The 72,089-nt window shown below is 41.5% G+C and overlaps 1 protein-coding gene across 4 annotated transcripts; it reads left to right on the top strand.

Moving 5' to 3' along the window:
• Positions 1–11,939: 11,939 nt before the first annotated feature.
• EMC2 (ER membrane protein complex subunit 2) lies at positions 11,940–67,653 on the top strand. Of its 4 annotated transcripts, none has more exons than XM_025179592.3 (11): positions 11,940–12,081; positions 20,384–20,497; positions 25,795–25,859; positions 30,354–30,439; positions 32,416–32,473; positions 47,836–47,921; positions 48,075–48,134; positions 52,147–52,255; positions 53,131–53,241; positions 55,718–55,822; positions 67,058–67,653. In XM_025179592.3, the coding sequence occupies exons 1-11, from the start codon at positions 12,042–12,044 to the stop codon at positions 67,142–67,144; spliced, it is 921 nt and encodes a 306-aa protein (XP_025035377.1). In that variant the 5' UTR covers positions 11,940–12,041; the 3' UTR covers positions 67,145–67,653. The 4 variants fall into 4 exon arrangements, with proteins under 4 accessions (XP_025035377.1, XP_006113081.1, XP_075776331.1 ...); XM_006113019.4 differs by having other exon boundaries at positions 11,941–12,081; positions 52,174–52,255; XM_075920216.2 differs by lacking the exon at positions 11,940–12,081 and adding an exon at positions 19,445–19,844.
• Positions 67,654–72,089: the final 4,436 nt, after the last annotated feature.

Below are 72,089 nucleotides of genomic sequence, written 5' to 3'. Positions count from 1 at the left end.
CTGCAGTGGAAGGAAAGACAGAACAGCTATTAAACTGAGCAGCCATTTTGAGGCCATGACACATGTACAGGGTCAGATTCTGTCTTTCTAAAATTACTTTAATTTTGCTCCTGAGTTCTGAGAGGACTGCGAGATAACATCATTTGAAAACTATGTTTTTCCAATGTTTACTCACCTTGAGTAGTGCCTCATATTGTGATTACTCCAATTAAAATCAAAATTACTATTCACAGGGTAAGATACTATTCACTATAAGGAAGGATGATAGAATCTGGCTCTGAATTTAGAACATGTGGGTATGTGCAATATTAACAATACAAAAGTAAAAAACTATTTTAAAAACCCGGTGACAGCTTTGTAATTATGCCTCACATAATTTAAAAGTAACATATCACAAATCATCCACTGAAGCAAACTAGGTCGGACCCTAAGCTGATGTTAACCAATGTAATTCTCTTGACTTCAATGGAATATGCCAGTTTATACCAGCTGATGATCTTGTTCATTTTTCTTATCAGATATATAGAAGTGCATATTATTTGACAACACAACACCTTAGCGCTGACCAAGATAAATGATTCTGTCACTAAGAGTCTCAGAATCTAAAATAACAACATTGTACTGGAATTATATTGACAGGGTGTTATGAGGAAAGGGATGGCGACACACAGCTTGCATGGAAACATAAGCAGTAATAGTGACTACCTGCATCCTCACTGAAAATGGGTTTTGCAAAGAAGGCTCTGGCATTCCCAACTGGTCCCCTGGGATTTGTACAGATTCCTGGGGATCTTCCAAGTTTGGAGTCAGGCCTACTGACTGATTCCACTGGGGTGGTCTCTATAGCAAAAGCCTCAAAGAGATTTTTCCTTTAGCTCCTACCATAGGCTTTATTACTATGAGGCATGGTCTAGCCCTCTCTTCTCTTTTACCTTTACAATGATGGTGCTTTGAAGGGCCTTCATGGGTGTGAGACCACAGTTTGGCTCATTATTTGTGAGAGCCACCGTTTAAATGTATGCATTAGATTTGCCTGTTTGATTTTTCCTCTAGGCTGTAGAACTAAAATAAATCATACTCAGAAATACAGTTTTCTTGGGGTTTCCACAAGGACCCATTCTAGCCCAAAAACTGTGTACCAGCCTGGTCAAAGTTTCCATCTGTGGCTTGCTTTCAGAAACTAGGTGTTTTGCAAAGAAGAGCTGCTGGCATAAAAGCATCACTGGAGGCAGATCTGGTATTCAGCTTGCCATTATAACATCCAAGTATTTAAGACCTTAAGAAAAAATTTTAGTTAGAAGCAAGAAGTTTTATTATTTTATGTGGTTAAAGGAGTGTTTGGGTTCCCAGGCAAATCTGGTTGATAGTCATTAGTAACCATCTGCAGGTTTTAAGATTTAAGGTTTAGAGATAAGCAGAGCAGAAAGCTGTCAAAGATGTTAATTTTTCAAGGTCATACATCAGGTCTCTATTTATCCAACTCTAAGGACTCCTCACACATTTTTATGTCCCCTGTACCTTTTGCAGAACTTGTTATGCTATGGAACAGCAGGTGAGTAATGAAAAAAAATTGGAAGAAGTAATAATAACCTAAAAAAAGACAAGAGTGAAATTCAATCACTGGCCTCAAAGAAATGGGAATACATGGAATAAGAAATTATTAAACGATGGAATAAATTGCCTAGGGAGGTTGTGGAATCTCAATCACTGGAGATATTTAAGAGCAGGTGTGGCGGGGTAGCCCCGCCCCTCCCGGAAACCGCCGGGACGCCGCGACCGCGGGGGAAAGACTCACCCCCCGGAGGGGAGTGGATCACCGCCCGCCGTCCCCGAACGGGAGGGCCGGCACACCGGCCGGGTAACGAGCCGGGGCCGGCAGGCAGTGCAGGGACAGGGGTGCCGGCACACCGGCCGGGTGACGAGCCGGGGCCGGCCGGCAGCGCAGAGAGGAGGCGGGGCCGAGCTGAAGTAGCAAAGACGTCACGGGTAGGACTGCCCTGGGAGGGGCCGGAGGCCGACGAGGGGGGTGACGTAATCTGCCTGCGACCGGCGGGCAGTTCAAAAGGTCGCAGTGGACCAGCCATAGGGGGGAACGCCGAGGAGACGCACCCCCCTCGCGAGCCGGTGAGTGGACGGCATTATTGGAGGCCCTGGGCAGGATCAGAGAAAGAGCCCAGGTGAGCCTATGGGACCTGGGGGAAGAAGCAGCCCAGGGCAGGGACGCGGACCCTGAGGGCAGGGGAGTTTAGGGGTCTCGACCCCCCCTGCTAGGTGGGGGAGCCTTTTCCCCAACCTTAGGGCCCTGGGCTGGGGTCCGGAGCGAGGGCGGGCCCGGACCCCCTTCCCCCAACCGCCTAACCAAACCGATCGGAATCGGCCGTTTCAAGGCGCCTATAATCGGAGAACTGAGGGGGGCGGACGTAAGCCCCTCCGCACAGGGGGAGAACCCCTACAGCAGGTTAGATAGACATCTATCAGGAATGGTCTAGATCAGGGGTGGCCAACTTGTTACAGATGAAGAGCCACAATAGCAGTGGAGACAGTGTGAAGAGCTGGGGCAAAGTGGTTGAGAAAAAAAAAAAGCGCTGCGCTGGGGGAAACAGGTGCTGGTACATCCATCCCAAAGCATGGCACTTTTTTTTTTTTTTTTGGTTAACATCTTTTCCCCAGGTCTTCACACTGTCTCCATTGTTATTGTGGCCCACAAAAAAAGCACTAGGAAGGGGTGAGAGGTGCACGCTCTGGGAGGGAATTTGGGTGCAGGAGGAAGTAGAGAAGAGGATGCTGGCTCAGGGAGAAGGATCCAGGCTGGAGAGTGTTGGGGTTAGGTGGAGGATTGGGTGCTGAGCAAGCTGCAGACTTGTAGCTGTGTGGGTGCAGGAGTTTGGGCTGGGGTGCATGAGGGGCTCAGGACATAGATTTGCAGTGTGTGGATGGTACAGGAATGTTGTGGTAGAAGACTGGGGATATGGGGGTGCAGGAGTTTGGGGATGTGAGAGGTTCAGGACAGAGGGATCCACTGTATGATAGGCTCAGTTTTGGAGACTGGGGTTGGGTGCAGGAATGTTATGAGGCTGCAGCCAGATGGGGGCTTGGCCCCAATTGGGGGCTTGTAGGCCAGGCTTTATTTTTAAATAAAATATTATGTCAAACACAAAATGTTTCAGCATTGTCTTTATTTATGAGAGGGGCAGGGAACCTGTTTTGAGTCAGGGGTCACTGACCCTCAGAAAAGTCAGTCGGGGTCACACAAGTGAGATGCAAAAAACCAACCACTTCAACCCCCCTCCCAAGCCTCACTAATATGCCCCAACTGTGCTGGTGGGGTCAGGGGACAGGGTGCTGGTGGGTGCTGGGGCAGGGTACTTGTGGGGGGGTCTGGCCAGGAGGAGGGGACAGAGAGAGCTGGGGCCAGTACCTGGGGATCTCAGGCCTCAGAAAGCACACTGGCTGCTCTTTCCCTCCCCTCCCCCAGGCACTCCCCCTGCTCTAACCCAATCCCCCTCCCTTCCCCAGAGCCAGGCACACATACCCCAACCCAATCACTCTCCCCTTCCCCAGAGCCTGGCACACACACCCCTAACCCAATCCCCCCTCCAGAACCAGGCACCGGTCCCCCTCTATACTAATCCCCCCCCCCTCCTCCGCCACCACTCTAACTTAATTCTTGGGTCCCAGAGGTGGAGCCGCCACTACAGCCACACACGTCTCCCTTCAGCCACTGGGGCGTGTGCACTGAGTGGCTGGCATGCCACGCACACCCTCTCCAACCCCGCTCCCCTCTCCTTCCCCAGAGCCAGACACCTCCCCTCCCCTCCCATCTCTAACCCAATCCCCCTCCCGCACTAATCTTATTCCCAGGTCTTGGAGCCGCTGCCGCTGCCGCTGCCTCTGCCTGTGCTCAGCAGCCGGCTGCTAGCACATGCAGGGTAGGATGTATGTGCAACCCAGCCTGCACATGCAGGATATGACGTAGTGTGCTGGGGGCCATGAGTGGAACGGTGTGGGTCGTGAGCATGCATGTGGCTCACAGTGGCTTTGCCATGAGAGCAGCTGATCTGAGTGGTTCCAGGTTCCGTCCCAGTTCTATCAGGAGCCTCAATTTTTTTCTTTTGCAAGCCGCATGCGGCTTGTGAGCCGCGGGTTGGCCACCCCTGGTCTAGATGGTACTGGGTCCTGCCATGAGGGCAGAGGACTGGACTTGATGACCTCTCGAGGTCCCTTCCAGTTCTGGTGTTCTATGATTCTTAGCTCAGGGTATCCTATAGAGTATACCCTGTAAAGTTTTGCCTATGGGTGTGTCTAGACTACATGCCTCCTTCGACGGAGGCATGTAGATTAGCCAGATCGGAAGAGGGAAATGAAGCCGCGATTAAAATAATCGCGGCTTCATTTAAATTTAAATGGCTGCCCCGATCTGCCGATCAGCTGTTTGTCGGCAGATCGGGGCAGTCTGGACGCGATGCGCCGACAAAGAAGCCTTTCTTCATCGGCACAGGTAAACCTGGTTTCACGAGGTTTACCTGTGCCGATGAAGAAAGGCTTCTTTGTCGGCGCATCGCGTCCAGACTGCCCCGATCTGCCGACAAACAGCTGATCGGCAGATCGGGGCAGCCATTTAAATTTAAATGAAGCCGCGATTATTTTAATCGCGGCTTCATTTCCCTCTTCCGATCTGGCTAATCTACATGCCTCCGTCGAAGGAGGCATGTAGTCTAGACACACCCTAAGTAAAGATGTCAAGATTTGACCTCATATTAATATAATAGCCAGTTTTCTAAAATAAAACAGCCAGTTTTTCATTATTTAAAATGAAAAAAAAGCAAGTTATTGTCAGCAGTTGCATGGAATCATACTCTTGAATTTCCAGATGGTTCTGATCATATGTTTATGCAGATTATAATTTCCATGTCCCTCCATTTCTTCAATATGCCCTTTAGCTTGTAAATGACGAAGTATGCTACAATATTGAGAAGTACTTGTAGATACTTTTCAACAAAGGAAAACATTTAATTATAAAAGAATATAGTATAGGGAAGGTAGTGGTTAGCCTTCTTAAATTTTATTACTGCTTATCCAGCAGGTTGATTATTCTTCCTGTTTTCTTCAGCTTCCCTTAGGTGTCCTTTAATTGACTTTGTTTTCATGGAATTCTAAATGATCTAATTCTGTCAGTACCTGGGTATATTTATGCATATTTTCAAAGATTTCAAAGAACTGCAGCAGAAATTGACTATTTTAATCCCCTAGTTAGGTAGTCAGAAGGAATTCCCAGATAAAGAATTTAGAGGTACAATTATTTTCTTCATATTTTCCATATGTGTCACAGTTACACAGCTGGTCAAACTTTTTCAAAAATATCAAGAATTTTTCAAGATGTTTTGCAAAATTTTATTTGCCATTTTTCAACCATCTATAGCCTACTTGTTGTGGCATGTTTCTCAATACCTAAATAAGTATTTTTAATATGTTCCTTTGGCCTTATTTGTCATTCCTTGTTGTTCTTTTTCCTTATTTGGTTGTTTTTTAAATACATCTCTACCATGCAGGGAAAGTGTGAATGAAATAATGTCTCTATGTACCAGTTAATCTTTAAGGACCCAACCGTGAGAAGTACTCAATGCCTATTAGTATCAGGCTCTGCAAGAAGTTGCATTTTAGCATGGTGTGCATTGGTCATGTAACCAAAATTCTTCATGAATGGGAAATCTTCAGTGGTGACCCCTAACTAACTTTCCCCTTGCTGAAAATTTGAGCTTTGTAACACCCCCTTATTTAGCTATATCTGTACATACTCTATAATTAGGGCAGACTTTTGCTTCCTCTACAAGGATAAACCAAACCGAACATACAGAAAGTTATCCCTTACAAAGGAATTGATGTTTTCAGATAGTTCACAAATAAGTCAAGGCCACATTGAAATTTAAGTTCTGCACAGTATACAATGTCACTGTGACTGTCACATTCCTCCTTGTTCTACAGCTGTATCAGAGCTATTTCTGTCTTCTCACTCTCATCAATGATACAATCATCACCACTAACACAACAATGATCACATTAGGCAACTAAACCAGGTGCTTAAACCTGATAGGTGATGAACATGCACAGCTCTCACTGGAACATAAGGCAGCAAGGTTGCTTGATTTGGTTTATTGGTAGGTTGTAATTAAGTTAGTGGGGCTTGAACTCTCACTCCTTGGTATGTGTCATTTTTCTGATCTCCAATTCTGACTGAATTATTATCCAGAGGCTAAGTCAAGTCAGTGTCTGCTGACATAACGCATTTATAATGAAAAACAGAAACATTTGTAATGTTCTCAAGGAATCAGGCAAATAAGATTTTTGTGCATGTTGTTTCATTATTTTCATTTGGTAACTGTTAGAATTCACTGTGGTGACTAGAAAAAGTTTAAAGCAAGCTTCATTCAGTTTTTAAGATACATTCATAACAGCAAACAACATGAAGCTATGGTCATGGGTAAGTGCTGGTAATATTGACATTTAGTGTTTACTTTCTTTCTGATATTTAGCACTAAAAGGACAAGCGAACATGCAACAACAAAATTCAGAAACCAGATTTTACAATGGCAGTAACATTTCTAAAACAGTATTTTAAACTGTTGTCGACATTCCAGTTTGAAACTATAAAGAAAAGGGTATCTTACAGAACTGCTTAGTTTCACTGAGAAATTTCTGAAATGTTTTAATTTCTAAGAGGAAGAAGGACATAAAACATGTCTGTGTTTCCAGCTCTAACAATTTGTGATGTAGCAGGCATTCCCTACCCTAGCCAAGACAGGATTAAACCCACATTATGGACAGTGGAAGTCCCACCCCGTAGGGTGAACTGAGAACATAAACTTCAGGGGATAGCTGAGTTAGTCTGTACAGAAAAAACAACAAATGGTTTGGTAGCACTTTATAGACTAACAAAACATGTAGATGGTATCATGAGCTTTCGTGGGCACAGCCCACTGTTTCAGATGACTGGGGTTTTGAGTTTAGGATGTGCAGACCCAAAATAAATAGGAGAGAAGGAGGTGGGGAGGAAAATAAGCAGGGGGGTGGGAGACAGAGAGCTAGAGGAAATCAGTAAGTATCTGAAGATTGGGTAGTTAAAATGAAGCAGATAAGAATCAAAGTCAATTGATAATATCCTTCCTGCCATAGGAGTCTACTCCCTGTCTCTCCCCTCTCTCCTCCCCTCCTCTCCTATTTATTTTGTGTCTGCACCATCCTAAACTCAAAACTCCGGTCATCTGAACAAGTGCGCTTTGCTCACGAAAGCTCATGATACCATCTACATGTTTTGTTAGTCTATAAAGTGCTACCGGATCATTTGTTGTTTTTTAAGAACATAAGAATGGCCATACAAGGTCAGACCAATGGTCCATTTAGCCCAGTATCCTGTTTGCTGACAGTGGTCAATACCAGATGCCCCAGAGGAAGGGATCACAACAGGTAATCCTCACAGGATCCCTCTCCTGTCACCCACCTCCAGAGAAACAGAGGCTAGGGACACCTTTCCTACCCATCCTGGCTAATAGCCATTGATGGACCTAACCTCCATGACTCTATCTAGCTCTTTTTTTGAACCTATTAAAGTCCTAGCCTTCACCATATCCTCTGGCAAGTTCCAGAGGTTGACTGTGCGCTGAATGAAGAAAAACTTCCTTTTCTTTGTTTTAAATCTGAGCATGCTCCAGGTGCTACATCAGCTAAAGGGAAGAAGCCCAGATCATTCTGGGTCAGATGCTGGAAAGAAAGGACTTAGGCTAGAAACTTGTGCTCAGGATCAGATACAATCCATGCCTGCAAAGGCCAGAGACACAAGGACAACCTTGGACTCCTATTACTAATGGAGCCCGAGGAAGCAACCTATGTTGTGGACCCTAGAGACCCTGACCCCCCATGGACTGCCTCACCAGAGACAATAGTAGGAAGTGATCCAGGGAGGGTGACAGAGTATCTGAAACAAGCACAGCATATTTCAGTAGAATTCCCCGTTGAACCTGTTCCTCAACTGCCAGGAACCTAGGTTAGGGCCTGGTGGAGCTGGGTGAGCCTGCAGCTGCCCTTCCTGAGCTGCCAGCCTCTGTACTTTCAGTAATTCTTTGAAATGCTTCTGCTGCCCTCCCTGAACCCTGACTTAACTGACTAACTTGCTTTGGGAGGCAAGTATCAGGCATATGCACACAGTGGCTAGCTCAGCAAAGTTAGTGTTTCATGACTTGTGCTTCTATACTGCTGATGTCAGCAGCAGAAAGCATGTTAATGTTAGTGTTTCCATCTTCCCAGCACATCCTGAAAATCTTCCTGAGACAGCACTTCTGGAAACACTCCAGTTTCTTGAGATACGTCATCTGTAGATTATGCAAATCTCATACCCATAGAGAAGGGTGGGGGTGAAAGCTGCCTTGTAAACTACAATCTTGGCAGCTGTTTGCAGATCCCTTTAGTTGAAGACTCATTTGAGTAGTTTTCCAAAGGATGTGTTGGCATACCAGATCCTGCATTCAATTTCAGTGTCAATGCTGCATGTTTGGGTGTCTGCCAAGGTCTGGAAAATGGTCCACAGCGTGGAGAGAGAAATCTAGGCAGAAATCAATTAACATAGGCCAAATCAATCTCAAACTGAAAAAGGGGTAAAATTCTGGCCTACTGAACTCAACGGGAAAACTCACTAACTTCACCACAATTGGAATGTAGTGCTTGATGTGGAGTTTAATCAACAAGGCCGTCAATGTTTGTGATACTAATGAGAATGTCACCTAGGGGTACTGTGTGTGGATTTTTCAGAATCCCTGTGGCAAGCAAAGTTAGATAAAGAGTTAAAATAGTTAAAACAGTACAACAGTGGAAGATGTTAAGAAAAATGCTTTTGTATGCCTGACTTTTGAGGAGCTGCAGATCCATCTCCTCTCTGATCTTTCTGCTGTTATATCACTCATAGGCAGCTCATATGTAAGGCTGCTTGGATGACGGAGCCACACTGGTGATGGGCTCAAGCAGAATACCTAATACCAAAAGAGGAAACTAGATTAGTAGGTACCTCATAATCTGTACACATTTTAAGTGAGTAAAGCCAGATCTTTCTGAGTTTAGGTCAATTAGGCCAAAATGGGAAAGTCAATGGTTTCTCCCCTCTTGTCATAGCTATTTCATTATTGAAGCAAAACAGAACACTCTGAAAGGAACTTATCAGACTTTCACTTTTTTCAATTATCTGAACATGCCCAGTCTCATTTAGCTGTGAATTCATTTTAAGACTGTTTTAAAGACTTGCATATGTTTGTAAAATAAGTGCACTCTTAAGTTGTCAGTGCACTCTTAGGGTATGTCTACACTACCCTCCTAATTCGAAATAGGAGGGTAATGTAGTCATACCGCAATTGCAAATGAAGCCCGGGATTTGAATTTCCCGGGCTTCATTTGCATAAAGCCGGCCGGCGCCATTTTTAAATGCGGGCAGTTCGAACCCCGTGCCGCACGGCTACACGCGGCACGGAGTAGCTAGTTCAGATTAGGCTTCATTCCACGAGGAGTACAGCTAGTTCGGATTAGAAGCCTAATCCGAACTAGCTACTCCGTGCCGCGTGTAGCCGCGCGGCACGGGGTTCGAACTGCCGGCATTTAAAAATGGCGCCGGCCGGCTTTATGCAAATGAAGCCCGGGAAATTCAAATCCCGGGCTTCATTTGCAATTGCGGTATGACTACATTACCCTCCTATTTCGAATTAGGAGGGTAGTGTAGACATACCCTTAAGTACTGTGATTTTTTTCACTGTTTTTGTGTGTGTTGTGGGGTGATTCTGAGGTGTATATGTGATTTTTTTTCCCCCCGGGAAAGTTGGGATGACACTATAGAACTTTGAATCTATGTTTTTAAAGTCGGGGGTGAGGTGTATGTGATGGTGCAAGATAGCTAAGGTACATTTTGCATGAGGCATGACTGTGTTGTGTATATAATTGTACAGAGAACTGGCTGTGTGGTTGTGCAGGAGGGCAGGGTGCTGGGTGTGGATATGTGACTGTTTCATCTCATGTTTCTCATTTTCAACAATCCCCTTCTCATTTCCTGGAGCAGCTCCTGTCCAGTGCCATGGCTTAGAAGCCACATGTTGGTCCACATGGATGCCTTGGCACGAGCTTCAAATGACTGCTGGCTCAGGCCCTTCCGCTATAGGACCAGGAATACCATGAGCTGGACTACAGTATTATTAACTGCTCCAGGTATCTAGTATGGTCTCTAGGGATGTTAAAAAGTGGGTAACTGTGTAACTGCTGAAAATCTCAGCAGTTATATTATTACACACACCCACAGCTCTTAGGGAGCTGGCTGTCGCCTCACACTGCTGCCTCTGATACAGATGTTTGGGAGAGGTATCTGCTAAGGTCTGGAAAATGGTCCACATTTTCTAATGGTTCTCCACTGATGGTGATTTGTAGAGTACAAAGCTGGCTTTTAAGCCAACTCCAGGTATGCACCAACTGCAGCCCCGTGCTGCTGCCTCTGTTTCAGCAGGCTTTTAAGATACAGAGCCAGCAATGCAGGGTGGCAGCCGTTCCCCAGGAGTAGGGCAGGAGCCCACATATAACCAATAACAGAAACCGTTAAATCCAGCCTTTTACATCCCTACTGGTCTTCTGTATGTTATAGGCCACAGAACCTCTGCCCCCCATTCATGTAATAGACTTATAACTTCTGACTGAGTTAATGATATCTTCAAATCACAATTTAAACTTCAAGTTACAGAGAATCCACCACTCTAGGTCTAACCAGAGAGTGATCTTTGGCTTCCTCCTCTTCTCCAAACTACAGAGAAAGGTAAACAATAGGGATGTAAAATCCCATTTAATTAGTTAACTGGTAAAAGGTTAAGTTTAACTGATTAACTGGGGGCGGGGGGAAGAGGGGGGAAGGAGCCTGCCCCAGCCCAACTGAGCTAGAATGGCCCCCCTCCAACTGCCACAGACAGGTGTCATGTTAGCTATCTTCCAGTCATTAGATATGGAAGCTGATTTAAAGGATAGGTTACAAACCACAGTTAATAGTTCTGCAATTTCCCATTTGAGTTCTTTCAGAACTCTTGAGTGAATGCCATCTGGTCCCGGTGACCTGTTACCGTTAAGTTTATCAGTTGGTTCCAAAACCTCCTCTAATGACACCTCAGTCTGGTACAATGCCACTCCCCCACCAGCACGACCTGTTCTATCCTTCCGATATATTTTGTACCTTGGTATGATTGTGTCCCATTGATTGTCCTCATTCCACCAAGCTTCCATAATGCCTATTATATCAATATCTTCCTTTAAAACTTGGCACTCTAGTTCATCCATTTTATTATTTAGACTTCTAGCATTTGTGTATGTTCAGGTATTACCTACTAGTAAATAGGAATTAAATAGCACAATGTCATTTATGGGCCCAGTATTAATGAAAGTAAGTAATGAAGTGCTAAGAAGATGTGGAACTGCATTGAGGGAGGATGTAGACATGATTATCTAATAACCCACTCTTTTAACCGCTAAAACCAGGTCTGCCCATCACAGTTTTTAGAGGGTGTGAGTGTATGTAACACAAGTCATCGGCTCCAGTCCACTTCAGCAGGCCAATGCATCCTTGCAGGAGCGCCGTCTTGTCCTGCTATTGGGCTGCGCCTCTAAGCGCTCAGCTCTGGGAAGCGGGTACTGCGTGGGGGACAGCCCCTCTGCCACGCACCCCTATAGCTGCTGCCAGGGCAAAGGGCTCACCCTTGGGTCCCCCCTGCCCTGCCTGGCAGGGCCTCACCCCACCTCCTAGTACCCCGTCCCGCATTCTGCCCCTTGCCGTCCCCTGCCTCCAGCTGTGGGACCGTTCTGCGCAGCCGCTCTCCTGTGCCAGGCTTGGCCAGTCACCTCCCCACAATGGCACAACCGGGTGCCCGCTCGCAGCCCCAGGCAAGTCAGCGGCTTCAGCAAACATCACTACGCGTGCGCAGCGCCGCCGCGCATGCCCAGAAAGGTTAGCGGAGAAGAGCGTGGGACGTTACGTCGGCAAGATGGCGAAGGTCTCGGAACTGTACGATGTGACTTGGGAAGGTAACTGCTCCCGGGCTCCCCGCCCCGGCACGGCAAAGGGGCCTGCCTCGGCTTGCCGGCCCGGGATGGGGCCTGCGGAGAGCTCCGCCGCGGGGGCGGGGTCCGTGCGAGCCGGGTCTTCCTGGCTCCGGCCTGTGCTGCTGGCTCTGGGGTGGAGCGGACGCCCCCCCCCCCCTCCGTCCTCCCCACACGCGGGGCCGCGGGAGTGCTGGGCCGGGGCAGCGGAATAAAAATTCTGCACAGAATTGTTTAAAATGCTGCAATTTTCATTTCTGCAGAACAAATTGCGCAGGTGCTAGCATGGTGGGGGAGGGAACTGCCCCCACTCGCACCCCCTCGCGGGGCAGGGACTCCGTGGTGAGGCTGCACCCGACCCTGACTCTGCTCGAGGTTTTGGCCTGCCCCAGAAACACTCCAGCGCTCTGCCCCTCTGTGCCAGGCAAACAGGCGTGCAGGCAGGTTCAGCTCAGCAGGATCCGGGTATGGAGGGGCTTAGCGTGGGAGATCCCAGGTGTGCAGTGAGAGGGATTGATGTGGGGCAGTCTGGGTGTGGGTGCTTGGGGAGGAGGTCTGAATGCACAAGTGCTTGCTTGGGACTTCTTGGTGTAGGGGCCATGGGACGTTGCATGTGGAGTCCAGGTGAAGGTGGTTGGAGTTCAGCAGCAGGGATCTGGGTGTGGGAAGGATGGAACCCTATGGGGGAGTTGCATGAGGGGTGCTTGGCATCAGAGGCTATGGAGTAAGACTTGGTGTGGGGGTTCATGAGTGCAGGTAGTTGTAGCTTAGGGTGTTGGGACCCAGGAGTGGGGGAGGGTGGTCCAGGTATTGGTTTTGGGCTTTCGATGAGCCTGCTTAATGGGGGAACCCCAGCTGCTGCTGAAGAGATGCTGTGTTACCAGGTTTCCACTCTCTCTTCCCCATTGCTCTTCCCTTCCCATCCTCCACTCCCTGTCTCATCCCCTCTGCTTTCCTCTCCCTGTTCTCTGCCCCATTTACCTTCTCTCATTTCTACATTCCCCTCTCACTGTCTCTATCCCCCTTCCCTCACTTCCACTTCCTTCCTCTTCCTCAAAGCCAGCAGCCTCCATCTGCCCTCTCGCACCATGGACACACACCTTTATACAGGAACAGGGTAATGGGCATGCAGGGAAATCAGCACCCATAGAAGGGGAAGAATATTGTCATTAGGACCTAGGGAAGTGGTATCCAACTGCAGAATCAGTGAGCTGGAGTGGCCCCCTCCATCACCTGGACAGCTCTTCCCTCACAGAAGTTGTGGGGGAGGGAGGCCAGTCATACATAAGCCCATGTTTCACCTTTGCTTGGAGTGCCGTTGCTCTCCCCAACTACGTCTATGGGTGTCCCCAGCCCCACAGTGATTTTCTCTCCACCCACTTCTCCAGGAGCTAGAAACGTGCACCTGAAGTGCTGGGGAGGAGCGCTTTACTTTTGTGTAATTTTCTGGGTGGACATGAATTCTGAGTGTGTGGTAGTTAGCTTGCCAGAGGCACAAACTATGCAAGTGATAGGTTGGGAAATCAGAATCTTGGTCAACATCTGAGGAGTTGGTGAGCTAATGTCATGAAGAAAGTAACACTTTCCATGTTCTGCTTTGACATTTGTCTGTACAAGCCAATTCTCTATACTTAGGCCTCATTTCACCCGGATTGTAAATAGGAAGGTAAGCAATTAGTTGAGTAGTCAACTAACCGATAAGCATATGCACTACTTGACTAGTCACTATCAGAGGCAGTGGGGCTGGGAGCAGGAGCTGGTGTTGAGAGGAACTGGCTTAAAAGCTGGTTCCCCCTAGCACCATCTCCACGGGGGAGGCAGAGGTGCAGTGGGGGACTGGGCATGACCTGGGATTGCTTCAGTCTCCACTTGTGCCGGGTTCGCTGTTGCGCCTTTGTCTTTGAAATGTTGCAAGAGCTGCAGGCGGCTCTTAGTACATTTCAAAAGCAGAAGCGCAACTTCTGGGACCAGGCGTCAGCAGCAGCCCCACTCACCCTGTATTCCCCATTGCGCCTCTGCTTTTGAAGTGTAGTAAGAGCCACAGTAGGCAGAGGCGCAGTAGAGATAGCGAGCACCCCCCCTCTTATTGACTAATCGTGTAGTCGATGGAAATTCCATTGACTGCTCAATTAGTTGATAAATCAAAATGTAACATCCCTAGTTGTAAACAAACTAAGTGTAAGCAGTAAAAATCCATGCCCGAAAGAACACAGTTCCTTGATGTTCCTTTTTTCTTCAACTTAGTTTGTGCAAATCAGATGCCTTATGCAATTTATAACCCAGGCTTAGTAAAATATGTTGTGCAAACAACAGTAGAATAGGTGTCCCTTCCTCTCGGGCTCTTGAAAAGCATTAAGGTAGGCCTAAAAGTATAATGTCTGTGCTAGTAAAACTATCATGTCAGTAGATCAGGTTATAACACAAATATTTTGTTAGTGCTTGTAATTTGAGCAGCAATGCTTATAATTGGTCTCCCTCTTTGCAGGTAAATGTAAAATGTTACAACATGACTAGGGAATTATTATTTTTATTTCCCCCTCCCCCAATGGTTTTACTAGTGAGGGTCTATTGGTATAAGTGTCCATTGACAGAAGTGCAAACTAATCACAGATGAGATACATCTGTGGTGTGACTCCATTGATTTACTTGCAGTTACTCCAGGGATGAATTTGATTGAAGAAAAAATAAAAAGGATTTTATATAAAAGCCATATCAGAAACTGGTATTGTGCAACATCAGTTGGACAACATAACAAAAGTCAATTTGAACCACAAACAGCAATGATCAGTTAGGGTGACTGAAGCCAAGTAAAGTTACATTTAGTTTTCATGTCAAGGCTCAAAGTTATACAAAGTAAATAAGATTCTGCCACTCTTTCTTATTCTCAGGCAAGCAGAATTGCATTATCAATTCAGTCTCAGCTAAAAATAAAGTTACGTCTCTTGATTAATAACACATCTGGGAGAATTTGTTATTAGGGAATTTTAGTGCATATTTTTTCTTCAGTGGGTACCAGCTTCAGAAGGACATTGCACTCTCAGAAAGGCACGTGAAAGAAGCCATAATCCTTCAGAATATATCTTGATTTTAATAGTAAATCAGTATGTGCTTGCCCAGTAATCCCTTGAGCAGTTGTGAACAATAATTAATTGTATAGAATCTTGTTACATATGTCTCATCAAAATAGAAGCTAGCAAATCCCCCCCCCCCCCAAACCATCTTTTCTATCCATGTGCGGATTTTTTCCATCCATGTGCGAAGTACATTTCTTTTTGTGCACTGAGGCATGTGCAGATACGCTCCACCATAAATAAAATAGAAATAAAAATCTAGCTATGGTCTAGGGATCTGAAGGACTAATCAACTTGTAGCTTCCCCCACTTCCTGCTTCTATCAGATAGAGACAACAACAGGGGGAGAGAACAGAAGGGTACTTCAAAGCGGCAGTGCTGCACTGAGCCCAGGTTCAGCTGCTCTGTGCGGCGCTGCCGCTTTAAATGCCATGGTGAGCCCGGCATCAGGCTCCACCCAGCATTTCAAAGTGGCAGCACCACACAGATCCCGTGGTCAGCTGGAGATCGGCTGGGCACTGACCCTGGGCTCTGCAGCAATGCTGCTTTGAAATGCTACGGGCAGCTGGACATCAGGCTCCTCATGGCATTTCAAAGAGGCAGCACCAGTTTGAGCCCAGGATCAGCTGGGAACTCCCCAGTTCTTATATTATGGGAACAAGTAAATAACTTTTCCTTATTCACCTTCTCCACACCACTCATGATTTTATTACCTCTATTATATCCCCCCTTAGTCTCTTCTTTTCCAAGCTGAAAAGTCCCTGTCTCTTTAATCTCTTCCCATATGGGACCCGTTCCAAACCCTTAATCATTTTAGTTGCCCTTCTCTGAACCTTTTTTAATGCCAGTATAACTTTTTTGAGATGAGGAGACCACATCTATATGCAGTATTCAAGATGTGGGCGTACCATGAATTTATATAAGGGCAATAAGATATTCTCAGTCTTATTTTCTATCCCTTTTTTAATGATTCCTAACCTCCTGTTTGCTTTTTTGACTGCCACTGCACACTGCGTGGATGTCTTCAGAGAACTATCCATGATGACTCCAAGATCTCTTTCATGATTACTTGTAGCTAAATGAGCCGCCATCATATTATATTTATAGTTGGGGTTATTTTTTCCAATGTGCATTACTTTACATTTATCCTCATTAAATTTCATTTTCCATTTTGTTGCTACACTTCAAAGGCAGAGGCTCCCTATCGACTATTCGATTAGTTAATTACTTGATACTTAACATCTTTACAGTGGTCACTCTGCTAATCAACTGTACAGCATTTGAATCCTTCTTGAGTGGTGGCACAAGTGCATAGCTTATAAGGAATGCTGCCCACATCTTTTTAAAACAATGAAAAATTGTTTAAAAAACCCCCCAAAACGTATATATTAACATTAAAAACATTAACATTAAAAACACAATATATGGAAGACTTGCAAATTTATAAATGGGGCAACTTCATTTGTAGTGAAGTTAAGAGTCCCAAATTGATTCCTAGCACACAACTTTCAAACTGGAGTTGTAATAGTAACCAGGTTAATAATGATCAGAAAATTCTGCTTCAGTCATGGAAGACAAAATTACTCCCCTCATGCATCTTAAGAATTGGATTCAAATTTATTGTCTACAGCATCTCTCCGAGTTACGGACCAAACACTTGGCCATAACTTGATCTGTTCCTAACTCTGATCCCATTGAGTTACACGCGACTGCGCTGTTCGTAAGCGCGGGTCGCGTTCGTAACTCGAGGGCCTCCTTTATGACTGCTCCATGGGAACTTTGGGCGTAAATGCGAACAATCGTAACTCCACTGTTCGCAACTCGGGGAGCGGCTGTATAAAAATAATTATTTAGCTTTCTCTTTACCTTTATATTCTGACTTTGCCCTAATATTCCAGATTCACATTAAAAGATTGTGGATATTTTTGTTATACTTTGTAAACTGTTTGAAATTCCTTCTAAGCATCTTTTATTTATTGTCATAAAACAATGTTTAGTTTTATTTTATTCACCCTATGAAATAACTGTAAGTGGCATTGCCACAGAGAAAAGTAAGGTTCTTGAACATTATCTTAGCTAACCACAGATGTTGAGTGGCCACAGTGGCAACATGGAGCAATGGATAAAGCACGGGTCTTCATTATAGATGAGGATTTTCTTTCTTGTGAAGACTGCTAGTCAGAAGTTTGGATTAGGGATGTGAATGGGTAACCAGCAATTTGATAAGCATCATCCTTCCCAGTTGGTGCTTATTGGCTGCCAGTTAACCAGTGCTTGGGAGTAGCCTCTCACTCATGGCCCTCTGTGAGCAGAGGGTGGACCCCCCTGGTGCCAGGTGCTGGTGGCAGACCTCAGGCCGGGAGTCACCTGCTGTTTTAAACTACACTAAAATGAACAAGCCCATCAGTTCTTTTAGATCAATTTATAGACCTAGTGACATAAATATAACCTCCCCAAACCACTGCCAGAGTCCAGCACTGCTACTGCTCAGCCCCTTGTTACACTGTACAGATGTACTTTCCTTAAAAATGTAGCCCGATTGACACAATTGATGTTTCTTAACACTCCTCCCCTCCCCCAAATGAGTCTGCTTAGGATGTTACCAACATTTATTTTCTGCCTTCTGTTCATAATCCAGCACTTTATAATCTAACTAACATATCTTTCATTGTATTTATACTAGAACATTTATTTGTACTTGTTTTCTCACTTTCAGTGGTCAACGGATACAGCATGTTCTGTGTTTTGCTTTTTTCCAATCATTGAAAAGCCTACTTTGGTGATAAATGATTGACATGAATGTTGTTAATAGCTTAGACAGTATTACATTTGAAAGTTATACTGTTATGGAGGCTTTAGTAGTTGTCAAGCAAATGAATTTGTGAAAACTAGATGACTTATTTATTTTATGTATATTTACACAGTCAATTTGTGTGATACATTCTTGCTGTCTAATGTTTAAATTGCCACTGATTGTTGTGTCAAGAACAAATTAGTTTGTGAAGAAGCATTTAATTTGACCTATGTAGTAGTTATGGTTGACTTTCATAATACAAAATGTGGCACAGTACAGTTTTATGAAAGAAATGAGATCCCTTCTGGTAGATGGAAAAGGGTCTGTGTTTACTTTTAAACTGTCAAATTTTATTGTGTATTTTGAAATGCAAGAAAACTGTCTACATTCACCTTTGCTGTGTGATGGTGAATATGCCCTACTACAGTTGACCTTAGGATCAGGTCTGGAACTTTTTAAGATTGGATCCATAGTAAATGCTCTTTCGAAATTTTAAAATTGAAAGCTTGGGCTATGTCTAGACCGCAAGCCTCTTTCGAAAGAGGCTTTTTCAAAAGATACTTTTGAAAAAGCCTCTTTCGAAAGAGAGCGTTTAGACTGCACGCGGAACTTTCGAAAAAGCAAGCCGCTTTTTCGAAAGAGAGCAAGTGAGTCTGGATGCTCTCTTTCTAAAAAGCCCTGTTTGCTTTCAAGAACACCTTTTTTCAAAAGAGCACTTTCGAAAAAGGCGTTCTTCCTCGTGAAATGAGGTTTACCGCCGTCGAAAGAAAAGCCACGTTCTTTCGATTTAATTTCGAAAACGCGGCTGCAGTCTAGACGCAGGTGAAGTTTTTTCAAAAAAGGCTACTTTTTTCGAAAAAACACCTGAGTCTGGACACAGCCTTGGTGTCCTTTCTATCTTACTGATATATGAAGTGGTTTCCTTTGGTAATTTTCACATATAGGACCCACTTACTGTTTCACAAAGAAAGTCTTTATTCTCATGCCTCCTTTCAAGCTGCATATCATTATGGCAACACACAGAACATTCCTAGAATGGAATTTTATAGCAGTTATTTATTTTTGCTTTAAAAATGTCTCATATTTATCAGTTGCATTTTTATATTATTGCTGACCTCTTCCAAAATCAAATTTATTCCCATAGAGCTGTTATATTAAAGAACAGTTTTGGTGGTGGCTTGCACATATGATAAATAAAACATCAATAAGAATTTTAGTCTAAAAATTGTCTGTGCAGAGGATGATGCCATGTTTATAAAGTTAAATTGCTTTGTCTAGAAAATATGTCCAGTAAAAAGTCTAAAATATATACATTTATACAACGTTCTTGTCTGATTTAATTTTAATAGTACAAGTGAATTGTCTCAATCTGGAAGTCAGCATTTGAGGAAAGTTGGTTTTTTTTATTATTATTAAATCATTTCATATAATCATACATTACCATAAAATACTAGTTTCGATTAGATTTTTATCATTGCAACTGAAAGGTCAAATTGAAAAACAGATAGCAAGACCTATTGGTTAAAGGAAAGCTATAGATCCTGAGGATGCTGAAAATTACTTGGAAAGTTAACAGAAAAAGTTATGTTGTAGATACCAATCACAGGTTTGAAAATAGGAGGTCTGTTTTTCTTGTTAGTATGATAAAGCTTTGTTTTATAGCTAAGTTCAAAATGAAATGTCACATGTTCTGTTTTTCTTTGTCCACCCTCCACGGAGTCTCCTTCCTTCCCAGTATTGATGATGAGAAATATCTTGTATAGTACAGATTTCCATGCAGGAGAATCTGAATGCCCTCCAAAGTATATTTATACAGATTCACTCAACTATAACTCACTCAGAGTCAGAAAGCGTGACAGCCAGAGGGACAAGCGGCAGCCAAGGTAGAGAGAGGGTAATTGATGACTCAGAATAAATACTAATGTAAATCCTTAGTAAGATTTAATAAGATCTTCAACTTGTTGTCATCTCCAGTTGGGGAGGACCTCAGTTTTTAAGATTTGTGTAGGCTTCGTTTTGTTTAAAGCCCTACATACGTTAACAGTTTGATACTAAACTGATCAACACTGGATCTTAAAGGACATGAATTGACAATGCTCTGAGCTGAATCTATTCTCACGGAGCCTGTTTTACATCTGACAATTTAGATTATTCACCTAATAGCCTCTGAAACCACAAATTCAGTAGATTTCCCCCCCCCCCCCTCTCACATGTTCACTCCCTGCTTTTAAGTAGTCTCCATAATGGCGGTAAGGTAACAAGGTCAAAGTTCCAGGGATCGCTCTATCCCCAAGCAGCTTTGTTATTAGTAGAAATTGCATATGTGTATCTCTTGAACATGGTTGAGATTAGATTAAAAGTCAGTTCAGAAATAGACTTCATATTACATTATTGCATGATAACCTTATATTTTGTTTTTCAGAGATGCGTGATAAAATGAGGAAGTGGAGGGAAGAAAACTATCGGAACAGTGAACAGATAGTGGAAGTTGGAGGAGAATTAATTAACGAATATGCATCCAAGCTTGGGGATGACAGTAGGTTGAAATTATTTCAAAAGTTTCACTGTAATTGGAATAGGGATGTTTAATATAGATTAACTAATCAAATAATCAATGAGATTTCCATTGACTATTTAATTAGTCAGTAAGTGCGCCGCCACCTTTGAACTATAGCAAGAGCTCTGTCAGGCTCTTGCTACAGTTCAAAAGTAGAAGCCCATCAGGGAGCATGGAGCCAGAGGGGTACTGGCCTCACGCTCCCTGCGGTGCCTGAGCCTTTCATTTCATTTCATTTCATTTCATTTCATTTCATTTCATTTCAAAAGCAGAAGTCCTGCAGAGAGTGTGGGGCCAGTGGGGAACTCCCATATTTGCTCCAAGCTCCCTGCAGTGCCTGAGCCTTTGAAGTGTACAAGAACCCTTGCAGGGCTTCTGCTTTTGAAATGTACAAAAGCCGTGCCAGGGCTCTTGTAGATTTCAGAACGAGAATCGGAGCAGATCCTGCATGAGCCGAGACTGCTTTAGTCCCAGCTTGCCCCGTTTCCAACTGTGCCTCTACCTCTCCTGCCCTCTGTGGAGTTGGTGCTGGGGGGAACCAGATTTAAAGCTGGCTTCCCTCCAGCACCTGCTCTCCCCTTTGCTGCCTTTTTCTGATAAAGGCAGCAAGTGGGGGGAAAACAACTAATCACATCACTAATTGACTATCCAATAAGCTTATGCTTATTGGATAATTGACAAATCGCTATATCCCTCAACTGGAACAATTTTTATAGTGAGGGTACTGAGAGCTATTGAGCCAATCTCTAAATCCTGTATATAAATGGTATGTTGGGGTGCTGCAGCATTCATAGAATCATAGAGCTGGAAGAGACCTCAGGAGGTCATTAAGTCCAGCCATCTGCCCAACTAAATCAACCCAGCCAGGGCTTTGTCAAGCCAAGACTTAAAAACCTCTAGGGATGGAGATTCCACCACCTCCCTAAGTAACCCATCCCAGCACTTCACCACTCTTCTAGTGAAATAGCTTTTCCTAATTTCCAAACTAGACCTCCCCCACTGTAACTTGAGACCACTGCCCCTTGTTCTGCCATCCGTCACTACTATGAACAGCCTTTCTCCATCCTCTTTGGATCCTCCCTTCAGGAAGTTGAAGGCTGCTATTAAATTCCTCCTCACTCTTTCTCTTCTGAAGACTACACAAACCGAAATCTCTCAGTCGCTCCTCATAGGTAATGTTCTCCAGCCCTCTAATCATTTTGGTCGCCCTCTGTTGGACCCTTTCCAATGCATCCACATCCTTTCATAGTTCCATTACCTATGGTTCGGCCCTTAGGATGGGTACACATTGGCAAGTCATAAGAATATATTGTGAACATTTGGCTGAGATTGTATTATTTAGGTATCATTCAACAGGTTATCTTCACTTCCGAGGAATGGGAAAAATTATAAGGGGAGGGTTTTTTAATAAGGATAAGGAAATGTTATATCTTTAACTAAGCCGTAAGTAATATTATGTTGTAGAACTTAATGTGAAAACTGTTCTTATGACAGAATTGTATTTGTGATGCTATTGTATTTGTGATGCTATAGTTTAGTCATGTCTGGGTTTCTGTAATATATTCTGTATTACAGAATGGCTATTTCCAGAGAATTTTTATGACACTATGTCTTTCTGGACAGAAACTTGGCAAAAGGGAGTTGTTCAGGAATAACAATGCAATATCACTTTTTATGTAAGAGCAGTAGAAAAAACAAAATATTTAATGACAAGAATCATATAGTAGCCCAATGTCTGTGACTCTAACGCTGAAATGCTGGCTGCTCCCTCTGGGCGGCTCTTTTGCCTGAGTCGCGCTCTTCGCCTCCTGCCATGGCACTCGACTGACTTCTGCTACACTCAGCTAGGCCGCCGCGGGGGAGCAAGTGGCCATTTGGGTGCTGCGGTACGTGCTGCAGGGGGAGCGCGGGTCCTAAACGGTTGCTTGTGCCGTTTGCTCCCCCGCGATGGACCGGCTGAGTGGCGCGGAAGTCAGCCGAGCACCATGGAGGGAGGCGAATGGAGGGCGGGGCAGTGACATATATGGCCAGGCCACACCCACTTCCCCTCCCGCCGTGGCGCTCGACTATGTCACTGCCCCGCCCTCCATTCACCTCCCACGGTCGCGCTCGGCTGACTTCTGCGCCGCTTAGCCGGGCCGCCGCGGGGGAGCAAGCAGAGCAAGTAGCCGTTTGGGCTCCCCCGCGGCAGCCCAGCTGAGTGGTGCAGAGGTCAGCCGAGCGCCATGGCGGGAGGTAAAGGGGGGCGGGGCAGTGACGTACATGGTATGGGAGCGGGGCATGGACGAGCGTGCATCTGCGATGGAGACAGAGGAGAGCGGAGAAAGAGTGAGAAGCAGGAGGGGGAGAAGAGAAAGAGAGAGAGATGGGAAGAGAGAGGAAGAAGGCGGAGGAGAGCTGAGAGAGAGGGGAGGCAGTAGGAGGAGGAGGAGAGAGAGAAAGAGAGACAGAGCGAGAGACTGGAGGCTCAGGAGAGAAGAGGTGGAGGAGAGACCTGAAAATCCAATCTTATGACGGGCTAATTGGCTAGTACTTTATAGATTTGCATATGAATCCCATACAATTAGGAATGGATAAATATTCCTGGTTTGTTTTTAATATTCATTCCTCTTTCTTTGGCTTGCCTTTTTATAATTTGGTTAATCTAATACAAGCAATACATCTTTTAATGTTTTCATTTCCCAGCCATTCTTGTACAGTTGCTATTAGATATTTGCAGCCATAGTGATAAAGTACAGCCGCTCTCCGAGTTACAAACAAGTTACGGACCAACACTTGGTCTGTAACTCCAAGTGTTCATAACTCGGATCCCATAGATTTACATGTCGACCGCACTGTTCGTAAGTGCGGATCGCTGTTCGTAACTCGGTTCTGTATTTACAACCGCTTTGGTCATAAGTGCGGATGGTCGTAAGTGGAGGTGGTCGTAACTCGGGGAGCAGCTGTATATATTTTTAGTTGAAGTCTGAGGAGCTTTAAACAAGTCCCTGTTTAATTTCATTAAATTATTTATTTAGAAGACCAGTGATTAAATATCTGGCAAATATATATCATGGGTTAACTCTTGCACTCATTTTCATAATATTTTACCAGAAATCTTTCAACTTTAGATATTCCCAGAAATTATAAAGGTGGCTGGCTACCTGTACCATGCTATTTCCTCCAGGGGTTTTGTTTGTTTTTGTTTTTGCAATGCTTGCATCTGGATTTTTGTCAGTATTCTTTCAGCGAGAGGGATTTAAAATCCTAACTGTTTCAAATAGTATGTCCTTTTAAAATAATTATATGGATAATCTATACAAACAGCATACCCTATGTATATTACAGTTCAATCTTCTTGGTATGAAGAGTCTTTTAAGAATCTAATAAGAGTCTTGCATATGCTGCCTCCCTCCTGCAACTATTATAAATGCAGTGTAGGACTGCATGCATAAGTGCTGGAATTAGGGGTGCTGCTGCAGTCCCTGCTTTGAAGTAGTGTTCATTATATATGGGGTTTATAGTTTGGTTCAATGGGTGTCTGCATACTCACTGTACAGAGTGTTCCAGAATCCCAGACTGTATGTGTGGATTTGATAGTGAAACTAATACAGAGACTAACAAAGAGAGCGATTGCCATTGTTGTCTCTTTAAATAATAAAACCGTGGATTAGTTTAATGTCTTATGATCTTGTTAATCACTTAAGAGGAAAGCTGTTTTTTTTTTTTTTAATGGGAGGGTCCTAAGTTTGTGGAATGCTCTGCCTATATGGGAATTGCCACCCACTGTCTTTACCAGAGCCTTTTGCACAGTAGGCCATTCCATTGCCTTCTGTGTTGCAGGCCAGTCCAGTCTTTATCATTTTCAGAGCAAGTATGTAGTCTGGACTGAATAACTGAAAGATTGGGCTTTTTGGTTTTGAAAAGAGACAGATAAGAACACAATAGAAAATTGCAAAACTATAAAATAAAGCAACAAATATTCAAAGATGATGCTATACACAAAATTTTCCCACCAACTCCCCTGGGAGGAAAAGGGAGGGGGAGAGAGAGAGAGAATGAATCACATGTGACAGGTGTTAGATGTGACTGCTGGAAGGCACTGTGAACTTATGTAAAATAGAAATTAATGAATGCTACAGAGAAAGTAAATTGGGTATCTCTGTTTACAGTGTTCCATCATACAGATTATATCCAATAAAACTGAAAGGAAACCACTTTCAAATTTATAAAAAGAAACATCTCTTTAAAAGAACACACTATGGTCTTGCAGAACTTAGCAATAGCTGTTGACTGTTTAACATTTGGTGAAAGAAGGACTGAACTATATGGATGGTCAGAAAATCTGAATCCTGTTGAATGTGACTTTAAAAAGCCCTTGGCTTTCCATGGAGGCAGGTTATTGTATAACTGCCCACTACTGGGGTTCTTATGCTAATCTTCTGGAGCTAGCCACTACTAGAGACAAGACACCAGACTAGAGAAGCCCTGGTCTGTTTGTGTTTCAATGAAATCTAATTTTTGTTGTGGTAACTTAGAAAAAAATGTAAATTGTAATTTTTCTTTGAATTGTATTAAAAATACCTGTACAGTGAGCAGTACCCTTTATTCTGGTAAGAGAAAAGGTTAACTTTATTGTTTAGATTTGTGTTTTTTCTTATACAGTTTCTATAAAAAAGGTTAATTTGTTTTTCCACAAATTATCTGGGCATCCGTGGCATTGGCTATTCCAGGCTCTTCCTTACAGGGACTGTTTCTTTCTCTGTACAGTGCATAGAACAATGGGGCCTCACTTTCAGTTGCCCTGTACACATCGTCCTAATATGGATAATGTGTGTTGTGGAATAAGCTAATTTTTGAAGTCAAGGGAATAAGGCAGTATTGCACTCATAATATGGAAGTGAAACAGTTAGGGGAAAAGCGACGAGGAGTTAGGGGAAAAGTTGTTTTCTTTCTAGCATATATGGCTGCTCTCCAGATCTGGTCACAGAGCATTGCATGATGGGTCTGTTTCAACAAAAAACTGTAGATCAATGTTAAGAAAAGCAAAGAATTAGAACTTTTTGCCTTTCAAGATGTGAAAAGATACTTTGTTACCGAATCAATAAAAAATGCACAAGTGTGCTTTTAATTAATTACAGTAGTGCATTGAATGTCTCTGTGTCAGTAATGATGTGCAGGAGTGACAGGGAAAAGTATACAAAGATGGAATTCATTAATCTTACATACATTTTCGGTGTTTCTCATCATTATGAAAAATCAGTTCTCCATATTTAATATGTCTCTCTTGTGTCTAGTTTGGATAATATATGAACAAGTGATGATTGCTGCTCTGGACTGTAGTCGGGATGACTTGGCATTGGTAAGTTGTCAAGCTGATTTTTCATCAAACCTTAAGGTTTTTTTAATTCCTCCTCCCCCGCCCCCCATGAATCTATTCCATATCAGTCCTTTGGACGGTTTTATTGGATACTAGGAAGTATGTAGCCTGGACTTGTAGGCTCTCAAATGTACTAGTGGGGAGAAAGTTCCTTCACCCACCTTAATGTGTAATTCTTATTTAGGGAGGTCATGTTTTTTCTAGCTATGAAAATATTTCTAACTACTCTGATATGGGCTGAATATCAGGAATAATATTAAAACTGCCATAATGTCTAGAGAATATTTGTTGTAAACTCTCTCAAATTTTTATCACTTTCTCGAACATTTACAGATAAGTGTCAGTGCTGTATATGTGAATTTAAATGCATGATAACTGCTAGCATTTAACAAGAGGCACGCAGCCCAGTGCTTGTTCAAGGCATTTAGAAAGCCAATATGTGTGATTCAGCTGCTTGCTGTGTTTTTAGATGAATATTAAAGCAAATATTTTGGCCATATCCTTTATTACTACTTTATGATATATAAAGAAAATCATAAACTTAAATATGCTTTTTTTTAAAAAAAAAAATTACAAATGTAGTATTCTTGTATTCCCTCCTCCCCATAAATCCTGAGGAGGAAAAGCAGGAGCTGAAGTTACAGCCTGGTGTGACATCATTTTTTACCTCCCTGAAAGCACGCTACAGTCGTCCTGCGAGAAGAAAGGAGAGGACCTGATAGTTACATGACACTTGATAATACACTGTTAAAATTGGGGAGGGCTTCTATTGGCTCCAGAGAGAACAGCATAAAACCCATGTAAAATGACTGGTAATAAGGTGGAAACATGGTTTAACAAATATTGGATACAGGCAGTCCCCGGGTTACATGGATCCGACTTACATCGGATCCCTACTTACAAACGGGGTGAGGCAACCCCGCACTAGCTGCTTCCCCCCAGCAGACCAGAGATACGCGAAGCTAGCGCGTCCCCCCCCCCCCCCCCCAGCAGACCAGGGAGACGCGGAGCGGCTTTTCTCAGCAGACACCTCAGCTTGAGAATAAAGGACTGAGGGAAGTGAGGTGTGGGAGAATAAAACTGAGCTCTGGAGAAATGTTTGGCTAGAGTTTCCCCTACAATATGTACCAGTTCCGACTTACATACAAATTCAACTTAAGAACAAACCTACAGTCCCTATCTTGTACATAACCCGGGGACTGCCTGTATATTAAAACTAAAAAACAATGCCTTTGTAATTAAAGACTTCTTCAAGTTACTGCATTTCTGCCATAGAAGTTAGTCAGCAGTAGAAAAATGCTTTTTCAGAATACTTCCATATACTCTTGAAATAGATCAACATTCTTGTGAATAGCTTTGTTAGTACAGTAAAGGAGCCTTTTTATATTTTAATTTGTTACAGGGAAACGTTGGTCTCTAAAGTGTAAAAAGCCTTTTGGATAGCTCATTCAACCATTTGTTTTTAAGCCTGCTACTTAGACACAGGGGAGAAATTGAAGTTTTTAGCTAAGACTTCTTAAAATTGTTGTGTTGTTATTGGACTGATTATTCCTCCAGCATATCATATAAGAGGCCTGAAGACAGATTATTTGTAATTGTAGTTCGTTAATTGCAATTAACTCACAAAAATAGTGATTAATCAGTACTATAAAAAATGAAGTACCAATTTTAATAATAAATTTATTAAACGTTTTGGATTTTTTTTGCATTTCAAATATATTGGTTTCAGTTACAATACAGAATACGAAGTATACAGTGCTCACTTTACATTATTTTTATTACATGTATATGCTCTATAAACAAAATAAATAGTATTTTTCGGTTCATCTCATACAGTTACAGTGGTGTGCACTCATGACCGTGAGAGCATAATTTACAAATTTAGATTTTGTTGTTGAGCAGCTGTATTCAAAAGCAAAACAATCTAAAACTTTAGAGCAGGGCTACTCAACTTTGGAAGGCCCAGGAACCACAATGATACTCAGCACATGCTGAGGGCCGCTACTTAAGTGTGGTTGCATATATATATGCAAATAGCTTCTTTCACGCTGGCGGGTATAAATATAAAGATTAAGGCAAGGCTACACAACATGCAGGCCCCAGTTAATTCATTTCTGCTGATATTAATACAATGCAGTATTTGACAGCACTTTTGACGAGTAATGACAGCTCAGGAATTTAACTACTAAAACACATATCAACAGGAGGCCGTTATATTGACTACTTTTCTATCTTGGCTGCCACCTGTGGGCCGTGTTTTGAGTCCTTGCGTCAACCCAAACTGCACTGTGGGCCACAAACAAACAGGCTGCGGATCTCATGCAGCCCACGGGCCACGTGTTGAGTAGCCCTGCTTTACCATAAGTAAATTGTGAATGGCTAGGACTCCAGATTCTCCAATCATGAAGGAGTGAATCAGGCCAAAATTTCTATTAGAAACTCACACCCCCCTTTTTAAAATGTTTAAACATTTTCTTCACACCCTTAGCTCTGGTGGAGCTGTGTGTATAATTAATTCTTCTCACCCTGCCTCATCTTATGGAAAGCTCAGAGGAGAAAGAAGGAACTGACCAAAGCCATCAGTTTCCCTCCCTGTTCTTTCAGGCAGCCAAATAGAGTGTAGTGCTAATGTAGCTCACACAGACTCATTCCAATCCCTCCCGGTTGCAAGCAACACAAAGAAACATCATTGAACCGAATCATCCAGAGCTAGAAAACATGATCTTGTTAGTATCCAATGAGCCCAGACTGCAATGGTGCAATTTCATGTAACGTGACTCCAGACTTAGAAAAATGGTTTACTAGCACTCAGAGTGAATGCCCAAGACAAGAATTGTTGCTCTGAACAACAATTTATCATATAAAGCCACAACTATTTGGCAGTAATTTTTTGTAATTGCTTGAAATGCTGTTTTAGTGTCTTTAAGGGAAAATGTAAATAAAACTAATGAATGATTTCATCCTTACTTTAATCATCAGAAAAGAATTTGCATTTTTAAATTGAAATTTTATAGGCCATAAATCTACCATATAGTCCAGTGTTATCTGGATATTCTGTATCTTCAATATAGAAATATGCTCCGCACTTGTGCAGTAGGTTTTTTTTTTTAAAAGCACAATAGATTTAGCAGACAAACTATGGCTCTTCCACTTTACAACTGGATCCATGCATGATAGATTCCTACATATACAGCTAGCCTGCCTGAAGTAAATGTAAACAAACAGATTTAGTGAAACACAGATCCAACTGCAGAATCAGAACTTAAATGTATCACCACCACAGCAGTCACAAAGGCAAAACAAAATCCACTGGGTTAGAACATCATGGACTATTCAATGCCCAACATTCATAGAACCTTTGACCAAGACAACATTAGAATTATGGGATAATAAATGAAGAAAACTATGATCAGGGTTACACTAAACTAGCCAGATTTCCAGAAGTGCTCAGGCCCTGCAGAATCTGTTGTTTCTTAAGTAGATCTTTTGAAAATGGGGCTTGATGTGATTATTTTAACAGACACTGCACTTCAAAAATACATCCATCCATAAGAGACCACATTGGTTAGTTTAATTACTGCCTTGCAGCCTACTGGACTAAGAATATTTTTTTAGGTTTCCTCACAAACTTAAAATTATAATCTCAGACTTACAGTAATATCTAATATAGAAGATGAAAGGAAATTAACAATACAGTAGAATCCCAGAGTTACAGACACCTCAGGAATGGAGACGGTTTGGATTTATTGGTAGAACCCTGCACAAATACAAAATTAGTATCCACTAAAATGAGCCACGGATATCCACATCCAAAACCAAAGATACAGATACCCACATATATAAAGTCTGGAGAAGCCTCTTCCTGCGATGGGCCTGGGCACCCAGCAGGGAGGAGCTGCTCTGACTGGGACATCACTGCAGCTCTGGCCTGTGGGGTGCTCTGCCCCGTGGGGTGCCCTGACCTGCTGCAGGCATGGGCTTCTCCATCCCAGCCAGAACAATCTCTGTCGGCCAGGTGCCCTGCAGGCGGGGGGGAGAGGGAAGGCGCTGCAGGAAGGGATTGTTCTGGCCAGGCTGTCCCCACTCATCCTCCTTCAATCAATTAACCAGTTAAATAACATGTTCAACCAGTTAATCAATTAAACGGGATTTTACATCCCTAATATCCATGGATTTGCCGGGCTCTACTCATAGACTCTAAACTTTTAAACTCTGAAAACAATATATATTTTTTGTAAATGGCTGGATCTTTCTCCGCTTGGAGTCTGTGGCTTGTCTATATATTCCGGAATCCTTTTGGCATCACAGGACCAGAAATTAGGAGACTTTCTCCAGGCATTGCTGTGATTCTCCTCTGGTTATGGTAGGAAGTGCTGGTGACAAATATGTCTTCTGATTTTTCTTTTAATTTGATAAGTAATGATTGTCACTAAAAGTTAAATCACTAACTCAGAGGAATTTATTTTATTTATTTAGTTTTGTCTTCAAGAGCTAAGACGACAGTTCCCTGGAAGCCACAGAGTTAAGCGATTAACTGGCATGCGATTTGAATACATGGAAAGGTAATGGCTGAATTTAAAAACCTAATTTGTGTCTGAAAAAGGTAGTTATCTTTTTTTAAAAGCAGTTCTTCTGACAGTAACACTTGGAGCAGAGGGAATGAATTCAGTGTTCTTTCCTTTTTATAAAACGAATATGGTTTATGATGAGCTTACTGTGCTTAGGTGTTTCTGTTGTTTTTTGGCTAGCACAACATTACAAGTATTAAGTATCAGAGGGGTTAGTCTGGATCTGCAAATACTGTTAAGTATTGTAATCTTCCATTTGGACTTGATAGATTTAGAAGGTCCTTTACTTGCCTTCCTCAGATTGTAGACAGTAAAACACTGCACAGGTTTTGGCAACACAAATCCATGCCTCATCTATAAACCAACATTTAATTCACCTGGTCCAGAATTTCAAATACCATTCAAAACCATTGCCCTGCCCAAATAACTGATGAATATAACTCTTTTCCCAAGCTTTGTCCTTATGGGAAAAGCCCTAATAGGATTTTTAGAAAGGACTCCAGAAACATTATAAAATGTAAAATAAAAAACTAACCCTTCTCGGTGCTTTTGCTCTAGCCTACTGAAGGACTATTACTCTTACATTTTATATAGGATTGTTCAGATAACTTACAAATTGGCTCAGTGTCCATAATATAGAACTTTTCTCGCAAGGGTGACCCTAGGAGTAGGCTCTGTCTAGGGCACCTCTAGTCTTTGCCTGATTTTCACATTTGGAAACATTGTATATCAAATTCTGGTATCTTGTTCCAAAATAATTTACTTGTGGTGTGGCAGCTAGCAATTTTGCAAATTTTGGCTTCTATATCTAGCATGAACTATTTCCTGCAACACTCGGCTCACTGTGTTGGCTTTTGAGGGGTAGAGCATGTGGGCCACACTGATTCCAGGATATTGGTCATGTAAAAGGGAAAAAGCCCATTTTCATTGAATAGATGTTTGCCATCCTTTTCCTTGCAAATATTTTGAAACTGTAAATTGATATGAAGCCTATTGTTTGGATTGAAATGAATGGAATGCTGGGCTCTCCCGTGGCAGCAGGAGGCTAAAGCACCTAAGCAAGACCAATTTTACATCCACTCTTCTGCAAAATAAGTTAATTTGAGGTGTTTTGCTAATCTTTCCCCATAATTGTTAGCTCTGGCTTACACACATTGGTTTCATGAACTGGAATCTGTATGGTTAGGGAATGGGTGGTGGTAATTATTTTTCAAGCCTGCTGAAAAGTGTGAAGGTCAGCTCTGCCTACTTTTACGTGTTTCTCTTCAAATTTGTATGATTCAACTAGAGATGTTGGTCCATGCCTTCGACAAATGAACTCTTACTATAGGTATGTAAACGAGGGTATGGTTGGCCAGACTATTGTATTCTGTCTTAACAGTGGCCAGTGCCAAATCCTTTTGGCAGTTAGTTTTATGGATATGTGGAGTATAGGGTTGTCCCTGACAGTCTTGGCTAATAGTCCTTGATGGACCTGTACTGCAGGAACTTCTCATTCTTTTTTTGAACCTAAACTTTTGGCCTTCACAACATCCACTCACAATGAGTTTTATCATTTGGTTGGTTGTTTTGTGAAGTAGTACTTCCTTCTGTGGTATTTTTTAAACTCCTACCTGTTAATTTCATAGGGTATTTTTTAAACTGCTACCTAGTTCCTTATCTTATGTGGAGGAGTAAATAATAGTTTACTATTCACTTTATTCACACCACCTCTGGTCCAGGTGCCGTAGTCCTCCTCAAGACTTCCTTGACAGGAATTTTGCTTGAGTAACTGTGTAAGGACAGTAAAATTCAGGGACTGGTACATGTTTCATGGCAGCTAGATAAGATCATCTTAATACTAAGTATAGAAAATGCAACAAGGCTGTTACGTAAGTATGGAGTCAATCATAAATTTTTTTAACCAAATAATTCAATCAAATCAGCATTTTCTCAAATTTACCTCTATTTCTATTGGTATCTGTATATAGGTATGATGATGCCATCCAGCTATATGACAGAATTTTACAAGAAGATTCAACCAATACAGTAAGTTAAATGATATCGCTGGAAGAAATAATAAATAGTTTTAATGCAGCCTAACCTTTTCATAGTATAACTGTAGTGAAATCATTGGGTATTTTATCAATCTTTTTTAAAAACTTCCTAGTTTAATATTCTAGCATTTAATTGTTTTTTAGAATTATTTCCTTTCCTTTCATCAAAAGGATTCATGGTTGCTTTTTTTTTTTTCTTTTTCTGTATATGTCTATCATTTGAAATGACAGTCCTGCCCATTGACCTCAATGTCTGTGCTATGGCTGGAAGTGAGCCTTCCCATCTAGGTAGACAGATTCACGTTGATGGAGCTTGGGCCCGTGTACTTAATACTAGCAGTGTGAATGTTGTGGATTGGGCTGGAGCTCAGGCTGCCAAACCATTATTTAGGTGGCAATCCAATACTAGATGCTAGACAATTAAAGCTATCCTATCATGTCTCTCCTATCCCTATCGTCTGTTAACCTGATTTTGAAAATGTAATTTAAATATGTTCTGGAAATGTCTGATTTGTACAATAATAATAAATTGATTATTTAATAGCTGGGAAGTTATAAATTTGCTCTCGAGTTAACCTGCAATTCACTATACAGTGTGCCCACTTTAAAAAATCAGTGAGAAGAGATTTTGGGCTACTGGCATCATCCATTCAGATGGCACGTGCAGTCCTGTAATGCTATGTGTTCTTAAGCATTACTTCAGTGCTGGTATGTAGTGGAATTGCTTTGCAGGACTTGCTTGTGTGAGTCTTTATCTTACCACTTGAAATGTAAAATATTTTGAAGGGGCAAATAATTGACTTTTTCTACCTGATACCTCATCAGTGTGTCAGTTGTTGGGTAAAGTTGGAAGTTACAATGATACGGTAAAGGTAGGCTTGGGTCTTTTGTGTGACAGTTAACAGAATCTGGAATCAGTGCCAGTGCATTAAAAAAGGTAGTCAATATTCCTTTTTAATTTAATAATGATTTCTTGTTTTATTTTTATATTAACAAACTTTTCTCTGTATTCTTAGGACTTAATCCTGTGGGTTTGTTGTTTAGTTTTAACTAATCATAACAGTTGTTTGACTATTAGTGATAGCACCTATGTATCTTTTGAGCTCTTTAGCATAATTTCTCTATATATGTAAAAAAAACATTTTTCTGTGGGATGATAGTGACGTCATCATGTCACAGAGTCCACAGGCTGGGGGGTAGGCACATATGAGTAAAGCACCAACCCTAGTCCTGCCCCTTTTGCTCCAGGCCTTGTCCCTGGAGCCACGCTTCACCCACTGACAGCCCGGGGGTGGTGATGTGTGTGTACAATAAGGGGCCTGGGCTGACTGGGGCGAGGAAGGCTTCTGTGGCTGGGGATGAGGTGGGGGGGATTGGGGCTTGCCCCAGAGGAGGGCGAGACAAGGCCCAGGCTGGTGCAGCTGCAGCCTGGCTTTAGTGGCTGGGTGGACAGCTGGGGTTTCTTACCCTCCCCCGAGAGGGCGTTTGGTGAGTGTAGCGAGCAGGGAGCTGCCCTAGTTATTTTTTTTAATTTATAAAATTGCACTTCCATGCTCCAGACATCAACTAAATTAAACTAATCTTTGTAATCTGTACCCATTTTCCAGGGCTAAGTAATGTTTGTGGGGGGAAGGGGTTTGGACAGACAGGTAAAAATCTGATGCGGTTACACGATTATTCAATTAATCAGTTTCTGACATCTTCAGTCATAATTATTCTGTGTCTTTGTCAGGAGGCTTGTGCTGTAGTCTAGTATTTTCTTTTTAAAAAATACGTTACTAGAAGATTTACCCAACGTTGCTTGGGTCCTTAACGCATAACTTTTCTTTTTCATCATTTAAATTGTTCTGGCGTGGGGCTAGGGATGAGAGGTTCAGTATGCATGGTGCCATGCTGGGGAGAGTGGACATTCCAACCCTCTCTCACCACAGCAGCTTGGGGCCAAGTGAGAAGTGCCTGTCCTTGGTTGTTGCAGCTGCAGCAGGAACAGCAGGGGGAAGAGTGCATGTCCCACAGCTGAGACACTTAGACAAACTCTCTGAAATGTACAATAGATAGCTGTACCTTTTCCCACCCTTTCCCAATATAGAGCAAAGTGTTCAATACAGAGCAAAATAGTGGTGGTGTTTTAAAGATGACTGTAGAATAGATAGGGTCAGTCTTGTATTTGAAGAGTGAAAGTCAAATAGACATTTTTGCTGAATTGTCAGGTATTGGAATTGTTTATGGCTTCTACCTATTAATAATTTTTATGCACACATGTGGCTTCTGTAGGAAAATAATTTTTTCAGGATTTTAAACAAGAAACCATTTCTGAGTTTGTCTTGGCACTCACTTTGCCATGAAGCATTTTTTCTGTTCTGCTGACACATGTTGTTGCTTAGATATATTAAACATTTTCTGCTTGGCAAGTACTGTAAGAGAAACACAGACATTTTGTTCATACAAGTCTTGTAGAAATCACACACTTCATGGATTGACAGTTTCAGACAAAAATATGGTTGAGAACTATACAAAGATTAAGAAATTCATTTAAGATGCAGAAGACTCCCTAATTGCGGTAAGTGGAATTAAGAACTCAAGTTCATGAAATCCAAAAGTATATCTTCATGTCAGTTTTTATTGGATTTGAAACTACTGAATTAAGAAAATTACCAGAAGAATAACTCTTTGTAAGCATGAAAGATTGTCTCATTCACCAGCAGATAAAAGATATTATCTCACCTGCCTTGTGTCTAATATCCCAGGACTAACATGGCTACAGCAAAATACCGAACAAATACATTATTGAACTATTTAAGGATGGAGATTGGAGTTGGTGGTTAATTTTGTATATACGTAAAAGCATTAACATTTCATTCTCCCTTGCAGATTTCTAGCTGGAACTAAAGTAAGTCACTCGTAGAATCATTGGGTTGGAAGAGACCTCAGGAGGTCATCTAATCCAACCTCTTGCTCAAAGTAGTTCCAACCCCAATTAAATCATTCCAGCCATGGTTTTGTTAAGCCTGGCCTTAAAAACATCTAAGGGTGCAGATTCCACCACCTCCCTAGGCAACCTGTTCCAGTGCTTCCTCTACACTCCTAGGGAAATAGTTTTTCTTAATATCTGACCCAGACCTCCCCTAACTGCAACTTGAGACCATTGCTCCTTCTGTCATCTACCATCACTGAGAACGCCCAAGCTCCATCTTCTTTGGAATCTCCCCTCATTCTTCTCTTCTGCAAACTATATAAGCTCTGTTCCCTCAGCCTCTCTTCATAAATCATGTGCCTCAGTCCCCCAATCATTTTTGTTACCCTCCGCTGGACTCTCTACAATCTGTCCACATCTTTTCTGTTGGGAGAAGGGGCAAAATTGGATGCATTACTCCATGTGTGGCCTCACCAGTGCTGAAGAGAGAGAAATAATCACTGCCTTCAATCTGCTGTCAGCGCTCCTACTAATGCAGCCCAGTATGCCATTAGCCTTCTTGGTAACAAAGGCACATTATTGACTAATATCCAGATTCTCATCCACTGTAAACCTGAGGTCCTTTTCTACAGAACTGCAGTCAGCCCCCAGCCTGTAATAGTTTCATGGGGATTCTTCCATTGTCCTTGTTGAACCTCATCATGTTTCTTTTGGCCTAATCCTGCAATTTGCCTGTCATTCTGAACCCTGTTTCTGCCTTCGAGTATCTATGTCTCCCCCCAGCTTCGTGTCATCTATGAATTTTCTGAGGATGTAATTCATCTCATCGTCCAGATAATTAATTAAGATATTGAAGAAATCTAGCCCCAGAACCACCTCTGTGAGCACTCCACTTGGTACCAGCTGCCAACTAGACCTCAACTATTGATCACAACTTGTTGAGCCCGACAATCTAGCCAGCTTTCTGTCCACCTTATAGTCCATTCATCCAAGCCATATTCTTGAACTTTCTGGCAAGAATACCACGGGATACTTTATTAAAAGCTTTGTTAAAGTCAACATATATCACACTCCTCACTTCCCCATATCTGCTATTTCAGTTATCTTAACATAGAAAGTGCTTATATTGGTCAGTCATGACTTGCCCTTGGTGAATCTGTGTTTTACTACTAAATATGTAGATGGTATTTATTTGTTCTGCAGGGGAGGTGAGAAGGGAGGGGTGGAGGAGGAAAGGCACACAGGAGCAATGCAGGAACCCCTTGTGGAGAGGCCCCGGGGAGAGTCTCACAACAAGCATTGGCTGAAATTCTTCCTCAAGGCCTCTCTGAGCGCTGCCCCTTGATGTGCTTGTTGAATTACGCAGGTGTCTGGATGCTTTTAAGCCTTGGCCAGCTGTTCAGCCTCTGCTCCCCACCCTGGCAGGAAAGTCTCCCCCTTTTTCTCACAAAGGTTGTGGAGCACATAGCAAGCCACCACCATGAAGGGGATGTTTCGCTCACTGTGGTCCAGGTGGATGAGGAAAGTCCTGAACATTCCCTTCAAGTGGCCAAATGCACACATACCCACCACGCGGCACCTGCTCAGCCTGGTTTTGAAGTTCTCTTTGGTGGAGTCCAGGCTGCCTTCGTAGGCCTTCATGAGCCAGGGGAGCAAGAGGTAGGCTGGGTCGACTATGATGCACATGGGCATGTCTATGTCCTCAACCCTGACGGTGTGCCCAGAGGAAAAGAGTGAAGCCCTACGAAGGCAGCCTGGACTCCTAGGGTGCATTGGTTTGGTGTCCCGCGAAGGCATAGGCAGGGAGGAGTGGTGTGAGAGACTTGACTGTATAGAGGAGCCCCTGAAACCATGTTTCTTGTTTCCTGACCAAGCAGCCACAGGAACTGTGCACCCTCCTGGTACATTCCCTAGAGTGCTTCTGGGGACTCTAAGTTCAAGGCAGGCTCCAGTCAGTATGGGCGTGCTATTTTGAAGTAATTTGGAGCTATTTTGATGCTCCCCCATAGTGTGGATGTGCCATTTCAATATTGTTATTTTGGGAATTATTATTTTGATTTTACTTATTTCAAAAATATTTCCTGGTGTTGACATGCCCTAAGAGTTTATAATCTATGATGTGGCTAAGATAGGAGGGACAGAGAGAGACTGGGGAGACAGAAGTAGAAGGGGCTAAAACCCCCATAATGCAAACTTGCTTCTGGAACCCAAAACTGAACTTGGGAGTTCTGAGTCTCTGAAATCATCTGTTGTCAACATATAGCTATAAAATCTAGTGACAAGGACTGTGTCTTGTTTTCCTGTAGGGCGAGGTGCACATTAAGGTTAGTAGTCTGCTGCTGCTATCAATTATTGTGTTAGCTGTGTTGTGGAGTTGGTATGGTTCCAAATAGAATTTCTCTTTTTTTTCTTCAGTTTAAAAAAATTATAAGAATTTGTATTAAAACTATTAAAAGATCATCGAGGGTAGAAAGTTAGGAAGAGTCAGAATTTTTACCTCAGCAATCTTAAATCAGCCTTTTTAAGAGTATGCATCATGATGCAGGGTTTTGTTAGCTAAAGAGCAGTTGTAAAATTATTGAAACACCTTTATAAAATGTTAAAAATTTGGTTTTACAAAAACAATTTGGAGCTAGGTTCAACTTTTAACTTCTTCATTTTATGGAGTATATATTTATAATCTAGATCTTAATATCTCCATCAGCCGTTTTAACAATATTATCACTGGGTTTCTAATAGCATTATTGTAGATGATTTACGAATAAACCTGTAAGTAATCTGTCTCTCTTAGGTATTTATATACCCCTAATTATCATAGAATGTGACCATATCACAGTCTTGAATGTGTATATCCTCATAACACTTATCTGGGGCAAGGTAGTGCTATTATCCTATTTTGAAGATCGGGAGCATAGACACAGAGATGAAGGGCTAGATCCACAAAAGGATATAGGCATGTAACTGCTATTTTAGGCACCAAAAGCAAACATTGATTTTCAAAACTGTGGCTCAGCAGCCACCTATAGTTATAGGCTCCGAGGCTTCTACTAGTGAAGTTACCAAGGTGTCTGAATTTCTGCTGATGGTCATATGAATAGCCATCCTAGTTCTGATGCCACCAGGCAGGATCCCCAGAGTAAGTGTTCTTTCTCCTATCTTCTTTGCCCTGTGTACCATTACTGGAGCTGGGGCTGTGGTGCTATTTTTAGTATCATGGTTCTGGCCTCAGAAGCTGCCACCAGCTGTAGCTGTTCCCAGGGCAGGGCCGCATAGTGGGTGGCTGCTGCGTGTGCTGGAACTAAAGCCTGGTCATTGTGCTATTTTTAGTACCAGGGCCCAGGCTCCAGCTCCTGCAGCTGCCATGCCGCCTGCCCTGGCTTGAAGCCCTGAGGAAGGACTGTAGTTAGGGCTAGGGCTGGGCTGTGTTGTGGCTACCTAGCTGCTTCTGGGGTGAGGCAGCCACCCACTATGCAGCCCTGTCCCAGAGCAGTTGAGCAGCCATTGCACAGCTCTGCTAAAGAGGTGCATGGGAGTCAAATTGTTGGTGCGTGCCTACGCAGGTGAGCACCGTAAAGGGAACTATGATGGGAACCCAGGTACTATGCTGCATCATTATGCTTTCAAGGCTATAGATAACTTGAACAAAAATTGTCCTTAATAGGTAGTGCGATCACAGCCTCTGCTTAGTCTTTGGAGTGCCTCCTGCTCCCAACAAGCTCAGTTACCATCTTGCTTGTTTGAATCACAGCTGCTTCACTTTCATCCAGATCCTCACGTCTGTTAAAAAAAGGGAGAGTAATGAGACTGTCAAGTCTGGGTGTCATAGGTCTCAGTGGCATTTCCAGTTTTGGTGGCCCATGTTCCTGGAGGTTTCATCACATCACAGAATCTTTAATTTAAGATTAATCTTTAATTCCTGGAGACTTCTTAGATCTGAGTATCATCAGCATGTTGATAGTGTCGCAGACCAAAATGCTTTCTTCCTCCTTTAGTGGCTTTTAGGCTGTATCTAGACTGCAGTTTTTTTTTTTTTTTTTTAAAGAGTAGCCTTTTTTCGAAAAAACTTCACCTGCGTCTAGACTTCAGACGCGTTCTCTCAAAATTATATCAAAAGTCCGCGGCTTTTCTTTCGACGGCGGTACTCCTCATTTCACGAGGAAGAACGCCTTTTTTCGAAAGTGCTCTTTCGAAAAAAGGCATTCTTGAATGCAAACAGGGCTTTTTTGAAAGAGCATCCAGACTGCCTGGGTGCTCTCTTTTGAAAAAGCGGCTTGCTTTTTCGAAAGTACTGCTTGCAGTCTAGACGCTCTTTTTCGAAAGAGGCTTTTTCGAAAGAGGCTTGCAGTCTAGATGTAGCCTTACATACTTTTGAACAGAAGGAGGTCAGGTGAGAGCCTCAGGGACCTGCACATTCTGGTTCCTTTGTGGAGGAGCAGCAATTGTCCAACAGTATGCTCTGTGAGCTCTGAGGGAAAGGAAGAAATCTACTGAAGAGCCATTGCAATTAGCCCAGTGAGTAGGGGTCGCATTTAGTAATGCTTTTTCTGTTTTGTTTTTGGCAGTTTTAAGAAAATAGTCCGGTTTTCAGTTTCAGAAGGTTACTAATCCTTTTATAACAATTTTTTTAACCATGCATAAAACAAAAAAAGTTCTTGATTTTTTTGCTTTCAAGAATTTCATTCTTTTTATAATTCACAGAACTGAATTTCTGTAACATTGAAACCAGTCACACAAAATGTGGAACTATTCCTTCACGTAAGCGATTCAGTAACTATAAAATCATCTTCTGGTAATACTCTCTTTCCAACCATGAAATTTAGAATGAACTCAGACTTTTTTGTTAGTGTATTTTTACTAATCAAATGCAGAAGTTGATAAATGCTCAAATCCTCACTTCGCTTTTAGTCTCCTTAATGCTGATTAAAAAGAATCATGACAAATGGAGGATTAGTTCTTGAGCCAAAGTGGGGATTATTAGTCTTTAAAAGAAATAGCTTGGAAAGGTTCGTTGCTTAATAAAGAAATATGTGACATACTAAAGCACCTTAGCCCATATGATACTGATTATAGTATGTGTTTCTTTAAGATGACATATATCTTTCTATTAAGAATGTTGGCTTTACAGAGTTAGCCAATAATTGCTCCAATGTTTTGTTTTAAACTCTGGAAAATTGATAGGGGGAATTCCATTCTATAGGTTCTACATCATCTAGCAACATCGATTTTGTTGCAATGACAGATTTTTTTTTTTTTACCCTGTTCCTGAAATTCTTCTTGAATTGGAAGTGGGGGAAATAGTCATTTGCATGTCAAACTTGTTCATAAAATTTTTAATTTTGCTAAGATATAAAGAAATTGAAGTACTTTTTCAGGTAAAATGCAAACTTAGCTATTAAGGTGATTCAGCTTTTGTTTTTCTACTTCTGTACCTGTTGTCATGTATAGAACATTTATTGTAGTATGTTGTTCAGATTGCATTGTAAAATTTAGTGTCTCTTGGGGTTTGAAAACATGACCTGAACGCACTTGAAACACTCTTCAACTGGAGAACAAATAAAAACAAAAATGTTCTGTTTTGAATCTTTGGTTTTCTAAAAAAGAATCAAATCATGATTTTATGGACTTGACTTATGATTTCCTTTTTAATATTTCGATTCACAGTAATGAAAACTTGAGTATGTGAACTTCTGTTTCAGTATTCAATTTCCCTTTATTTTGCTCATGGGATTGAAAACCATTAGACTTATTAATAGAAAATCTATTGTAGTTACACTTTCCTTTCAAATTTTCCCCAAGAATTTTAAATAGCTTCAAAAAAATTGCTTCTGTAAAACACATTAATTCACCAATTTCATTTACTCCATGCCATTTTAAAAGAACTTTGTTCTTCCAAATGCAGTGCTTTCTCTGTGAAACGCCAGCACAGCTCTAAAATGTCCAGAGCTCTCATTTAAGCTGAGATTCGTCATTTGTAAGTAAGACAAAGGATATGGTGTTTTCAACTTTTTCCCCAAAAGGCACTTTTTGGGAGGTGATAGGATTTTGGTTTAAAAATCTAAATTGGTTTGGTTTGGGGCTAGGAAGGGGTTGAGCAATGAGAAAAATATTAGAAACAAAAAAATTAAGTATAGTGCTCAAGAGACTTAGTGAGACTTTGTCTGGGTAAGAGTGTTGCTTGCCAGGAAGGAATGTCTTCAAACCACACACATAATTTATCTCAGATGTGAGTGCTATGCACTGCTGATTACAGCCCGCTAATCATTCTAGGTTGTGTGGTCTTCTAATGTGACCAGGTATCCAGTAGGTGCTAGTTGCAGCTGATCATTTTATACTTGTGTCCTAAAAAAGGTTTCTTAGAAGTAGGTCGTTTGAAGTCTGAATGGTCTCAGTGCCCCCCCCCTCCCCCCTCCCATAAAAAAGGAAATAAGAAGAACCCAGGAAACGACAGACCAGTCAGTTTAATTTCTGTGCCAGGAAAGATAATGGGGCGAGTAATTAAGGAATTTATCTGCAAACATCTGGAAGAAAATAAGGTGATCGGTAACAGCCAGTATGGATTTGTAAAGAATAAATCATGTCAAACCAATCTCATACCTTTATTTGATAGGATAACAAGTCTGGAGGATAAGGGAGAAGTGGTGGACGTGGTATACCTAGAATTTAGTAATGCATCTGACATGCTCTTGCATGATCTTCTTATCAGTAACTAGGGAAATATAACCTAGATGGGGCTACAATAAGGTGGGTGCATAACTGGCTGGATAAACGTTCTCAGAGAGTAATTATTAATGGTTCACAGTCATGCTTGAAGGGTTCCACATGGGATTCCACAGGGGTCTGTGTCAAACTATTCTGGAAGGGCCTACTTTTATATTACTGAGGCAGGTGGGGGAGCAGGTAAGTGTGGGACTCCAGTGCCCTGGTATATGAGAGGCGCGCAGGGATGGGAGACATGGGAGGCCCTGGGGCTGCAGATGGAACCCAAGTGGGCTGTGGGCTCCTGCGACCCACTGAGGTGAAGTGGACTCACTCATGTGGTCCACCTACCATTCCTAGTTGCCTATCCCTGGTTTAGATTAAATGATGCATCTTGCGATAAAACATTACCCAAATTATACTGTAGAGACAGTATTCCTTTCAGCTGGAGGCAGCATATCTTAGTGGATAGACAACTGGATTAAGACACCTAGGTTATACTGCCAGCTCTGCCACTGGCCTGCTAGTCATTTGAGCTAGTCATTTCCCCTTTGAGATCTACTGATAAAAGCAGTACAGATGGTATTTTATTTTCTTAGCGACACAGCCAAAATAAAGACATACTTCTGCAAACTGACAGTTGAGCATATTTAAATGAATTGCTTTTGTGTGTTACTTTGTATTTCATCACAACATTTTAAAATTGCCTCGGTGTACAAATTTAAAAATTTAGCGAAGTGGCATAAAGTATGTTGCTGCCAACGTTTCCTGTAAGCTGAGCGCTTGGATGGCTGTCCAGGAGAGATTCAGTGCTGCCCAGCTGATTAGTAGAGCGCCCGCAGCCGGTAGCATGTGTTTCTGTTTGTGTTGCACATCTGCACATACCTTTATTCCGCCCATGGACGGAAAAAAATAGAAGGAACATCGGTTGCTGCTGTGTATAAATAATACTAGAGATTTTCACAGCCAAATGGAGATTTAGCCACACAACTTCTATTCAAAGTAGAACATTATCAACATTATTATCCAAAAGATAGTTTTTTAGGAACCATGGATTAACACCACTGCCCTTGTAAGTAGATTTACCATCCTGATCATGTCCAGTTCTTCTTCAGATACCTTTGGTGGCTTCCTCTCTACCTCTGAATTAAAAGTCCAAAAGCATTATAATGTTGTTCTCAAGGTCCCACATAATTTGGCCTTTGTCATTTGATTTCCCCTTTGTTCTGTCCTAGCAGCATGCCTTCATGTTGTAGATTTACACATAATGTAAATGTAGATTTACACTTTTAGTAATCTTTTGTCTTCCAAGTTGCTCTTCAGAAATCCTTTCTACCATGATGCCACAGACCTTTTTCCTCCTCTTAGCTAAAAAAATAAGAGGATTAGCTTCTTTAAAAAAGAAAAAATCTTACGGAACCTTCAAGATATATGCATTACTGATCAGGCCTTAGGCCAGGGGTGAGCAAGAGGCTGCCAGCAGGCTGTAAATTGTAAATTGGAAAGGGTACAGAGAAGAGCAACAAGAATGATGAAAGGTCTAGAGAACATGACCTATGAAGCCAGGCTTCATGAACTGGGCTTGTTTAGTTTGGAAAAAAGAAGATTAAGGGGGGACATGATAGCGGTTTTCAAATATCTAAAAGGGTGTCACAAGGAGGAAGGAGAAAATTTGTTCCTCTTGGTTTCTGAGGACAGGACAAGGAGTAATGGGCTTAAAGTGCAGCAGGGGAGGTTTAGATTGGACATTAGAAAAAAATTCCTAACTGTCAGGGTGGTCAAATATTGGAATAAATTGCCAAGGGAGGTGGTGGAATCTCCCTCTCTGGAGATATTTAAGAACAGGTTAGATAGACATCTGTCAGGGATGGTGTAGGTGGAGCTTGGTCCTGCCTTGAGGGCGGGGGGCTGGACTCGATGACCTCTTGAGGTCCCTTCCAGTCCTATTTTTCTATGATTCTATGATTCTATCTGGCCTGTCAAGCCACCGGATTTGGCCCACGGCGGTCTCGCTGGGACCCTTAAGCATAGCACAGCGGTAGCCGCTTTAAACGTGGTTATTGTATTCTGGGATCGAAGGGGGAGGCTTTGTGCTCTGCCCCGCCCCCATCAAAATCTCTCAGCTCCCTTTGGCCAGTTTCTGACTAATAGCGGCTGAGATATTTTGCTGGTGGCAGAGGAAGCCTCCTCCTTCCCTCCCCCACACTCTTTCACCCTGCCCAGACCAGAGCCACATGGAGCAGCTTGCAATTGCAGCCTTCAGGTACCTGCAGGGCTGCTGACTGTAAGCTGCCTCAGTAAGCGCCTCCCAGCCAGAGCCTGCCTCAGGCATCGCCGCTCTCTTCCCTTCCCCCTGCAACTACCTGCCCCAGGTCACCACCCAAACTCTCTGTACTCCTTTCCCCCAAGTCACAACTCCTTCCCAGACCCTGCACCCCCTCCTACACCTTTTCCCTAGGCCAGAATCCTCCCTTGCTCTGCACCCCATTTCCCTGCCCCAAGCCATCACCCAAACCCTCTGCACCCCTTCACCCAGGTCACAACTCCTTCCCAGACCCTGCGCCCCGTCCTAGAGCCCCACCCTCACGCCAGTATCCTCTCCTGCACCCATACTCCCTCCTGGACTCTGCACCCCAAGTCTCTGCTGCAGATCACAACCCCCTATTTCACCCAAACTCCCCCTCAAACTTCACACTCTCTTCTGCACCCCAGTCTCCTGTCCCAAGCTCCCTTCTGCACCCAACCTCTGTCTCAGACCCCAAACCCCTTCGGTAGAAATGTGGCCCTTGAGCACTTGCCAGAATCTTGGTGTGGCCCCACCATTAAAAATTATTGTCCACCCCTGACTTAGTCCCTGTACTTGTTATCCTTTGTGTTATTTATTGTATGAATGTTTATTTAATCTCTTCTGGGCAAAGATTTCATCTTCCATTTTTCCATTAAGTATCATGGCATCATATACAATTCCAGCAAGAATTTGAATGACTAGTGATGTTAAGGCCTCTGTTTTACATCACACCTGAAATTTAATACTGAAATCTATACTGTATTTTAATACAGTGCTGACTCAAAGGAAAGAATTATACCTACTATATTACTAACAATAGAAGGAAAATTGTGAGAAATCTGAGGCTTATCTTTTAAGTACTAGTTTAACCAACACAGTTAAGTTTGAGATTTGAATAATTGAGTTAACAACGCCTCTAGAGAATAATTACAGAATTATTGTTTCTTCTTTACTGACTTGCTCAAGTTTTCTCTTAAGCTTAGGGACCAACAGTTAATAATAGAGAAAACAAAATTCCAGTAACTGTCAAGTAAATTTCTCCCTTGCTGTTCAATTTTTGCATATTCTTGAATTCTGTCACAGTGAATTTTATGTGCTTGCCTCCATCCTAGAAGAAATTAGGCAAATACTAAAAGGATGTGTGTATAACTAAGAAGTTAATAAAGGATTGAGGGTAGCTAAAAACAGTGATTGCAGTAGATCATGCTTGATGATGTTTCTGGGATAGTGTGGCACAAAGTGAATTTTTAAGATATTGTTTCAAACTCGGAAACAAACAGCACTTTTATTAGAACAAATGAAGCAATATTATTTGAAAAATTGTCCATTTCCATGCAACCCAAGCATCTAGATTTTTTCTTTATATGGTTTACTTTTGTTCCATATTTCCATATGAACACACGCAAAATTAGGGAAAAATGAGTATGATCCTAGAATTGTGAGAAGTGACTTACTTGAGGACTCCTGAGGAGGATGGCTGTTAGATGACCTTTTCATGGGTTAGCATTTTTTGCTTCTCACCTATACCATGACAATTTTTTTTTTAATTATGTTAAAATCATAGCCCTGTTAATGAGAAATCAGTCTGTAAAGCGGTAGTCCCCAAACTTTACAGAGCCATGCTCTCTTTATCACATTTGCACCTCCCCCTGACAGGAGTGGGGCTACCTCCAGGCTCCTATGCTGTGGGCAGAACTGGGACGATCACTGCCAGGTTGGAGGTCAAGGCCGGGGACAGAGCAGGGGCAAAGCAGAGCTGGGAGCAGAGCAAAACTGGGTGGTGCACCCTTCTAATGCCCTCCCAAATGTTCGTCAGTGCCCCTCTTTATAATTCATCCCACAGTTTGGGGACGTGTTGTAATGTTACTACAGGTCCAGGATTCAATAAAGCACTTTCTGGGACTTAGCCTGGTTTAACTTTGGAAAGGTGGAATTTCACACTTGTTGAGGAAAAAATAATAGTTTGTTTATTTTTAAAAACAAAGATAAGACAGGAGGGCAGGCAAAAAGTAGCTATTTGGAATGTTAGGATCTTTCTCAAAGGAGATGGGTTGGGGCAGAGAGGACAGGTGAGGCCGTAAAAAGTGCATGATAAATGCATTTATCAGATGGCCTATAAAGTTACGATTAATAGTTTTATAGTAATCAAAGGCATGAGACATGGTAGAGATAATGTGATCCTTACCCAAAGTGTGAAATTTAAATTTTAGTTAACAGATGGAGATAAGCAACAGTAAGAGAATGGGGAGAGAAAACAAGGGATACCAAAATTTAGTGTGGATATTGATGCCACATGGGCTAAGAGTGAATGAGTGCATACAAGGTATAGAGAAGAATGCTCCTGCATGTCAATCTGAAGTAGTTGTGATCATTCAAGGGATAATAGTTTTAAGTGAATGTGTGTTGGTAATACAAGATGTTCACTGTGAGATGACTGTATTCTGGCACTTGATTCCCTACTTGATCTCTTCATCTGCTAGACCCTAGCTTTGATGACTTTCTGGTGTTGGTGGGCTGTTTTATGATATGGTATAGGTTTTGGAACAGGTGGCTGGGGACTCCTAGAATTAACCATTGTGGGTTTTTTCTATTTTTTTAACCTCGTAGAATTTATGCATAGCTTTACACATTGATCCAAAACTCTCTGAAGTCAGTGAAAAGTCCTCCTTAAAGGACTGTGTCAACACACTTTAGAAATCCATGTGTGCATATATGCTGCTCAGAATAATGAATTACTAAAATGCTCTTCTGGTGGGGGAAGTGTAAAATGTTATTACAATGCAATATCTCCATCTTTTGGGTTTATATTGTGTCAAGATGGATTTTTCCACACACATGGAAAACAGGTTAGTTTTAGAAAAGCTTTATGGGTTGTCACGTGAATGTATGAAGGGCTTAAATACAGGAGCTATTTTTATTGACCTTATTCTCTAAACTATTTTTATGCATTAAGAATGATGAGAACTTGATTATGAAGATGCTATAATTTTATACAACACTATTAGAAGTGATATTCAGCTCTTCATGTCAAAAATCAGAGATTCATTCTTATACAGTGGCAATCAAGATGCCACTCTGGGATTCTCTAATCTCTAGCAACTGCCTATCCCTAAAATACTGATCTTATGAATAACAGAGTGGGAGACTTTGGGTTCGATAAAGATTAGCATCACCCTGCTGCTTTGTAATTATCAGAATCTGGACAGTCACTTCTTTGGATGAAATGATGCATATCATTTGTGCATCCAAATTAAAGCAAATGTAATGTGATTGTAAGAAGAGTTTTCAAATCTCCCAGTGGGATGTCATAGGGTATGTTTATAAACTCCAGCTAAGCAGTTGTTCTGCAGTGGAATTCCACTGGCATTGAGATAATAATTTGCACAGTCAAATTGCCTTCTTTACAAAAACCCAGGGAATTATGAGAGCCTAATCCTTTCTTAATGTCAACTCATAGGCAACAAGAAAGCGTAAGATTGCCATTCGAAAAGCCCAGGGGAAAAATGTTGAGGCCATCCGAGAGCTGAATGAGTATCTGGAACAGTGAGTGTTTTTACAAGAATAAGGGTTGTGTTTTGCTATCCTGATAAATCTTTTTAATTAAAATGGTATTTGCATTTGATTTATGCCTTTGCTTCCATGCAGTTCCTTTGCAGAATCTCTACACAAGCTGCTTTTTTATTTCTTCCCATCCAGATTTGTTGGGGACCAAGAAGCTTGGCATGAACTTGCAGAACTTTACATCAATGAACATGAGTAAGTTGCTTACTGAGTGTGCATAAGAAGTGCCAGCTTGAAATTTTATCCATGTAAATCATAATCCATAGTGAAATTTTATCCATGTAAATCATAATCCATAGTGACTATTTCTAAAGGCATTTTTACAAATATACAGTTTGATTTCCAATTTAAAGAGAACACAGTAACATAATTAGGAATCTGATCTGGGTAGCTAATTCTTTAACAAGGTATTTTATTTAAAAATAGAATGGAGTTAACAAAGAGTGTGTGTGTGTGAGAGAGAGAGAGAGAGAGAATGTTGACCATATTTTGTTTAAAATGAATCTTGCTAGTGTAGAGAAAATATTAACCAGTTTTCGAAACATCTATATTTTAAATGCTTGGAGTCTAGAAAACTATCTGTGGATAATTTAATGCACTCAGAGGAATTTTCAGAGACTTCTGTAAAAGGATATAGTAAAAATTGTATTCATTTACCATGTTCTTTTAAAAAAAAAAAAAAATGGACCCGGAGTAGGGGCATTTGGTTGCCTGGGTACAAAACTCAGTGCAGTCAAGAATGTTGAATGTTATAGGAACTTGCTTATTGGATATTTAATGTTTTTGTTAGCTTTTTTTATTGCTGTAGTGACAGGAGGAAATCCCAGTGTGAGAGGATTAACCTAAAGCCTTAGTGTGAGTTTTCTAATATTGCAGCATTAATTCTAACCTCTATCTAGAGGCATGTCAAATTTTTTCCTCTTTAGTTCTTCACCAAGACTGAATTATATCACATTGTTTCCTTCCTTCCTTTCCAGAAAGTAGTAAAAGAATTAGATTCTCAGGGAAAAGGTGACCACTCTCATTGTGCCAGAAAAAACAGTCCCATTTCCCATAGATAGTAAAATTCAGATCTTCTGAGTCTCTATCGATTTATAATTTTAGTGCCCAGATTTTCCATTTCTTTTGGGAAATTTGCCAGCAACTATTTCAGGAAAAATAAATAGTTCAGAAAACCTTTTTATTGCAGTGTATAAAAATATATAGGATATAGTAAAAGCTATAGCTACATGATTATTTCTTTCTCTAGTTTTTTGCTGATCTGCTTTTTAAAAAAAAATTCTTAAGCAATAGTGTATGGAATTTATCTCCTGAGTAAAATGAAAAATTGAACCACATTGAATGTATACCCACAAGTATTATCAAATAAATAGTTTTCAAGACTGTTGGTTATGAAATAATGCAAATTCTTGGCTGAGAAACAAGCTGAAAATAACTTTTTTAGGAAATAATTGTTGTCGGCCTGCCTTTATCAGCTATATCATAAATTCTCTTTTGACTTTGAAGATAGTTACAGTTACGAATTTCAACCATGATCCTGCAAAGATTTATGCACACACTTATCTTTTAATAACTGTGAGTAGTCCCCAGTCCTGCAGTCTGATCCATTAACGAGGTACCATGTGCTTCTCCAGAGCCTCAGTGGAGGGCTTTGGAGTAGCCATCCATCTGCGTATAAGCTGAATCAGGGCCATGATAATCTATAGTGATAAATGTGTGTGCCAAGAGACTGAGTAAAATGTGAATGAAAATTGCCAATTTTTATTTTAAAAAATGCCATCACAATTAGAAATTGTGCACCTATAAACTTTCATCATATGGTTCATTTACTGTTATAACTAAAGTAAATATCTGTCAATATTTATTTTATTAAACCCATTTTTCTGCTGTTTCAAACCGCATTGAACCAAGATGTTTTATCCCTGGTTTAAATCAAATTCTGAAAATGTTACAGATAATATTGTAAATCATTTGAGCCACATTACAATTATATGGTTTTGTATATTTGGAAAACAAACAGGTCCCAAAAATAGTGTTGTGAGCTCTTTCTCAGTAAGGACTTCATTAAAGAAAAGAGTGGTTATGTCCTCTTTTGAAATGGTATAAAATTTATATTAAACTTATACAGTAGGTATGTTGTGTTATTATGCAAATCTTCTTGACCTGATACAGAAATATTCATGTTACGGTGTTAGGTTTCAGTCTTGCAATTAATTCCCAAATGATGGTACCTTGTCTTTTAAAATTATTCAATGTTTTGCAGCGGTTTTGGGTTTTTTCAAAGTTTTGAAGGTACGTTGTATGTACAGTGATACTTATCATTAGGGTTGCCAGATAGTTTCAACAATAATACCAGACACGCTTGACATTACATCACAATCTTCATTACATCTTACTTAGAAAATACCGGATATTTATATTTTCTCATTTATATTTTCTCAATTTGTTTCCTGAACAGAAAGCTAAAATACTGACCTGCCTGGTTCAAAACCGGACACGTGGCAAGCCTGCTCATCATTGTTTAGCGGGTGTCTTAAGTTTTCATATGCTACATCAGGGGTGGCCAACCTAAACCTGAGAAGGAGCCAGAATTTACCAATGTACATTGCCAAAGAGCAACAGTTATACGTCATCAGCCCATGTCATCTCCACACCACCACTCTCAGCACATCCCACCCACTGGCAGCCCCACTGGTCAGTGCTTCCTTCTCCTTTTCCTCCTGCCCACTGTGATCAACTCTCTCTGTGGGAGACATTTGAGGGGAGAAGCATGGGTGTGACAGGCTCAGTGGAGAGGGTAGGAAGTGGAGGATCCTAGGGAAAAACGGTGGAAGGGGACAGCACTAAGGCAGATCTGGGAGTTGAACAGTGAGCACCTTCCGGCCTGTGGAAAGTTGGCACCTGTAGCTCCAGCCCTGGATTTGGTACCTATGCAAGGAGCTGCATATTACATTCAGAAGAAGCATAGGTTGGCCACCCTTGTACTACATTAATTGTTTGTATGTGCCAAAACCCTTAAAATGACACAACATATATACTCAATACTGGTGACATTTTGTAAAAATCTCACTGACCATTGTACGTGTAATATATATATTGGGTTTTCAAAATGTCATTGCATTCTTGAATGTAGAATAAATTCAATGCATAATCCTCTAAAAGAAACATGAATTCACAATGGTATGAATCTCAGTGCAAATGATCTATCTTAATTAACTGGGCATTACGATTTTATGTTAAAATTCAATAAGTCTTCAATTAAAAAAAAATCTGTAGTGGTAAATTTCAGGAAATGACACATTATATAATTGTAATAAGGACTAAAATACTGAACTGTAAAGAATATGCTAACAAAGACCAATACATGATATATGTGTCATAAAGTGCCATCAGTGCCTCTCTGCCATGTATATTGGCCAAACTGGACAGTCTCTGTGCCAAAAGATAAATGGACACAAATCAGCTATTGCGAAAGGTAGCGCACATAAACCTCTACGAGATCACTTTAACCTCACCAGTCATTCAGAAATTGATTTAAAAGTAGCCATCCTTCTACAAAAGAACTTTAGAACCCCATTATAAAAGGAGACAGATGAACTGGAGTTCATTTGGAAACTCAGGACAATCAATTTAGCGTTGAATAAGGATCTTAACTGGTTAGTACATTACAAAGGCAATTTCTCCTCTCTGTATTCACGTGTCCACATGAGATGCTGCAAATGAGACACATCCACTCGGACTCGTTTAGCCTCATTAACATCACTCCTACACTTGATAAGTAACTTCTTTTGTTGCTCTTATATATAACCTTTGCCTCTGTTAGTCTCTAAGGCTATGTCTGCACTTCAGCATTATTTCGGAATAACTGAAATAACATTGTCCATGTCTACACTACAAGTCTTTATTTCAAAATAATGTCATGCTGGAGGACTTCTTACTCTGACTCATTGTAACCCTCATTTCACGAGGTGTAAGGGAAATCAAAGGAAGAGTGTTCTTCCTTCAACTTCCTGCTGTGTAGACCGTGCCAAAAGCCAAATTAAGCTATTTCGACTTCAACTACGCAGTTGATGTAGAGTTGAAGATGCTTATTTTAATTCGACTTTAGCCTTGCTGTATAGATGTACCCTATGGTACCTCAGGACTCCTTGTTGTTTTTGCAGATTCAGACTAACATGGCTACACCTCTGAGACATCAAATTAGTAGTTTGTTTCTGTTTTTGATGTTCCTCAGCTATGCAAAGGCGGCCTTCTGTTTGGAGGAGCTTATGATGACTAATCCACACAACCACTTATATTGTCAGCAATTTGCTGAAGTAAGTATTTTCAAAAGAATTAATTGCATTTAATAGCTGTTCTAATTTTGCTACTAATGGGGATAATACAAACAGTGTGTGTGTGTGTGTGTGTGTTTGTTCGCCCCACCATCATTTTTGAATGTACAAATTCTTGTTGAAGTAAACTAATGTTGTTGAATGCTTTTCAATGAAGTTTCAAAACTAAATAAATGAGAAATTAAATCTTTGCATACTCTTACTGCTTATCAGGTAGTTTTTCTTAAGTATATTTTGCTTAAGAAATATATCTGTCAAGGGGCTAGCGCATTTTGTAGGAAATCTTGCCTGAAAGAGAATTGAGAGAAAATTACAAGGTTTGACCCAAAATATTTAGCATTTTGCACTAGATTTCAGTTTTCATTTTTTTTTAAAATGGCAGTATTATTAGTGGTAGTAAATATTCATTCTGTTTACATGGATTAAATATTAGATAATTGTTTAAATTTCAGGGTCTGCTTATATTGATTTGTGGTTTCTAGAAATCCAAATTTTCTACAATACATCTTCTAAAATGTATTCCTTCTCTAGCTAATGTAATACTGTAATGGGAATTACTTAAATTTCTCCTTTGTCCGTGACATTTTAAAAGAGCAGTGACTTTTTTTATAGTGAAAGCATTTTTTTTTTAAAAAATTGATTATTAGAAAGATCAGATTCTCGAAGCTAGTGCTTTGCCTTTTGTGTATCACTTGGCACTCAAGATTTAGATGAGTCTTACCAGTCTTTATAAGCTTTTTGATTCAGATAGGAAAATATCTACCTATTGCTGTTACTGGTATCTGAGTAATGATGAAACATGCAAGTAATAGAAGAAGTAAAATAAAAGAGGTTTCATCAATGCATAATTTTAACAGGTTAAATATACCCAAGGTGGGCTTGAGAACCTTGAACTAGCAAGAAAGTATTTTGCGCAAGCGTTGAAACTGAATAACAGAAACATGAGAGCTTTATTTGGACTATATATGGTGAGTTTGTATACTTATTAAGTGTGTGTTTTTATTTAAAATTGTGCAGTCTTTCTAGTCTAACATAATATTATTACTGGTTTGAATAAGATGTATTAAATATTAGGAATTAACTGCTTATTAGGCCAATGCATTAAGGAGCTTCTTCCATGCCCATGGAAATCAGTGGAACACAAAAGGACCTGAATTCTGTTTTTGTTCTACCCCAAATTTTACATCACATTTCTGTGCCCTTAGTTTCCCATATATCAGATGGAATATTTATACTTCAGGCTTCTTTGTGAAGTGCTTTGAAATTTTGCTAGTGTCCTGGAATGTGTTTGTTTTGTTTCAGAATTTGCTTGCAAAAGATGTGATTGTTCTAGAACCTTCTGAGTGCTACAGAAACTTTGCAAAAATGTTCCCAGTTGACAGCACCAGTTCATCTCCACCAGGGGTAGCAGCAAATGAAGCCTAGTGTAAATGAATAATGGTATTTTAAATAACTCGCCTTTTAAAAGCAACAGGATAACGTGAACTGTAGGAGCATTAGAATTACTTATTTAACCTAAACTTACAATTTACAAGCATTTTGAGGATTAGGTGATAGTATGCGCTTTTTAACAATTATATTTTATTATTGTAGGACTGTCTTAACCTTAAGTTAATTGTATTTTTACTTGGGAATAAAACAAAAAATTAGTGGTCACTATCTATCAGAAGTTTAATAACGAATCAAACATACTACTTGTAACAGTTCCTTTTCTATTACGTGCACTCCCAAGAACTGAATTGTTATGCATTAATGAGATCAAATTAATAATGCATTGAATCTTTTTCCTAAAACTTTGGCTTCTTCATTACTAAGTGGTAATGGGATTTACTACTACCAGAGAACATGAAGAATCCCAGTGTTTCTGCAGCCACAAGTTATATAATTAATTTTGAGAATTTTCTGCAAGGCAGCAATTATTCCATGTGTTCTGTGTTAATGGAAACCTCTCTAATATATCTGTGTTCAGCGTTTATATTGTTTGTATTCATATTTATATTGTTAAGAGATGACATGCACAAAGCCTGAATTATCCTCAAACTGTGGATCTCTCATGCCTCTAACGTGTCAGTCTGGATACTAAGGGTGTAAGCAACTAGTTAACTATCCAATAAGCAGAAGCTTATCGGATAGTCGTCTAGTCCCTCGACTAGTCACTTCCCCACCACCACCTCACTGCCTCTGTCAGAAGCTGCCAGCACCGTCTCTCTGGGGGGGAGAGGAGGGCATGGAAGGCAGAGGGGTAGCAGGGACTGGGCATGAGCCGGGAATCAGCTGATTGCCGGTTCGTGCCCTGTCCCAGACGCTGTGCCTCTGGTTTTTAAATGTATTAAGAGCCTTCTCCCAGCCCGGGATCTAACACTGCTGCGGCTCCACCACTTATTGACTATCGATTAGTCGATGGATTTTCAAACAACTAGTTGATTCGTTGATTAAACTAAATTTAACATCCCTACTGGACACTAAGGATATGTCTACGTTGCACTTAGAATCAGCAGTGTCAGCTGATTCAGGGTCTCAAGGCTTGGACTAAAGGGCAGTTTAATTGCAGTGTAGCCTTTCGGGCTCAGGCTTTGGGACTCTCTCTCCCCCACCCCATCCCCGTGCAGGTCCTAGAATCCAGGCTCCTGGCCAAGCCTTAACAACTCTACTGCATTTAAACAATCTTAGGCCAAGTCCCAGTCAACTGACACTGGGGATGTAAAAAGGGTTAAAAATACTAACCGTGTAACCAATTAAATTATAATTAGTTACATGGTATAAACACCGGTATTTTTTAACCTGTCATGGTGCTGCTCGACCAGCTGCTAGCCCCGCAGGTTCCTACCAGTCCTGCGAGAGTTTAACTGATAACTGGAATTAATAAGCATCAGTTTATCGGTTAACAGATTAACCTTACATCTCTAGCTGGCATTAGCCAGCTGTGGGTTTTTAAGTGGAATGTAGCTATATCCCAAGCCAATGGGTTTTATAGCCACCTTGCTTGCAGATGGAGCCACAAAAAGGCCTCTGCAGGCCAGATCAGGCCTGCCAAGCGGGTTGATCCAGCCCGCGGAGGCCCTGCTGCTCCCCCGCCCCCAGGCCAATTTGAACTGGCCCCCGGCCAAAAATTATTGCCCACCTCTTCACAAAGCTATTTTCATATATTTTCATTCCATAAATGGAGATGAACTGATAGTAAAAGAGCTGAGTTTATTTAATCTCCTGCACAGAAACAGAAAAGAGAGACCCTCCTGTGGACAGCTGAGCCCCAGGGTCTTTCATTTTAGTGAGATGAGCTCTCAGTTCTTTTGAGAGTCTTGTTTTAGGCTGGAGACTGTTATGAAACTATAGTTCATTTTACTTTTTCTCTTCCTTCCTTCCTGTTGGACCATTCCCACAGGTCTGCTCTTTTATAGATGTACATATTTTGCAACCTTACTATTTTTTGTTTTATAATCCTAGTCTGCGAGCCATATTGCTTCTAATCCCAAAGCAAGCGCAAAAATGAAAAAGGACAATATGAAGTATGCCACTTGGGCAGCTAACCAAATCAATAGAGCTTACCAGGTTAGTATTTTGAGTACATTATGAAGCCTTCTTTTTGACATTCTGTACATCTTGATGTTACAAAAAAATGGGTTAATAAAAGACAAGATATTTTATTAATTTTTCTGCCTCTTAAAAAAAGACAGATTTGCAGCTTGCATAAATCAGCATGACATGATTTATTTCAGATCACACCAGATGATGATTTGATTCAAATGTATACACACTATTTCCATATAATTTTTCATGAAAAGGGCTCAGATGTTTTAGCTGCTGTATTAATGTGTATAATCTACTGATTTTTGGGGGGAAAGGGAGAATAATCTATTGATTAGTTCTTTCTAGTAATAGCGCCCAATGCATAGAGTAACATATATGAATCTCCAAGACTTAGAACTATATATAGCTGATTCTTTCATCATGTTTGATATCTCACTAGGCAAATAAAATATTTTTACATTTCTGTTTTAGTTGTGTAATTTACTAAAAGAAAACTAACAGTTGTTACCCTTCCTTTCAGGTTTATAAATACCAAAAAAAATTATTTAACAATTTACCAAAGTATCCTATAATGTGCCAAATCCCTGTTGATGCTGGTTTTCCATAGTTTACATTTACACAAAATTCAACTTTGTGGGCCAAATTCACAGCTCATTCAGGACAATGGGAGTCTTTCTAATGGTTTAAATGGTTACATAGCAGACTGTATGTAAATTTCAAGTAACTCCAATTGGGAAACAATTATTGGCATGTTGATTTCTGTTATCACTCCACTCTCTGCAATCATATCCAGAATTTGCCAGCTATTCAGCTTGCTTCTTATTTGTACCATGGTTGCAAATTAGGACCACAGTAATTGTACAAATACTCAAGAAGGCATGGTCCCTGCCGTAATTCCTTCTAAGGTGCCAGCGTAGGCGTGCACCAACAATTTGACTCCTACATATCTCCTTGCTTGGTTGCTCCAGAGCAGGGCCACTTAATTGCGGCTGCCCCACCCCAGGAGCAGCTGGACAGCCACAATGTGGCCGCAGCCCTAGCTTCCACAGGGCTGGCACTTCAGCCAGTGTGGGCTGCATGGTGGCTGCAGGAGCTGAAGCCTGGACCGCAGCCTCGCCATAGAAACAGTTGGGGCTGCAGCTGTATGGTGGCTTCTGAGGCCAGGACCATAGTACTAAAAATAGCAATGCAGTCCCGGCTCCAGTTTTGGTAAACAGGGCACAGCCGTGTGACAGGCAGCTGTCCTGTGTGCCGGGACTGGAACTGGGCCTGTGATGCCATTGTTAGTACAGCGGTCCCAATCTTAGAAACTGCCATACAGCCAAACAGCGGTCCCAATCTTAGAAACTGCCATACAGCTGTTCCTGGGGCGGGGCCACATGGCGGGCAGATGCTGCGTGTGCTGGAACTGAAGCCTGGCCACAGTGCAGCTACTCCTGGGTCTGGGATGCAGTGCTAAAAATAGCACCGTGGTCCTAGCTGTAGCCCCAGCACGTAGGGCAGCCACCTACCATGTGGCCAGTTCCTGACAGGTGCAGATGTCAGGAAGGCAGAAGATAAATGAAGGGAAAAGGAGAGAACTAAGGGAAGAGTGGGGGTGAGGAGAGGAAGGGGCTTGTGCTGAAGGGACAGGACAGGAGAAGAAAGGGAAAGGCACCAAGGGGCAAAATGATGGAGAGAGAAATGAAAGGAGGCAATGGGGGTAAAGGGCAGGAAGAGTGGGGATGGGAAGTTGTCAGTGGGGGTGGAAGATGGGAGAGGACAGGATGATGCTGGAAGAGGAAAGGGGAAGGACAGAGGAGAGGGGGCAAGAGGTAGGAAGAGGAGAGAGTAGTAATGGGTACCGGGAGAAGAGGTGGGTATGAGGAAGGCAGGGGATGGAGCAAGTCATGTGTGAGGGCATAGATGGATGTGAGGAGAACTGCAGCAGAGGGTGGACACCAGGGAGGAAGATGGTATAGGGGCAGGTGTTGGGAGGCAGGGGCAGTGAGGGAAGGGGGAGGCACCAGGAAGGTGTAGAGGGTAAGGGAAGATGTAGATACCAGGGGAACTGAGGGGGTGAAGTAAAAGGGCAGACACAGGGAGGGGAGTGGGGGGAGGGATGGGCACCAGAGGGTAGAGGAGCGTGACAGGGCAGATGGGTAGAGGGAGGTGTTGGGAGACGGGATGGGGTGGGGTAGCTACTGGTGATCACAGTGGGACTAAAGGGCACAGGGAAAAAGGGAAAGATGTATGCAGGGGTCAGAGAGAATGGGGTGGGGGCACATCCAAGGAAGGCTGAAGGGAATGAGACGGGCAGGATCCAGGGCAGCAGGGAAGAGTGAGGGGTAGGGGAGCAGCCGCAGGCACTAGGGGAGTAGATGGGGTGAGAAGAAAGTGAGTGGTGTGGCGCAGAGGGAAAAGGGAAAGATTTATAAGATTCTTATTAATAACTTGGGTGCCACAGTGGCACACGTCCAAACAAGCATACATGAACTCAATACAGGTGCACATGACAAAACTCACTCCAGCCCTGGTTCAAAGATCTTAGAGGGAACACTGGTCCCTGCCTCACAGGTCACAGTTTAGTTTAAAACAAATCACACAATGTGGATGTAGCAAACAGAGGGGAGTAGGGTAGAGAAAAATATATTTATATTGACTAGTCTTTTCTATGTGGTGATTTTTATCTGTGTAGAGTCCACTCGCTTAGGCCTGTCATTTAAGTTAGATCATACCAAATTCATTGAAGATGGCAGGCACCATCTTTCACAAGCCTGGCATCCCTAGAAACACTTTCCATGCAGTTGTTCGTTTAAGTTTGTTGTCTTGCAGTACAAGCCTTTCTGGTCTCTCGCCCTCTTTTATTGAACAAAATGTATTAAGTGTGAAGAAATACTAACACTTTTCTCTCGTGTTAGTATTCTTTCTGGCATACATTGTTATATTTGTGTCTGAATGGAGTGTGGTTTCTCATTCCCCCACAGTGTTTTGCCTTCAAGGTGCCTCTATTTCTTTCTAGCTTAAAGCTATTTAATGGCATAACTGACAGTCTGCAGCAGATGCTTGTGTAATTTAATTTGGCTTACTCCATGACATGGGGGGAGGGATACCTCAGTGGTTTGAGCGTTGGCCTGCTAAACCCAGGATTGAGAGTTCAATCCTTACAGACGCCATTTAGGGATTTTGGGCAAAAAAATTTCAGGGATGGTATTTGGTCCTGCTGTGAAGGCACAGGAATGGACTTGATGATCTTTCAAGGTCCCTTCCAGTTCTAGGAGATAGGCAATCTCCATTAATAATCAAGTCCTGATCACATACAGCTTTACTAGAGCAAGAGGGAGCAAAGGGTATAGCTTCTCTGGAAAGTGTCAGTGACAGGTGTCAACTACTCCTCTGAAACTTTTGTCCATTTGGCACTCTTAGTCAAACAGTTCCTGACTTCAGCACATCAATTTCTTCTTTGATTCATAGTGGTGTGAAGCACAGTATACCCTCAAACAAATGTGCAGTAACTTGATAATCAAAAGGATGGTTTCTGTGCCCATATTTATATGGTTAACTACACTTCATTCCTCAGGTCCATAAGTCATCAGCATATTTCTTCAACAATAAACAGTGTATGTAGAATACTGTTCTACCTCTTTCTGTATGATTTGCATTGGAAAAGTTTCAGAAAAGGGCAACAAAAATCATGAGGTGTTTGGAACGGATCCCATATTAAGAGAGATTAAAAAGACTTGGATTTTTCAGCTTAGAAAAGAGGAGACTAAGGGGGGATATGATAGAGGACTATACAATCATGGCTGGTATGGAAAAAGTAAATAAGGAAAAGTTATTTACTTATTCCCACAATATACGAATTAGAGGTCACCAAATGAAATTAATAGGTATCAGGTTTAAAACAAACAAAAGGAAGCTTTTCTTCACTCAGCGCACCGTCAACCTGTGGAACTCCTTGCCAGAGGATTCAATGAAGGCTAGAACTTTAAAAGGGTTCATTAAAGAGCTAGATAGATTCATGGAGGTTAGGCCAATCAATGGCTATTAGTCAGGATGGGTAGGAATGGTGTCCCTAGCCCAAGGATGTCCAACCTGTGGCTCGCGAGCCGCATGCAGTTCTTCAAAGAAAAAATTGTGGCACCCACATCTGTGGCTCTTAAAGGGGCAGTATGTTTCTGTCTGAAAGAGACAGAGCCGGAGTTGCGGCATCTCATGCCTGGCCTGCTCTGCTCTTAAAAGGGAAAACGCGGTGGCTGGGGCTTTTGTTTGTTTTGTTTTTTGCTCAACAACTTTTTTCCCTCGGCTCTTTGCACTGTATCTACCACTGTATTTCCCACCCGTGCCCTAGTCTCTGTTCTCTGGAGGTGGGTGCCAGAGGAGGGAATCACATGAGGATTACCTATTGTGTTCTGTCCCTCTGGGACATCTGGTATTGGCCACTGTCAGCAGACAGGATCATAGACTAGATGGATCTTTGGTCTGACCCAGCATGGCCGTTCTTATGTACAAAAATGTGAAAGACTGCCATTGACTTCAATAGGCATTGAATTGAGCCTTATGTACCTTAAGAAAAATATTGATAGGAATCCCATGGATTACAGGAACCACTAAAGAAACCTGGTGAGTTCAATGTGAGGAGCAATAGGTTTCTGGTAGCTAAATACAGCAGGATAGCCTCTAAAAGATATATCTTTCAGAATTAATGTGAATACCCTTCCTGATTTCATCGAAGAATTAAAATACACCACAAAGATGGAAGAAATCAGGGCAACATTTTTTTAAAAGTGACTTCAGTGCTCAGTTTAAAACACTGGATTTTGGGGAGTCAGGTGGTCTGCACTTTCTGGAAAACAACCTCTTGTAAGCAATCTCAAGTGGAATATCCAGTCACAAGCCCCTTTTGACAATACTGACCTTAGTGAATTGGTGGCATAGTCAGGTTTAATACCATAGCATTTTGAATCCCGTTTAAAACTAGTGATTTATTTAAAAAAAGTTTGTTATTTAATTCACAACAACTTCCTCTTGTTCTTTTCATGGGGCTGTCTGTTAGCTCAGTAACACTCAAATATGACTTGTAGGGTTTTGGTTTTTTTTAACTCTGTACAGTTTTTGTGAATGTATTAGGAATGTAAAAAGTCAGTTAAATAGGTAACTGTGTATCTGCTGAAAATCCCAGTGGTTACACATGCCATAGGCTCTACACTATAAAGCTTATTTAAGCTTTATACTGTAGAGCCCACAGTGAAGCGTCCCTGGGAGTGGGGCTGCCAGATCCTGGCAGCTCTGCTCCTCGGAACAAGGATTCCCCTGCTGCAGAAAAGCTGCCTCCCTGTGAGCCAGGACAGCAAGAGCTGCCAGCCACGCTCCGAGGGAAGCTTTGCTGCGGGCTCTACAGCTGGCTTTGGCCCCGATCCTAGAGAGTCAGCATGGGGCGGATGGGCAGGCTAGGCCTGCCATGGACAGGGGGTGCTCCAGTCACTTGTCTGGAGTAGCCCCTGCCTGTGGTGGACCTGCAGGGCAGTAGTAGCCTCCTACCCAGGGAGTGCAGAAAACTGTTCCAGCCCCTTTGGTTAACCAGAACCAGTAAGCATTACCCATTTAGGGTGATGCTTACTGGTTAATGTTTCACCTCCCTAGAAAGTACGTTGGATCCAGATTAAAGTTATTGGCTCCTCTTTCTCAGTTGATACATACCAGAACAGATCACGTTAACACAACAAAAATATATTTAAAACAAATGTCAGAACTTTTGTGCCTTCATTCCTTTGTGACACATTGCATACTTCAGATGTGTTTTATAACAGTTTGGGATAAAAAAATGACAAATACCTTATCTAATTGAAACTGCAGAAGGGATTTTGATCTGTAGCATGTAGCTACTCAAATTAGAATTTGGCCAGCAACTGGAGTGAACACCATTCTTCTTGCCAAAAGAAAAACAAAAAAAAATGCATTCCCTATTCCCCAGTCCAACCCTGCTTTAACGTGTGAGTTTGACAAAACCAGGGCACGCCATATTTAAAGACTTAGAAAAATCCTGGTGCTACAAGAAATGGCAGTAGTGTAGTAGGTGTCCATCTCTCTTCTGAGTCAATATGGAATCTAAGCCCATGAATGATATTGCAGTTTTGAAGATTGCTGTTTTTTAGACATAAAGATGAAACTTTAGTCACTTGTGCTAATTAAATTCTTTGTGGCATTTTTTGTGAGCGGAAATTCCATTTAGGGTAATTAAATGGTCTGTGTAAAACCTTACCCTTCTCTGATATTCTGTGCAAAGTGAGATAGGACTCATAATATCTAGTGAATTTTCCATGGGTTTATGAGTTCTGCTATTTGGACATGCTGGCATTGTCAGCAACTCAGTTTATCCTTCAGACATGCTTGTCCTCTTACTGCAGAGAGATGAGATGCATCCTTCATCCTGATTTTGTCTGCCTACTGTGGATTTCTGGCTTTGAATATCGATGTTTTAACTGAAGAAATATAGAGATGTTGGGAGTTCTGTTTACCTGGCTTTTTCTATGTGGATTTTAAACTTAATTCCCACTGGTTTAATGCATGATGATATCATTAACTTTGAATAACTTCTCAATTTCAAGTCTATACATTTATTTGATAAATACTTCATCAGCTGCATATGCACTGTGTTGTTTTTCGGTGGATCTCAATTTTTGATTAGCACAAATTTAAAATGTTTTTAGTGGCCTACTTCTATTCTGAGGGCTTCTGGAACCTAATTTTAAATCTTTTTTTTTCTGGCAAGCTTGAGTCTCTTAAGTTATTGAATGAATTTCTTGAATTAAATGGTTTATTTTGTTTGTGAATACTCAGATGAAGTTAAAGAAAACAAATTTAGGCTGAATTATCTAAGAAGGCTTGCTTTCACTAAGCTCTGTCAGGTTCCCAAGGAAAGTTGTAGGAGTCAGGAGAGTTGAATTCGTTCCTGATTTTTTTTTTTTTTAAGGAACTTATTTGTTTGTTGGCAATCCATATATATTTAGGTGTTCAATATTTGATCATCTCAGACTAGTGCTTCTTTAGCTGTGTCTGGTGTAGTAAAAATATGTACATTTAGGAAGAGAGAGTTATCTAGAACTCCTGGATTCTAAACCTGATGCTGAAAACAGGATTACTTCCTAAGGTACTAAGTTAAATTATTTGTAAAAGCACTGTCAACCTATCATATGAAAGTACTAACTATAGAAGAATTAGCCAATTAGCCCATCATAAGACAGGATTTTCCAGTCTTCTCTCCTGAGCTCTTTCGCTCTGTCTCTCTCTCTCTCTCCTCCATTTCCCCCCCTCCCCCACCTCAGCTCTCCTCCGCCTCCTGCCTCTCTCTCCGTCTCTTTGGGTATGTCTACACTACCCTCCTATTTCGAAATAGGAGGGTAATGTAGGCATACTGCAATTGCAAAGATCTTTGAACCAGGGCTGGTTCGAACCCCCTGGTTCAAACTGCCTAGTTCATGCCGCGTGTAGCCGCGCGGCACAGGGTTCGAACCAGCCGGGATTTAAAAATGGCGGCGCCCGGCTTATGCAAATGAAGCCCGGGAAATTCAAATCCCGGGCTTCATTTGCAATTGCGGTATGCCTACATTACCCCGCTAGTTCGAACTAGCAGGGTAGTGTAGACATACCCTTTCTTTCTCTTCTCCCCCTCCTGCCTCTCACTCTCCCTTTCTCTTCTCCTCCTCCTCCTGCCTCTTTCTCCCCTCCGTCTCTCCCCACCCCCTTTCCCTTCCCTCCTGCAATGGTGCTTGGCTGAGTGCTGCCTGCTCAGCCGTGCTGCCACGGGGGGGAGGGGGCGGGGGCGGGGTGGTGATGTACACGACCACTCAGCACCATGGCAGGAGGAGGAAGGGGGCGGTGAAGTACATGGCCCCACCCCTTGGCGGTGTACATCACCGCCCCCCCCCTTCCTGTCCCACCGGGGCTCAGCTGAGTGGCGCAGCGCCAGCGCTACTCAGCTGGGCCGCGGCCAGGGAGCAAGTGGTGGCAAGTGGCCATTTGCTGTCTGGCTGCGACCAGTGGCTGCACCCCCCCGTCGCCAGGTTTGCTTCACGCCCCCCTCCTCCCATCCAGCCCCACAACCCCCGATCCCCTCCAGCTCTGCTTCCCACCCCCCCCTTCTGGCTAGCCCTGCCCCCTTCCCCTCCCTGCGTGGCACGCTGCGCTGCTCAGCTGGGCCCCAGGTGGCAAGCGACCCTTTGGGGTCTGCACTCCCCACGGGACCCCAAAGGGCCACTTGCCGCTGCTTGCTCTCCCGCCGGGGCCCAGCTGAGCAGCGCAGCACTGGGCCGAACCACCACAGAGGGAGGGCGAGGCGCTGACATACACGGCTGGGGGCGTGGCCGTATACGTCAGTGTTACAGACGCACAGACAATGGGCTACTATTACATTGAAGAATAAGTGCATTTCTATTGCATTACATGCTTTAGACTGGTAACTTTTTGTCAAGATTGTGTTACATAGTGTGGTGGTCACATAATCTTTTAAGGCAAATTCTGACCTGTGGTATCAAAGCAAGGTTCCTACAATTGTATATAAAATTCATTTTTTTTAATATTGACATGAATCACATAAAAAGTAAAGCACAACTATTTTCTTTGTTTCACTTAACATTGAAACAAAATATTGCTACCTAATGCTCTTCAATTAGATAATTGGTTTAGTATGTTCTGTGGTAGAAGCATTTCAGCAGAGGCAGGCAAGTTTGATTAATGCTCATGAAAATCTTTAATGTGATCCCATTCATGGTAACTTTCCAGATAAATGTTTCTTAAGCACACTGCTAAATTCTTCAGTATTAGTGAGTCACATGTTATTTATGATTGGAGCGGTGATTCTGTTACAAATCGTTTGGGAAACAGAAAATTAAGTATTTTTTTAAGGGTTTCAGCTCAATCAGCTGAATTTCAGTATAATGTCAGAGTAGGCAAAATAATTGGTCATCAAGGAAAACTTGAAGTGATTAGATTTCAAGCTTTAATTTGTTATTATGTGGAGTTTAGTTTTATTTATTCTAATTTATTAAAGTGTTATGTCAGTATCGTTAAGGCAGTCACTCATGAAACTCACAAGTAATGTTTCTTAAATTGACATAAAATATTAATTTTGTTTCCATTGTCTTTAAAGCAGAAACAAAAGTAAAATTCTGTTAATTTTGAAATCCTTCCTCCTCTGATTATCCCTACCTCACCCTCAACTGTTTCTACCACGCAACATTACTTTTTACCACAGCATGCACAAGATTCTATGCTGTTGTTGAAAGAGTCACGGCAATCACAATACTTTCTTACTTGATATTTTAGTTTAGTTTAAAATAAAAGACATTTCTCAAAGAATTGCACTTTCCTGTGTATTTGATTAGGACTTTTCTTGATTTGTGTGGGGGAAAAAGAGGGCATAGAAAAAAGGCATTTTCTGTTCTGTTCAAATCCAGGCAAAAGTTACTTGATCAGCTGAAAAGGCATAAAGCGATCCCTGGTGTTATTCTAAAACTGGGGTGGGGAACTTTTTTTGGATCAGGGGCTGTTGACCCACAGAAAAATCATTCAGGGGCTGCACACAAGTGAGAAGCAAAAAACAAAAACAAAACAAAAAACACAAATCAAACCCCCACTGACGTGGCCCTTGACTAAGGGGGCCCAACCTACTAGATTTTGTGTGCTCCAGCCTTGTGGTGGGGCAGTGGGGATCAGTGGGGGGGAGGGGGCTCCTCAATGCTGCAGGGGGGCTCTGAGCTTCAGGGGCCAGATCCAGGAAAGCCCCCTGGCCTAAGTTTCCCACCCCTGTTCTAAAGAGCTATCATTAAGGGGCAGTTGTATTTACCACCCCAAATCTAGTTTTTTAACAATACAAAACTAACAGCTAGGACTGTTGCCTAAGGCAGTGTTTCTCAATCTTTTTTTTATAAAGTACCCCCTTTAAAAAAAAAACCATAAGTACCCCCAGTACCTAAAGTTTTCAGACTCACAAAGTCTTTTTCTACTATTGCAACACATTTGTTTAAACAAGTTAATCGTAGCTGGGCAGGTGATGAAATTTTGGGGAGTAAAAAATACAAAAATAATAAAGCGCTGTTAAACTTAAAACAAAAATTCAGTTTTCTCCAAATTTCAGTTGTGTTGACATACTCCTCAGACTTCTCTTGAGTACCCCGAGGGTACTCGTACCACTGATTGAGAAATACTGGCCTAAGGGGTCAAAAGCAGGTTAACAGCTCCTGCAGCTTATGGCTGCTGTGATATTACCTGAGCTTGATCACTTAATCTTTTTCAACAGGACACGAGAAGTTTGCTAAATTAAGTTAATTACAAGAGAGATGGGCTACATCATAAATCAAGCACTAAGCATCATGACAGCAGTGATATTTGAAGCAAAAAATCATTAAATTGTAAATTTATTAAGTGTTCAGACATTAACAGTTAGTCAGAAACAGAGTAGTTTACTAACAGCAAATTATAGTCAGTACTACTTTATCACCAAATTGTTTAGTGTACGTGTATTAAAAAATAGGTGGTGGGGGTTTCTTTTTCCACTTCGCTTAAGCACCAACATAAACAATAAATCGGTTGTATTATATCAGCCTGATGAGTGATGCGAATTGTCAATACAGTTAGAAAACTCATTTTAAGATCAGCATGGGGTAGTCAACAACTCTTTCTTTTCTCTGATACTAGGCTACTTATATATTAAGGAATTTTAAAAGCTGAAATGTACAAAGGTAGCATTTGAATGGCTACATATTCCTTCATTATCAATATAGGTTTTATTGCAAATTCTATCTGGAATTAAAATTGTAATTGTAGATTATAATTAAATACAAAGTGTTGACTCTCAATGACTATTTTGAACCCAGAAACATATTCATAGAATTATTATCTTGCTGTACAGTATGTTTTTGAAAGCAAACTATTCCATTTCCTTCCTGTAAATAATATAAAATCTTACTACCTTTTTATTATGTGCAGAAATATGAACATGATCTAAATGAAATTAAAGACCAGCTTTTTAAAATGTTTATGACAAATGTTTGCAGAGAGTGGGGAAATTCTTTCCCCTATGTTGAGAGAGATTTTAACTTCAGTGGTACAGTCTTAATGAAACATTTCTTTGTTTTTGCAGGAAATTGGTGGAGTATGTGTTTTAAAAGTTGTTTCTGATTTAACATTTAGAACCATAGCTTGTACAAGATTATTTCACAGCATTGTGTAGTGAATTTTCTGTCACATGACTAGTAAAAATGAGTTTCTTTTCCTTAGTTTGCAGGTCGAAGTAAGAAAGAGACTAAGTACTCTCTGAAGGCAGTAGAAGACATGTTGGAAACCCTGCAAATCACTCAATCTTAGGGTATCAGAAAGAGATGTAATATTAGATTTTACAACTCTGTTTTAACCTTCAATGACTTATGAGTTGTGTTACTTTAAATGTCTAATTCCAATGTTAATTAGTATAAAATAATGTTTTATAGAAATTGAAATGTCTATTTATTTCTGTTGTGAAGAAGACATGATGAAAACTCACTGAAATGTATAACTTATCCCAGGAAATGTATAACTTATCCCAGGCAGACAATAAAGAAATTAAATGTATTAGATCCTATATGTATAGTAACTGCTTTTTAAGCCATAACATGATATAGAAATAAATTTATTAAATGATAACGTACAGTGATGTCTTGGATTTGCAGACTTATATGTGTAGCTGAAGATCATATGTTAGATAATTTATTTTAATTGAATATTTGAGTGAAAATGTGCTGAAGGTAAACATTTACTGAGACGTATTCATTATACAAACATGAATCATTACTGTACCTAAGCACAGTTTATTCAAGAATAAATTTGATATTAAAGTTTTTGTTTATATATTTTCTTTTGAAATTGACAATATAGAAAGGAAGCAATATATTCATAGCCTGGGCTACAGTGAAGCTAACTCACATGCTTAAAGATGAGCTTAATATTTTACTGTAGCTTTTATGTACTAATGCATGAGCAAATATTTACTTGTCTATGCATCTGTGTGAATGGCACTGTGTCTAGATTAGATGTTTACTTAGCAGAACAGTGCAATTTGTGGTCTATGAAGCTTTGGTTCAGACAGACTTAAACTGTTGTTATTTTGTAAACTGTGGCAATTTAGTCGTGCAAATGTTTCTTCTGCAGATTTAGCAATTGGGCAGCAGAGTGGAAATTACGTCAGCTAAAAAAAAATCACTCAAATACGTCTTCCCTTGTTTTTTAATGGTGGATACCAAAATAAATAATAGGGTTCATATTTTAAACTTCACGTTGTTCTATAGAAATAGGTTCAGTCAGAGGCAGGTAAGTTTTCCTAAGGCCCCTGTGGTCATGTGATGAGATGGTCCATCTCATCCGTTGGAGAGGGTCCAGCGGAGGGCAACCAAAATGATTAGGAGGCTGGAGCATATGACTTATGAGGAGAGGCTGAGGGACTTGGGTCTGTTTAGTCTGCAGAAGTGAAGAGTGAGGGGGGATTTGATAGCAGCCTTCAACTTCCTGAAGGGAGGTTCCAAAGAGGATGGAGAGAGGCTGTTCTCAGTAGTGACAGATGGCAGAACAAGGAGCAATGGTCTCAAGTTGTGGTGGGAGAGGTCCAGGTTGGATATTAGGAAAAACTATTTCACTCGGAGGGTGGTGAAGCACTGGAATGGGTTACCTAGGGAAGTAGTGGAGTCTCCATCCCTAGAGGTGTTTAAGTCTCGGCTTGACAAAGCCCTGGCCGGGTTGATTTAGTTGGAATTGGTCCTGCCTAGAGCAGGGGGCTGGACTTGATGACCTTCTGAGGTCTCTTCCAGTTCTATGATTCTATGACTTTCAGCATTTATTTAAATAAATAAATGCTTCTGTCCCTCCTGGATTCAAAGAATACCTTAAAACATGACCCAGGTTTAACAGATATCTGCTTGACTCTGCCTACAGTAGCTCCAGTAGCTGACTTGAACAACAGCTTGAAAAACATGAACTGCCTTATTCATCTTAACTCTGAAACATGCTACTGCCCTATGCAGGAGTGGGGCCTGGACATGGATATTATAATGGACTAAGTTCACATTTCAGAAACACAGTTTACTTAATTTTAATCACTTCAGAAAGATTGGGGGAGGCGGTTAAACAAGATTAATTTGGTTTTACAGGAAAACATTGAAACAAAGCGTGAAATGTTTCCAAACAAAGAATTGAAATTTGGTAAAATTATTTAAAAATACAAGTAAATTTTTTCTTTGGCTGCTTGTTAAATGTGAAGCCAGTGATGTATGTATTTTGGTTTTAAATGAATTGCATTTGATTAGTCAATTCATAATTAGTAAATATTATAAATATAGCTAGCAAGTGTAGGAATTAAAGTTAAGGGTTTTTTTCCCTTAAATTAGGAATGTTTTTTCAGTGTTCATTGCACCAAGATTAGAAAGTGGCAGTTCTCACAAATATTTTCTGTCCTTAATTATGATCTTATTCCTAATCAGTTCCACAGAAAACAATTTCTATCTCCAGGTTAACTTTATATGTAAAAGTTTTCCTGTCTTTTGGGCTATACTTTAAATATTTAAAATGTCACTTGGAAGGTATGCTGTTCAGCCAGTTGTGAATTTAATGAAATCAAAGAGCTGCTTTACTGCAATAACTAATTTATAAGCCCTTTTTTGTACTTTTAGGATGACAGTAATATGTTGATAAAAATATTAAGCGTGAAAATCTCAAAAGGAAACCTAGAGATTTCTTCATGAATTTACAGACTTATGCTGTAGGAGTGCGCCATCTAGAGTTTTTAAAAAAACCCATTAGTTTCTTCAGTATGCACCCCACTAATTTGGTAGCATCCTGCTGTTGAAAAAGAATGGGAAGTTCTAGCAATGTTTGTTGAAACACTTCTGTATAAGAACAGAGTCTCTCTGTTGCCTCAGAGGTTTACTTTGAAACAACTGTTTTATAATGTACACGTTGATCTCTAACTAGGTATAGTACAAGATTCATGCTGTGACATTTCAGCTCCTAGTGTTGAGCTTAGGATCATCACTAAAATAAAACCACAAAACTACTAAGTAACATCCAAAACCTCCCAATGAGTACTACAACTGTTGCATCAGGTATTCCCTCCTTCTGTTATGTGACCAGTCTCATGGCTTGGGTGCTTCCCCATGGTTCAGAGCTTAGAATAGGGATGGGCAATAATTTTTGATGGGGGGCACTCCAAGAATATGGGAAATGGTCAAGGACCTCACTTTTCCATGTTAAGTGTGGTGTCTGGGATGGAGGTTGGGTGCAGAAGGGAGCTTGTCATAAGGGACTGGGGTGCAGGAGAGGGTGTGGAGTCTTGGAGGGAGTTTGGGTGAAGGAGGCGGTTGTGTCCTGGGTTAGGGGACCAGGATGCAGGGGTTTGGGTTGTGACCTTGGGCAAGAGGGGGTTATGATCTGGGGAAGGGGATTATGGTGCAGGAGGTGGTGGAGGGGTGTAGGCTGTGACCTAGGGCAGGAGAGGGTTGTGACTTGGGGCAAGGGACTGGAGTGCAAGAGGGTATGCAGGGGTTTGGCTTGTGTCCAGGGGCAGGGGATTAGAGTACAGGATCTGGGAAGAGATATGGGTTCAGGAGTGGGGGGGCAGCGGGTTTGGGCTGTGACATTGGATGGGATATGAGGGCAGGAGAAGGGCAGAGGATTTGGAGTGCCAGAGGCAGGCTGTGGCTGGGAGACTTCCCAGCTTGACTCCCAGCCATCAGCCTTCTCAAGCAGACTCCCTGACTGCCTATCCCACCCCCACACTGACTGCAGGAGCCATTGGCTAGAAATCAGCCAGTGGGATTGTGATGGGGGCAGAACAATGCCTGAAGCTGCTCCTCCCTTCCCGGGGCTCACAGCTGTTCAAACAGAGCCCCACAAGTTTGCAATGGCTGCTTTCTCGGCAATGTATAGGGGGCAAGCAGAGTGCCTGCTTGATGTTCCACACTGTGTCCGAAGGCTCTCCTCTGGCAGCTTCACGGGCTGTACCGGCTCACAGAGGATATTTTGCTCAGGCCTGGCTTAGAAAATGGCCCAGAAAATACTTATGTAAATCCACTAGTGTGTATATTTGTAAAGTTTTCTCTTCACTAACACTTAAAAAGCAGCTGGCTCACATGAATGTTCATGTAAAATGAATGAAAGGGGTTGCAAATATTATCAAATAGGATTGAGTTTTTGGTTAAGAATTGCAAATCTTTATCACATTAGTCACACTTTACACTGTTTTGTAGTCATGATCTATGATAACCTTATTTATTAATGAGAGTGTAGAAGAGAAGTGATTGAGAGAGGAAGATTTCATATAGGTTGATTGTTCTAGGAACAGTAAACATTTTTGTAAAATACTATTGATGATGTCTTGCCTAGAGAATAGCATTTCATTCAAGGGAGTTTAACTGAAAAATAAATGGCATTAAAGTAGATGCTCTGATAATGACAAGCACTTTCTAAGTGCTATCCATTGTCACCAGTGTGTAGTCTCCTTTCCAAAATAACAGGCTGTCTTTCTATATTGTTTCTACTGGCACAACAGATTAGGCATTGTATGGAAGCAGAATGTGTTGAGCTACAACATTCTGTATTTAGATGCTGACAGCGAAGCTGTTATTTCTTATGTGTTTTTGTGGACCCACACTTTGACAGCATGCCTGACTAGAGGTAGATATTTGTAGTTTTTAACAAAATGTAATGACATTTTTTTATCCTCAGTCTATCAAAAATGGCAGTAAAATCCATGTTCTCTAGATGTAAGAGTGCCTGCATTTTGTGTAGACTGCATCCTCAAACCTCTAGCAGTTTAATGCCTGGAATATCTTGCAGTTGCTTCAGGAAGTTATATTAGTCAATGGAGGGTTTCCTCTTGGCAGTGTTCTATTTGTGATGGCACCCATGTTTGCTAGTCACTGCATTAGCAGTGGAACTTTTGTTTCAGCCAGTTTCAGAAGGGAGGAGAAAAGACAGGCAAATTAAACTTGATTTACTGGCATGAATTCATTAGCTTTTTGTTACTTGCACCCACATATTCCAAGAAGCCCAAGCACACAGGATAGCCATAATTGCTTTCCAAGTTGTAACTGATGAGCAGCTATATATTTAGCTGCACAACTAAAAATCCATCAAAATCTAAAACATATGCAACACAGTTAAAATAATTTGTGACTTGATGAGGCGATCCTCGAATGCAAGACAAGAACCATTCTCCAAACTTTACTCAAATCAAGATTAGAATTTAGCAGCTTTACAATGCTGCTTTAACACCTTTTTTGCTTAT

Source organism: Pelodiscus sinensis, chromosome 2, assembly GCF_052426305.1.
Source record: "Pelodiscus sinensis isolate ZL-2025 chromosome 2, ASM5242630v1, whole genome shotgun sequence".
NCBI classification, from domain to species: Eukaryota; Metazoa; Chordata; order Testudines; family Trionychidae; genus Pelodiscus; species Pelodiscus sinensis.
The sequence above is the reverse complement of the archived record's forward strand: the minus strand, read 5'-3'. Positions and strand labels throughout refer to the sequence as shown.

Bases quoted from the DNA above. Each gene is read 5' to 3' on its own strand.
- EMC2 (XM_075920216.2), top strand. From the start codon at position 19,736: ATGCAGGAGAATCTGAATGCCCTCCAAAGTATATTTATACAGATTCAC. The intron at 20,498-25,794 runs GTAGGTTGAAAT...TCTTGTGTCTAG, and splicing joins ATCCAAGCTTGGGGATGACA to TTTGGATAATATATGAACAA. The intron at 25,860-30,353 runs GTAAGTTGTCAA...TTATTTATTTAG, and splicing joins GTCGGGATGACTTGGCATTG to TTTTGTCTTCAAGAGCTAAG.